Here is a 72,089-nt window from a genome sequence, read left to right on the forward strand (position 1 = left end):
AGGGTGCCTTTCTAAAAATGTGCAATTTAAATTGAGAGAAAGTGTTCAGATTGCAGATGTCCTCTGCAAAAGCTGCTTGGAGGACTGGTTGTTTAATTTTCTTCTGGACCATGTCATACCAATCCTCCCATTTTTCTGCTGCCCCCACTCTGAACGCCAGGCCCCTGATGGAGCTTGGAGATCTGCTGATGTTAAAAAAATGAAGAGTTATTCAGAAAGGTTTGATAGCAAGAGATCATTTTCCAGTCTTCTCAGACTTTTCTTTGAAAGCAGTGCAAAATTTTCCATGGACTTCAGTAAGAACCAGACAGGATCTTATCTGAAAGACAACGTGGCTTTAGGATAAACATACCAGGCTCGGATGCAAGTAACCTGTGCTTTAATCTTGTGCTGCAATTGTACCTTGGGGAAAAAAAAAATAAAAAAAATAACAATAACAAAAACATCTCTTTTCCTCATGCCTCACTTCCTTTAACTACAAATATAAATGCTACCAATCTTTGTATAAAACTTTGAAATTTACAGGTTTTATGTAAGAGCTAGGAAAAATAACATCTTTCTACGGATCTCCTAGATTGGCTTTTACTGCTGTTGTTGCATTAAGAAAAGCCCTGTGTTGGAGCTCTTCAGTACCCTGCAGTCCATACTGCATGAGAGCATCCCTAAGTAAGTAAAACTGCTAAAGAGAAAGATATAGGATCAGGACCCAAATCTTGTTAATTCTTCTTAATCCACTGAGCTGGCAGCACGCTACTTTCTGAATGGACCAAACAATGGATGTGAAGAAGCTGTGTGCACTGGTGGCAGCTTGGAGATTTCTCCCAGGCTGCTTCCTTATCGTGTCCTCCTGTTGGGCCTGATCCGGAGGATGCTCAGATCCAAGGGAGTGTTGCTGCTGGTTTTGCAGTGTGCTCAGCTGGACCACGTGGCCCTGATCCTGTGCTCCAGTCTCAGTGACAGCTGGCAGGATTAGCTCCTAATTTTTATTTATTTACTTATTTATTTTACCCTGAAATATACACAGTTTGCTCTATCAGCAACCTGTACGTATGGTCAAACGATGAATTTTCTCGAGAAGGAACTTCAGAAAAGACACTGTATGTTAAGACCCATGTCACTCCACCAAATAATCTTCTGTTTGTTTTGTGGGCGAACAGTAACCCCAAAGCCTTTAAAGGATTTTAATCCACAGCGTTACAACCCACCAAACACAAACAAGGAATAGTTTTTTTTCCTGGCGAGTTGGGTGGGAGTGGCTTAAACCCTCCTGTCCCAAAGGGACTGGATAAATAGCTTCCTATAGGGGTCGACACCCCCAGCCTCTCACCATGCTAAAGAGGCAAGTGTGGGTTTAATGCCTGTGCAGATAAGCCCTTATCTAAAGGATACTACACTTGGCTTTACAGCCCGCACACTTACTTACCAGTTGCTAATGGCTACTGGGTTTTATGGCACTCGTGCCTCAGTCACGGTGAGAACAGCCCCGGTTATCTGTGGCAGGGAGCACGCCGTGCCCTGCCACCCTAAAACGGCACTTTTTGGTGGAAAGAAGCACTTCAGAGGGAGCTGACAGAAAGAAAAAAAAAAAGGAAAAAAAGGGAAAAAATGTTTTTCCGATGCCAAAAGCTGCTGTACGCGAGCAACGTGTGCGCTGGGCATTAAGAGCCCCGTGAGGGGGGGGGGCAGAGGCGAGCCCAGCTTCAGCCGCATTTGGGAGAGCCTGAAGCTTGTTTAAACTTCTCGGGTCAAAGCGATCACAAAGGGGCTTTATTATTATTATTTTCTTACTCTTGTTTTTTCATTATTATTATTATTTTCCTTGCGGAAAAAAAAAATAAAAAACTTTTTTTTTCCCTATGCGGAGTAGGAAGGAGGAGGGAAAAGGGTAGCTGGGGGGGAACCGTCCCGACCCCTTCTCCCCGATGCTGCCGGAGGAGGGATGCTGCCCCCAAAAGGGGGCTGCGGCACCAGGACCCCCGCCCAGGTGATGCTTCTCACACAGAAAAGTCCCAGCATCCCGGCTCACAATGGCCACACTGTAAATATGTCCTTTCCCATCATGTAAGACGTTAGGATCGTTAGTTTTGGCTGGAATCAAACCCTATTACATGCAAAGCTCTCTGCTAGTGAGCTGCAAATGCACACCGCTGCTGTAATGTTTCTCATTATATTTCCCCTTTGTTCATAAAAATGACTGAGTTATTGCATAATGCAGGGATCAAGGAAGAGGGAAAATAACATAAAGATGGAAACGAAGACAGCTTGTCATTTATAAATGTAAATGAATGCTCGATTGCTTTTAAAAAACGATTTCGCTATAAAACTAATCTTTTAAGTGAAAAAAAATCCTATTCGGACAAATAAATAGTTTGCCTCTCCACATTTAAACCAACCTTGAAAAATCTCCAGAAACTCGTCAGAGTTGTTTTTTTTTTTTTTCTTTTCCTTTCTTGATTTTTGATTTTTTTCCCCTGAATTTTGTGCGCGTGCTTTTTATCGGCTTAATAAAACTTGATTTTTCAGGGTTTTGGGCGTCTCGGGGGTACAATGAGCTCGAATGTCAAATGCATCAAATAGCTAATGAAGGGATTTCAAAGATCTCCAAAGTGTCCATAGCAGCAATTTGTAGTGTCTTATAAAGGTAAAACCCGTTCTGACTACGGTGTGTTTTGTCTGACGGTTTTCCGGGTTCTCCAACCCCGGTCTGTTGTTTTATTCCGAATTTTATATCTCTCTTCAGTGCCCCAGTTCCTCTGCCATAGGGACTGTAGTCAAACCGAATCATCATCTACCTCAAGCGAGCTCACTCCAGTATTCCTCAGAAACGGCAAAAGGGAAAAAACAAAACAAAAAATAACAACAACAAACTATCGTGCATTAAAGCAAGGATTTACCAAAGGGGTTCGAGAGAGCAAAACGATATGGGGGAAAGTCCTTCCCAAAGGAAACATTTTGCCATGTAAAGGTCTTGTTTGCAAGGGGGTGGGTGCGAAGGCGTGGGGAGAAAAGCAGAACTACTATCCTGCCCCTCCTTTTTTTTCCCCTTTTTTCCTTTTTTTTTCTTTTTTTTTTCTTTCTTTATTTCTTTCCTTTTTTTTTTTTTTTTTCCTTTTTCCTTTCTCTTTTCTGGTTGCTCGTATTTCAACTTACTTTTGGCTAACTGCATGCAGTTTCTGGGGGCTGAGCCCGGTGCGCAGGAGGGTGACAGTGAGGGATGGGGGGAGGCTGCGGTGGGTCCCGGCTGCGCTCGGCTCTCACCCGGCCCCGGGCTCTCCGCTCTGCCTCGGCTTCTCCCCCCAAGATTTGCAATTCATTCTCTCCCAGCCTGGTGCTATTTTGGCAAAAGAGAAAAACAGGCAGCCCCCCCCCCCCCCCGGGACTGCGGGTGGGGGGTGTTTGTGTAATTCCTGGGCTAATGAACTTGTCATTGCTGGCTTTCCCCCGCTTTTTCACAAATGCGTTGCCGGAGCAGAGCTGAGCTAGCAGAGCTGCAGAGCAGTGCCTTGGAGCTGCTCTTCCATAAGGAATCACCCCGCACCCCCACCTCGCTGCTAGCGCTGCTTTTGCACCCCCAACCCCCCCACCCCCACCCCCCCCCCGAGCCACCCCTGCTCAGGGGGAGCCGGCCGGGGACTGCTGCAAACCTGATGGGCAGCTGGTTCGGGTGGCTGGTGCCAGCTCTTCTGGGCTGCCAAATGAAAGATACCACCCATAAAATGGATAAACGGATGGATAGATAGATAAATGGGTAGATAGATGATAGATAGATAGATAGATAGATAGATAGATAGATAGATAAATGGATGGATGGATGGATGGATGGATGGATGGATGGATGGATGGATGGATGGATGGGTAGGAGGATGGATGGGTAGGAGGATGGATGAATGGATGGATGGATAAATGAATAAATAATAAATACCCAAACAAACCAACTCCTCCGGATTTTTGTAGCAGCTCCTTTTGCTGCGGGGGCCACCCGGAGCTGTGGGACTCCCGGGCAGGGGAGGGACAGTGATGGCGAGGGGCCGGGGCCGGGGCCGGGGGCCGGGGCTGCGCTGAGGATGGCAGGGCTCGGGGCTGTTGTCACCCTTAAAACAAAAGGGCCATTATGAAGCCCATAGATCAGCAGCAGCAAAAAACTTTCATAAGGCACAGATCTCTCTATGAGGTTATAACAGCAGTGTTAATCTTCTATTCAGTGTTTACAGAGCCAGCTCATCCGTGGGGTGGGTGGAAGGCAGCCAGCTCGCAAGAGAACGCTCTTTATTAAAAAATACGGAGTTGTGTTGCTTTTAGCAGTGACCCCGGAGCGTGTCCCGCATTTCTGGGGGAGGCCAGCTCCCCTAGCCCGGGGCTCCCCCAGCCCGGCCCCGCACCCGCCGGGAGGCGGCAGGATTTTGGGCAGGGGGGGAGGCGCAGCCGCCTTCAGCAGCATCTGGAGGAGCCCCCCCCCTCCGGAGAAGGTCCCTCGCAGGGACTCGCTGCGGTACCTTTGGCCAGACGGGAGCCTAAAGCCGCCAGCCCGCAGCCCGGCGGAGCTTCCCGCTGCTGGCTCACGTAGCTTTTATCTGTGCCCTTATTTGTTTGCTTTACGCAAGGAGAGGGGGGAGCCTTTCGGTCCTTATCAGCACGCAGGGACCGTCGTTTCGAAGCGGGAAGAAAAGGGGGGAAGACAGGGAGAATTGTGGAAAACTCGGGAAAAGCAGGGGCGATAGCTGTGCAAAAATAATTAATAATAATAATAAAAACTTTTCTCCTTGCTAACGCTCGACGTTGTGCAAAGTGCGGGAGGTGGAGATGCTGCCTCTGCCCCGCGGGGCTGCTGGGGCTTTTTTTCCGTGGGGTTAAAAGAAAAAAAAATGCAAAACAAGAAAGCAAAAAGCGGCAGCGAGAAGGGTGAGAAGGGAGCCGGGGCGCGTTGCGCTGCGCGGGGCTGCGCGGGGCTGCGCGCCTCTTGCCTGCCCTCGCTCCCCTCCCTGCGCAAGCTGCCGGCCCGCTCGAATTTGTTGCATTTCCTCGATTGATTGTTTAGTTAGAGATTTTGCCAACTTCCTGATGGTTCATTTTCTGATTCTGAAAAAAAAAAAAAAAAAAAAAAGAACCGCATTTCCTTTTTGACTTAAGAGGGAGAGAGAGAGAAGCGGAGGCTGGGGGCTGGTGGACGCATCGAGCTGTATGTACTGGACTTTTCTCTTCCCTCTCCCCGTCCCGAAACCCTCCTCCTCTTCCTCTTCCTCCCCTCCGAGCCCGGGGCTTGCACCAGCCCCTTCCCCGCTTGCAGAGCTCCGGGATCGGGGAGCCCCGGGCAGGGGCAGCGGCACTGCTGCTGCTCAGCCTGCTCCGCCAGCTCCCTTCGCCTCCGAGCGCTTTTCAAAAACGTGTTGGCTTTTTTTTTTTTTTTTTCCTTTTTCCCGTCTTTTATTTCCCATTTCGCGTCCTATCCTTTCAGTTCTGGCGGCTACTGCAAGGGATCCAGCTACAGAAAAAAAAAGTAAACACAGAAATCTGTTCTGCTCTCTTCTATTTGCTTCGGGTTTTTGTTGTTGGGCTTGTCTGAGTTTATTTTATTATTGCTTCAATTTTTTTCTTTTTTTTTTTAGAGAGAGTAGCAAAGCTACTCTTTGCAGCGCTTTTCTTGGCTCTACTGGCTTTTACTGCTACCTATAATCCCGTTGTTTTTAAAATCATATTTTCAATAGTTGATTTTTACTCCTAACCTTACCATACCAGAATATGCTTGAAAGAGGTGTGGGGGTACTAATCTTGGAATAAGCACAGCACACTTTATAGTAAATGACTGTCTTTTTTTTCTCCCCTTTCTAAACTGCTTTCTGTGGACTGATGTTTATCATTCAGATCAGCACTGACTTCAGAAACGTCTGCAGCAGGTCAGGAGCTGAAGACGCGCAGGGCCCTATCCCAAACCTCCTGAAATCAGCGGGAGCTTTGGATCAGGCCCTACAGAAATAAATTAGAGGAAAATCCTGGGTACAGCGTGAAGGAAAATATATACGAGCCAGAGAGAATGGTGCTTTGTTCAGCTGCAAGGAGGAAAGGGGGGAGCAAAATCCAAACTGCTTTCTGATAGTCCTGCATACAATGGTGTTTAACTAGGGTGGAAATCTTAAGTCAGCTTCAGATTAGGGCCTGGTTGGGGAATCAGCTCTAAAAGTTGGTCAAACTCTTATTTAGTGCACTGGTGAAAATGCAGCATAATTTGGTCAAATTAGGAAGAGATTCCCCAGGATTTAGGTAGCTGAGTGGGATCTGATCTGTACCCAACGTGCCCACTGTACCTACAGACGCGTGTGTAAGCATCCACGCACACGCCTGTCCTCACTGATGCCTTACCTGCCCACAATCATGCCCATAAAGGTATTCCTGGGAAGGTGCAGACATGCAGAGACTTTTGTAATGCTACAAAAAGCAGATAAAATTCATGAAGGGCATATTTACCCCATCTCTGCGCTCCAGCCTGGGTCTCTCCATGGGCAGCTCCCTGTGGATGGCCATGCAGGAGGGCGAGCGTGGGGGCATGCGTGTGCCTGTGCACGCCCGGGGACACGCGAGCATGTCACGGCCACATGTCGGGGAGCAGGGGTCAATGCAGCTCAGCGTCTTTTCACATCGCTCTGCAAAGCGGGTCACGTCTCCAAGTTTTCTGCCTACCAGGAATGGGGGATTTCTGCGAAGATAATAAATCTAAGCTAGCACACCAGGCGAGCACCCCGTATAAAACCACGGCTCGTACTTTAGGGGCCACGTGCATCTGTCTGTGAGACAGGGATGGGTTGAGACAACGGTACTCATTTCGAGTGTTGACATCTAGCAAGGAAATCAAAATATTTGTCCAGCCTTTGCTACAGGATTTTGTTATTCTTCCATTGAAACTATTGCTTTGTAAATCTTTTTAAAAGCTGTTAAATCTAAGCAAAGATTGCTATCAGGGAAATGCCTGCTTGGCTTGAGAGAGGTGCGGGGTCTCTCCATTAGATGGCATTGCTACTTTTGCAGTGCAAAAGGGAGAAAGCGGCTTCGTGCACTCGGGGACTGGTCAACTTCTACTGCCGGGGCATGTATTTGCATTGCAATTGAAAGCGTATTTATCTTTTCAACACTTGTTATATACTTATAGTACAATTTGCTTTATCTACACAGTACAATAATTTTATTGGGTAGGTTTCTGTAACAAGAAAGAAAATTAGTACCTGCTTGCCCTAAACAGTGCACATTGCATCTAGTTTTTATGTTATTAAAATTATTAAAATAATAACTAGCTACTCTAGAGCACTTTAAAAACTTAACAATCAAGCATAATATGTAACAGATTACACACTATCCTTTCCTGTTTTGCAAAGGTTCAAACACCTGATAATTCAGCCCTTATCTTGAGAGGTAGCTGCACACATTGGCAAATAAACTCAGGCAGTTACAAATTGTGGGTATGTTGTATGCTGCTCAAAGACATGAGGACAATAAAAGAAAAAAAAAAAAACAAAAAAGGGTTTCGAAATCGTTTTTGACCTGAGAGACAGAAGATGTAATTTTTAATAGGAAAAATAATTTTAAAACAGAAAAAAGAATTACATGTAAACCAATTAAGAAAAATATTTTTCTGCTCGCAGTAATATTCTGTCTGTGGGAATTTTGCTTTTACAATGCAAGCCAGAATTTTTTTTTAATTTGGAAAAAAAATCTTTAAAACGTTAAAAAAAAATCTTTTTGTTTGCAAAGAGAGAAACAGATTTAATCATAAAATAATTAACTTAATTTAATTTACACTGGTGAAATTTCATTATCTAAATTAGAGCCAGTCCCTTATTTACAATGAGGTTAGCAAGAGCAGGATCAATCTCAAACTGTTTGCTATTGTTTGTTTTGTGTTTTTTTTTTTTTTTTTCCTGACTTCTTGCTGTCATTTAATTTAAAGGGCAGACTTCACATTTATTCTAATTTGAGAAAAATGTTCTAAAGAGCTATATATGCCTTTAAACATCAAACTGCTCTATTTTAAGGAGTTTCCCTAAATGGCTTTAAAGCATCCCAATTCACAAACAAAGAATGAAAGGTATATTTTGTCCAAGTTTTGACCACTAAGCTGTATTGGAAACATTAGCTTGCTATATAGATGATGAAATATCTACTCATGCTTATGGCTAAATAGATCTGAAAGCATTTGGATTTCTTTTATCTAGAAAAATTGTTTTTATTTAGCATACAAAATTTTCTCATAGTGCAAATAAATAGTTTATCACTTTTGTTTTCTTTACTGTGCCATACTTTCACCAAATTAATTATCTGAGCAAATTTTAACCATCTGTTTTGTTGGACTTCCTTAATTACCCATGCTGCTTGCTTGTACTCCTCATGTGAGGATATATTCCTGGTATTTTGGTATTTTGACAACCAAAGTTTCCTTTTTTTTTTTTTCCTTTTTTTTCATAATTAAAAAACAATTTTTTGAATATGTGAGTCAATGAAAATGAACAAAAGTTTCATTCGAATACCTTGGGTTTCTAGACTCCAGCAATAACAAATTGAGCGTTCATATCTCAGATATATTTTTAAATGTGTGTTTTGAATTCTTTCCCTCTAAACTTTTACAAGAGCCCAAGGGGGTGAATTAATACCAACATCTATATCGGTGTAGCTGAAGAAAAGTGGCTCTGGTTCTCCAGAGCCCAGTGGGATCACGATAATCCAGTTCTGTGCCGATTAAGCATATTGATGACCAAGATTTTGTTTGTTTAAAGGTCATTTTTGCCCCTTGCAGATTCCAGGGGAGACCATAATGTTACATGGCTCATTCCAGCAATTCATGTTGTGTTATCTACAGTTGCAGAAATGCAAACCAGTTTTTTCCCCTGTATCAATCTTCAGCTAACCCCAGGAGGGCTGCAGCCAAGGAAGAGAGCGACAGTCGGCTAAAACAAAACAAACAAAACCGGAGTGAAGTGTGACTTCCAAAAGGAGAATTTAAAGTCATAACAGCGGTTAATTCTCTAACACTGAGCTTATTAGCATGTTCTGCACAAAGGCACAGTCACATTGCATGGCGGCTGATAGAGTCACTTTTCAAGTTTTGCTAAACTGTTTTTTCTTTTTTCCCCCCTTTTTCTGAAAGTGCATTTTCTTGATTTTTTTTAAAAAAAATTATATATTCCCCCCTCCCCTTCTTTCTTTCTTTCTTTTTTTTTTTCATAAGTAGACTCTGTCACTCATCACAAAGACATTGTTCTAGCAAACTGGAGTTTTTGCCCTGCACTCAGTGTGGGAATAATGCTATCACCACACTGAACTGAGACAAAGCAGGACTTCATTTTGGGAGCAGAGGGATATGATAATCAGGGAGAAATCAGAGAGCAGATCTTAAGCTAGGAGAAATTGGTGAATTTCCATGAAAAATCAATGAGGAGCTGGAGTGATTTTTTTTCCCCCGGGTGGAAGAAAGCTGATATCAAAGTCAACAGCCTTAGCGCTTGCCCCTGGTCGGTGGAAATTTCAACACACATTACCTGCTTCTGACCTTTAGCAGGGCAGCAGAATAAGCAGTGTGCAAATACTGGGGGAATGGCATGGCACCCAAACACAATTTCTCTTTCATAAAGCAAAATCCTATGGCAGAATTTTAAATGCATTTTCCTATGACAGTTAGCTGGTAGAACCATCCGCTCCTAGAAAATACCTACAGAAATAGTTAACGTGTTGATACGCATTAAAGCATTTTTGCATCTTTGTCTAGCATGATATGGCCCCGGTTTTGATTGCAGCTGAAACTCCTGGAAAGTTCAGCAGAACAAACAAACAAACAGAAAGGGGACGTGCAAGCTCCCAGGGGTCAGGTTACCTCGCTTGCCTATTCATATGTTGTCTCCTCCAGTAATTTTTAACCTCACTTTAGGGTACTTGCACACTGTAAACTGTTTGGTTAGATTCCTCTTAATGAGAGAATCGAGTGTGTGCGGTGTTCAGGGGAGGAAAAAGATCGTGGGATGAGGCTTGAGAGGTTCATATTGCGGTCTTGGGCAACGATGCAAACCTAAATAACTGCTTAAAAACTCCAGAAGTAAAATTCTACACAGTCCTTCTAGTTAAAATAAAATAGTAATAATAATTAAAAGCAAAACAAAAACAAAACAAAAACAAACAAACAAAAAAAACCATGGAAGGGCCAAACTCTGCTATGAACTACCCTAATGGAAATTACACCATAGTAGTAACAACCAACACAGGCCAGGTTTTAATAACATGACGATGGCAGCTCTGTATTCTTGCATTCAGAGCATATGAGTAGAAATAGATGCCCTTGCACAATCCTACAGAAACACATATGTCTTTTCCTCAATCTAGGCTCCTGCCAGATCAGGGCGCTAGGGTGGCTGCCTTTCCCATCCCTGCTGGTCCCTTTGAGGCATATTTTTGCTGTATTCACGGTTCTATAAAAAAGAGACACAAACCAGACTGGCCATGATGCTACCTTAATGTGCTCAAATCCGCCTTCCCACCAGCCCTGAGATGTGTTTCAATGTGAATGCCCCCGAAGCAGAAATACCATCAGCGGCAAATCTCCGGGCTCCCTGTGCAGCCGGCACCAATATGGGGGGGAAGTATTAGCTGATGAATGAAAGCAAAGAAAGTATTTTTGCCCGTGATTAAGAAAATAAATTAGTTTTAAAAGAACATATTCTATTTATTCAGTTTTGAGTTTGGCTGAGGTTTGTTATAAAAATAGTGCAGTAATTTTTTAAGAAACATTTTCTGTTTGGATAGATTAACTGTACACGCAGGCACTTTAGCTTTTGATTCCTCTCAGTAATATAGTAATATTCATTGCTGGCATCAAAAGCTGCTCTTAATAAAAACGTTTTGGGAAATCTTCTGTGCCAGGCAGATAAAATCTCTTTGAAACATGGGGCGGTGATGAGCAACTCTCAGGGGCTATAGCCCCCAGTCCTCTGGCCCCAGAGCTGAAGGGGCATTGCCTGCAGAAGTCTCTGCATCTTCTCTGATGCTTCTCTACAAGAGAGCAGCAAAATGTGTTTGAGAACGATATTATTACCAAACCAGTCGATTGCAATAGTGAATGCTGGGACGGGGCGGGGGGGACGACACACGGACAGACAACAAAAGTAATACAGGTGTGATGGCAATGTCCTCACTCTCTCCCTGTACTTTATGCACCCAGCATCCTATCACAGGATCCTGGTACATCCATCGCAGCCCACCTCACCTCCTCAGCTTGCCTCAAGATCTCAACAAGCATTTTGCTGCTGTGAAATGTGGGACACACAAAGCAAAAGCAGAAGCAGAAGGGGTACTCACTGCATCCCCACTGTGCCTGTCCTTGTAATAGTTCCTTAGGTAATTCCCCATTTACCTCAGCTGCGGCTGCAACCCCAAATGTCCGTGCTGCCACTAATGATGGGACTGGAGTCAGGAGAACCAAAAATCAAAAAGAGAGGGTTAAAAAAGGAATATACTGCAAGAAGCAAGTATTTCTCTCTGTTCCCTGTGCCAGGGGTAGGTGGCTGCCCCAAGACCAGACTGGGTCCAGTTTGCTCATGCTACCTGCACCAATCCAGCCCATGCAGCTCTGCTCAGCCCCAGCATCAGCGTGCTCGAACATACGGGGCTTTAAAGGAAAGTCTGAGGAAGCAGCTCCCTTTGACTCACCCAGATACTGAAATCATTCCTTCTGTAAATCACTTTTTCTTCGCCTTGAATCTTCTGTTAAGCTTCAGCCTGTTGCTGGCTCAGTATTTACTTGTAATTATTTATGCTTTACAATGGTGTTTTGTAAATCCTGCAGCATTTTTGAGCTGCTAATTTCAGTCCTTTGTGAAAGTTACGTTTTGAGGTTTGCCACTTCGCAGTGTTTTCCCTTCAGTGCATGCACAGATGCACTGACAACACAACCATGGACGCACCCAAAAACGCAATGTTCAGTTAAGCAGATCACTGCTCTTTTGACATTTTAATTTCATCATCTTCTTTTTTTCTTTTTCTTTTTCTTTCTTTCTTTTTTTTTTTCCTTTTTTTTTTTTTTTTTTTAAGAGAATTAGTGGTAACTTTATCTCTCATCAAATTCCAGGATTTTGTGTAATTCAATTATACCTGTCTAAATTCTTTTCTGATTTCTTTGGCTTTACTGAAGTGACACATAAGATTGCATTTATGTTACTGAGAAGATTCAAATCACCTTGGAGTTATTTGCATTCTTTTCATGTGTGCCCAATAATATGTCTTACGCTTCTTCAAACACAGAAAGTTCTGATCTGTTATTTGTTACATATCATTATTAAACTGTTTTAAGATGGTCTCTCTTCTGAGCTCAGAAATTTGTTACAGCAACACTGGTGATGATAATAGAAAAAATATTAGGAAACAACAACTCCTTGCATTAGCTTTCTTTTCTATGCTCACTGTCAGTCTGCATCCACTTCTCCCCATCTGTGAGATAGAAAAAACCTTGGGACTGGGAGAAATGCGTGTTTCTCATAGGAATGTGGGACAGGAAAGCCTTTTCTTTAAATGAAAAGCAGTTGGCTTCTTGCAGGAGTTTTCAGGCAAAAACTCTGTTGCTGAAAGCATGTATCAGCCCTTCCACCTGCCCATGGGCAGAACTCACTGGGGTTAACATCAAACCCAAATTCCTTGTATTTAACATTGCTGTAATCTGCGACCTGCTGCAGAGCCATCTGCTTTCCCAGGGAGACGATGGGTGTGGTACCAGACTGGGTTTTCCAGGTAGTTTTGGCACCAGGACAGGTTATGAGGGTGTTCTCCCCAGAAAGCACCCAACTTCAGGAGCTGGTCCCTGCTGGGAAATCTGACTGGGGTTTGTCCAAGATGACTCTGCAGGAACCAGACACCCTCGATCAGACTTTTTTCTGCATGATGTGTCCAGCATGCTTGCTCCAATGACTCTTCCTCCATCACACACATCACACAGACAGCTACAACATGGCATTCTCACCTTGCAGCTCTGCTTACCGTGAACTGGCAGTGCCCAGGGGGACACAAGGGTTTGGATACCCCTTTTGGAAGGGAGTTTCACTGGTTTTTCTTCTGAGACATATTTTGTCAGCCAGATGTTGAATTAAGATTCTCTCATCTTGCACAATTATTTCTTTCATTGGTAGATGGGAGGTCTGTATTACCCAAGGGAATAACAGGGGGCATCACCCCTTCTTTGCACTCCAGAAACTTTCTGTATCAACGTGCATTAAGACAGATGTGAAACTGCCCTGCCCAGCACAGCTGTGCACTGCCCCCGTTCACACAGCAGCTACACCCAGCTCTGGATGGATGTCAGTGTCTAGTGTCTGTGCTGCAACTGCCCAGCTTTGAAATGCCAAATATTTAGAGGAAATACTTTCCTCCAAGCGTCCTGGTTCCCACTGTGAAGCAAGGCACAGAAATTTTAATTCCCTGAGCTGGCACATCCACAGACATTGCCAGTGGCTGCTGGCTTGGCATTGGAGGATGGTGCAGCCCGAGAACCCTATAACATTGATGCTATTTACATCATTTTTACATTTACACTATTTTTCACAGCTTCACTCAAAAATTAAGAAAACCAAGGATGGGCGTCAGTGCACATGGCTGGGCGTAATGGGAGTGTGGGTTTTCGCAGACCTCATGCACCGTGCAGGTGGATGGGTATGTGGAAAGGTCACACCTACCAACTTCTTAGGCCTCTGGTGTGAAAGATAAAACCATCTGGTCACCATTTGACAGCTTAAATTGTAATTGCACCATTTGGCCTATGAATTGCTGTGAGCCACTGTTTGAAGCTGCTGTGATTCAGCTCCTCCAGTGCCGAGATAGGAATCGAGTCATTACCCAGAAGCTGAGTTACTGGAATTCATCTCGCTTCATCTCCTTGGCCCGCTTTTTACCTTTCTAAAGTTATCTCTGTGGATCTTCGTTATGATTGTGAACTTGGCAGCGATTGTTTGGTGTAAATAATCACAGTCGCCGATAACCAATAACACCTGCTGGCCCATTACCCGGAACAGGAGGAGAAGATGGGCATTTCCAGCAAAATTCTACCACTGCAATATGGAAGTGTTTAAAGGAAGACCTGCACCGCTCAGGGTAGCAGAGATCTGAACCTTTAAATTACAGCCATTCCCGGCCTGACGATAAGTAAATAAACAATTCACAGCTGCATGGGCTAAACACAGAAACACATCTATCTCTTCCAGGCGTGATTGCTGAACAAGTAATTAAGTGCGAAATGTGAGCCCTCAATGTCAGTGTGAGATGATAAAGGTCTCCAGTTGTAAATTAACTGAACTCTGGTGAGCCCTCGATATTAACCCTTCAGGAGCCCTTGGGTGGCAGTGGGTGCGTTAGCATGAAACCAGTGCAATTTGCATGCAATTATTCCTGACATTTGCCCCTGGGAATATGGAGATGTTATTTTAACAAATTTAAAAAAAAGTGAGGGAGTTGCTTTTTCTGTTCTCTGAGCTAGCACAGGGCACCCTATAAAATGGAGTCCCAGTTCATGGCTCTGCCACGATCTTCCGTCACAGTCCCCCATGGCCATTTTCCTCCTGGCAATAGCAGAAGTGTCACAAGAACAAAACACATTCAAGACCAGGAGTGGCTCGAGCACGGAGATAAAGAGAGCTGCCTGACTCAGTTGGGCAGATACCCATCAAAGCCCCAGACTGAACGCACCAAGATTCACCTCAAATATAAAGATTCAGTGGGCAATCATAATTGAAATCTCACTGCTTTTTAAGTAGTGCATCAAACAGGTTGTGGTTTGGCTTTATTGTTTGGTTCATTTTTGTCAAAGAACTGGTCAAAAGGGAGCTTGTGATTTTAGTTTGCATGGTATTTGATGATTTGTCTTAAGGACTCAGCTCCTACAATGATATGATCATACCCAGTGTCCATTTTTAGATGCATATTTCTAATTCTTTTAGGCTGTAATGGAAACTTTGAAAATGTACACCACGTATCTAGTTTTCAACTTGAGGGAACTGGAAGGTACAAAACAAATAAAATTAATTCAAAGTAGATTGTTTCTTAGTTTATCTTTTTTAAGCCATACAATAATTTTTGAGGCCTAGATAGAGAATTTGAAACTTCTGGGGTTGCTGTACTTAATGCAGTTTTACTCATGAGATGATTTATGAGCTTAGAGGACCTGTTTGATGCTGGGGCTGGATTAGGCTCTGAACCCTGACTGTGAAGCAATGTGTACCTGTGCTGCTGGAGGGACAGCTCTGAAGATCTCAACCTCGGACTCTGCCGATCCCAAGAGCCCTTTGATGGTACAGAACACCGCACGTGACTGCTCACTCCTCGGTGACTAACAAATGCAAGACATCAGCCCAGTTTTTGCCTACAGACACTACTGAGTGTCTTTTCATTTGTTTGGGTGAGCTCAGCCCAGCCACGCTGTTATATGGGTGAATCAGGGAAGCAGAGGGGAATTTATGGTCTGCTTTGCAAGGTAGAGTTGAAATTTAGGCAAGATCTTTTGAAATAATGCTTGAACTGTGTCTCAGCCCTGGGTCAAGGAGGTAACTTCTCAGGTAGAGCCAGTTTTGCTCCTTCTTTCATATCATTAGGGACTGTAGAGAGGAACAGGAGACAGAAAGGAGGACATGGGCAGGAGAGAGCATGTAGTCTCATTTCAGTCTCCAAATGCAGACAAAGGGACTCAAAACTAGGACTGTAGTTACTCTGTGGTCCTTTTGGAGCTCCAGAAAACTTAGGACCATGGTAAGAAGTCAGAAAGTGTAGTTCTGGGCTGGGTTCATGCAAGGGATGATCTTTTATCTATTGGGCTTAGCACAGAAGCGACCCCAATGGCATTTTGTGTGATGCATCCCAAGGTAAACCAAGAGGTTAAAGCTAAATCGAGAGGTTATGTTGTTGCACATATGAGCCTGTTATGAGTATTTTAACTCTTGGACAAAGCTTGCTGACCTTGGCTTTTGCGCTGCATGTATTTAATCCTTTTATCTAAGATTCCCACATGTCCCTATCATCTTTCTTAACACAGTCTCCACAGGTGGGTAGAAATCAGCAGATGTTGAAATGAGGCTTTGGAGTCACTGCAGTAGGTAAAGTCAGGGCAAATAATTGAATTTTTTTTTTTTTTTCTAATAAGTAAGTTTAGTGACATTATGATGGGAATTATTTGACCTAGTACCTACCATAGAAGGAAGTATTTCAGGTGGTTCAAGAAGTCCCTTCCATTCCCATCTCCTGCTTTTCTCTGACTGTGGAAGACAAAGAAACAAGAAATGTGGACACGTCTTGATGTCCTACTGTGTTGTTCTTTGTCTTGATAACTCAGGCATACACTGAGCAGATACCTACATTGAAAGGGAGTCTTTATAAATCTTTCTCCTTAAATGGGTTTACTTTCCCTGTTTTAGCCCCACCAGCATGCCACCCTTTCATTGCTCCATCATGTTTGGGCATCATTTTTCATCCTCAGCCCAGCAACAACACATAGCTCAATCTGGGGTGCACTCTTATAGGGACCAAGTGTATTTCTGGGTTCACTGGGGAAGGGAGAAAAGCAGAGTGGGATTAACAAGCAGGGAGGTTATACTTCAGCTTCTTTGTTGCTGAAGCACCTGGTTGTTTGGGACTCCAATCTTCATTAGATATTTCCTCAAATTTTAGTTATGGGCTCTTGAATTTGCAAATCCATGAGTCCATTTCTACACTTTAAACATCTTGTTTCTCTCTTAGTGCATTACTTAGTCATCACAGGGTATTCTTTTTTCTCCCTGCTCTAAAGCAAGCTGCCTATGTTTTGCAGCTTTACTTGAAGCCACATCAAAAACAGTGCTCAAAACGCTGGAGCATTCGTACTGGGAGTCTGTATCGCAGTCCAGGAAATCAGACACCAAATCCCTGGTGTATCTCAGCATCTGGGCACACTCCAGCCTGGCCAGACTGCCGGTGGGGACATAGGCGAACCAGGCTACGGATCTCCTGATTAACCAGAAGGGCTTTATCTTTCCTCTGTCCCAAACTGCCTATATAAAAAATACCCCATTTAACACAGCTGTATTTTTCAGAGCTGAAGCCATCTAGAAGCATGGATCAACCATTTTAGGTCCTACTTCCAGCGCAGAGCCCTGGGAACTGGGCAGGGAGACAGCAAACTTTCAAAAACCAAGCTGTGAAGGAACAAGAACACTCCTAAAATGTCCCTTTTAAAAGGGAGCCTCCCTTTTGGATTTAAAATGCTATCTTTGTTACCACCCTCAGTAACCTTTCTAGCAAAGAGATGAATGTTATTAGAAAAGAGTTGAGTATGGGTGGGAAGACAAGAAAACAAAAGGAAATGGAAGTGCTGGAAATTAATTTTCCATTAGAAACTATTCTTTTTCCTTATTATTTTTTTAATAAGATATTTTATAAAGATTATTGCCCTGCTTTCTATTTTCTTTTAGGGTGTGTTATCTTTTGTGACTTAGTTTAGACTAAAATAAACCTCAGTTACTAATTAAGGATAGAAATGGAAATCCAAAGATTTGCTTCTCATCAATGCCAAGTGCTAAATCCTTTAATGCTTTGGGATTTTACTCTATAGCTCTAAATTTCCCATTGGTATTTAGTAATCTGCTGATTGCATTTACTTTAATTCTTTGGTCTTCAGAGTTTTCATGTTAAGGCACTCACTTACAGTAGCTCTGCATGTTAAGGGCAACAAGTTAAAAGCTATAAGTATTTTTTTATTAAATTCCAGCTTTGTTTTTTCTATTGAGTCCTAACTACTGTGTTATGTCATACTAATAAGAGTTGTACTCTGGCTGGACAAATGGCAATGTATTGCAGTGTCCTGTGGGATTCATGACATCATTTTGAATTTGCTTATCTGCAGTAATGAACTCCTTTGAAATAGGAGGGTAAGTGGTGGGAAACTGAATTACGTTTTCATTCCAACCCACTTCTTGCTATGATGTTATGGGAACAGCATCATTGCATAGCTTACACCCACTGGCTACTTGCTGGATGCCTTCTGATGCACCTATCCCCATCACCTCTAGAGGGAATGTAAGTGTTTACTGACCCATAAGCACCTCTTCCCATTCCCAGAGGCTAAGCAGTAGCAGAGTAGTAGAGGACACCACTTTTTTTAATGCATGTCCCTGAAGGTTTGCCTGAAGGCTCAGAGGTCCCAATGAAACCTTCCAGGCAGTTTTATGATAGTGTCTCACAACCTACTTGATACTGGGGTCAACAGGAATAGAGTCTGGTAAAATGATCTTGAGCAGCTTAGATACTTTTGGCCATGTTTGGACTGCATTAATCCAAGAAGAATTTGATTTTATTTTTTCTTTCATTTCCTCATGCCAGCTTAGATTGAAAAAGATGTACACATTTCATGGGAATTAGAGAAAGGCCTCCTGACAGAACTAGTATAACCTTTGCTGTGGGTGCTTCTTTGGTTTTGGAAATAGGACTGGAGGGAAGAATTTTAGAATTGGAGAAAGATTGTGACATTTTCCATTTTACTCATATCCTTCTGGGTAATAGCTTACATACAGTGACCCTTGGATAAATGGTTACTAAACCATTAAGTGCTTTTCTAAATTAACCCAAACTTCTAACCTTTTCTGAAACTATGACTATCTCTTCCTCAGAAAAGTAATCTAGACACTAAGTCTTTAATAAATCTGTATCACTTATCTATTTGAAATAAATCATTTTCCCTAGCTGAGGGCCTGGCCATTCTATCCATTTTCCTTTTGAAGTGAGCACCTTCAAATCAAGAAGGCAATGACATTTTTTAAAATGTCATTTTTGGCATTCACATTCTTATTGCATTTCTCCTTCTGGAGAATCATTCATGATTCAAAGCTTAAGCTTGTACATTCTCACTTCCAATTCGAGTCCACGTTTATCTGATCCCTGCTCAACCCAGCATCTCCTGTAACCAGCTCTCCTCATCCTCCAGCGAGGATGCACTCATGTTCTTTTAAGTTTTGGCTCTGAGGATCTGGCTAGTTTAGTGTTTCTTAACAACTCAGGTAAAACAGGTTTGAAGAAGAGAGCTAAAGCTGTATTTTCTGATGACTTGGGAAAAAAAAAAATCCCTGTATCATTCTAGGCAGTTTTCAGTACACCATAAACTGTGAGGCAGCTGAAACAGCTGACTAGACAGTACAAGTGAGTGAGGAGTGAAGGTTCCAGCTCCCTGCTATGGGGATGACATAACTGAATGAGGAAGACCTGTTTACATCACTGAGATAACCTGTTTCTTTAAAAATAGCAAGGTCAGGCAGGCAATAAAGCTGTCAGCATGACAATCACAGCCATGCTTGCGTTCCACCAGCGGGAGGGAGGTGGGGATGCTCACGGCGCTGGGGATGAGGAGGGTGGGGAATTAACAATGAGGATGGCCACGTTTGGGTAAACAAACTTATGGCAATATCAGAGTGCTATTGTCTGCTGAACAACTCTATTTGTGCCAGCGATGTTTCCAGGTTAGCTCCTCTTAGGCCCATAAAAATCCTGACTTTATTCATTTTTGCTGGGATTTTCTTTTTTTTTTTTTTTTTTTCCTCAATGCAATGATAGATGGAGTGCCCATAAAACCTCACAGCACCATGCACGAAATCCCCAAGCCCCTGAGCCAGGTGCAGAGCAACTGGTCACTGTGCAGGCTTCCACCTAGTCCTGGGTTTGGCTCATGTACGTCTGTTTTCTGGCCACTGGGATGCTTCGCTTCTTGTTCATTACGTAAATGAGCATCTGACTGTGGGAATATTTCACATTGAGGTCCAGGCCAAGAATGGAAAATGATCAAACCTATTCAGCTAAGCAGCCTTATGAGGTACTCACACAGTCCAGGTGGGAGCATAGCCCAATATTTTTATTGTGTTAAGAGTATGCATTCTCGAAAAAGGAAGACATTGTGTAGGGTTCACATCCTGTTGGTGCATCGGATACATTTCAGCTATTGCTGCTTTCCTTTGGATAGCATTTCCCTTGGCCGAGTATTCCATGAAGCTGTGCCTGGACAATGAGTCACAGGGACACAACAGACCTGGGGGCAACTTTTGGACATGAGTGGTTTGTGTCAAACTGCACAGTACTCACAAGGACTGTAGATGTGAAAAGCAGCGTCTAGGAATAAAGTTTCCCTTAACACACACAAAATGAAACATAGACTTGTGCCTTTAATACCAGATCTGTTATACTAGGTTAAATACCAAGTCTTCACCAAATTTTACTTTGGGCTTTAAGGATACTTTCTATGTTAAAATGCTGATAAAATGTCAGGGATGAGTTCAGAGAGGAGAAGGACCTAAAAGAGACATTAGCCTCATATTAAGTGAAATTCTGTTGATGTTAGTGTAGCTGCTGTTGCCTTGGACAACTTCTCCATTCCTCAGGCAACGGTTCTCTATAGCATTTAGCACAGCTCAAGGCAGTGAAAATATACAGTTCCTGACACCTACACACATCTTCTCCCTCTCTGTCCAAAATCAAATGGATGAAATAAATCCATTAGAAAATGAAGCTCCAAATCCAAACCTCCATCACTGTCAAAGGTTAGAGGGACAGGATGTGATTCTGAGTATTTGAGTAAAATAAAGTCATGGTTGACAAGAAACTTTAGCTGCAACTTGACTTCTCCAGAGTTTTCTGTACAGCATTGTTACTTTGTGTAATATATATATATATATATATATATTTTTTGCATCACTTTCACTGATTTTGAAGGGGACCATAAACAGAAGTACTGTGAGACAAGGCTATTTCCATGGACTATTTTTGTTCTGCACTACAGGGAAAAAAAAATAGAACAAGTAAAAGAAAAGAAACCTGTTCTTGTAGGATTTCCAGCTCAAAGAGAAATCAGAAAAAAACATTTGTGAGTGCTTTTCTAAATGGAATAGTTCATATGAAGCTTGCCTGTCACCAGGTCCTAATTACCGGTTCACGTTACAGCTAATTACATTGATTCTCCATAGGTGAGGCAGACTTCTATTGCGATGAAGGAATTTAAACAGAATGATTTTTCAGTTTTGGTTCTATTTACAGACTGTGGTATGTCAATTTGAAGAAAAGCCAGAATATGAAGCTGAAACACTAGTGTTTTCTTCTTGCTATAATTGGAATCTTTCAAGACAAGATTTCAATGTTTGAAGGTGTTCACTGCAAGGTTTAGGTCCTTTCCCACCAATCTTTCACTGCTGATGCATAAAGCATTAAACTCAGTGCTGGACTTCTCCTTCTATTGAACTCTGCTGCGAATTTGTTCTTTGATTTCAGACAGGGCACAATCAGGCCAAAAAGGCTGTCCAAAAGACACTGATATCCAGATAACCTGCTCTGGATCTTCAGGCTATGTTTTGCAGGTATTTCTGGCTTTTCTTGAGTCATCACTAAAGTGTAGCCTTGACTGAAAACAAATATTTTTTCCTTCAGTTGAGCAAACTTGTAATGGTCAACTGAAACACTACCGTTTTTTTGATGCAAGCCTGCTTGGGAAGGAAATTGAACATATTAATTTTTGTGACGATAAAATAATCTTTTAGTGGAGGGATGGGTTTGGCCTACAACTCCTTTGCCTTAGGGAGCGGGCGTGAAGTGAAGTAGCTCATCATCCATGGGTTTGCCATGCTATCTGTAAGGGCGTGAGAAGAATTGCATTTGTACATCTGCCAAGCTGTTCCCTGATGGTCTTTAAGAAACCAAGTTGCAAAAAAGCTCTTTCCTGCAGAGTGTTGTAAGGCTTGTCTTGAATTCAGCTTCAGGAAATGTTTTAATTCTTTTTTTTTTTTTTTTTTTTTAAGCTGGGTTGCTTTACACTGTTAAGAGAGAGAAAGAGAGAGAGATTTATATTATGTATTGCATGAGACAGAGGACCTACATCATCTCCACCGATGGTGATGGAAGTGGCAGTTACTATGTGCAAGAACAACCCGTCAGCATTATTTTAAATCCGTTCTTTCATCCAATGAAACAGTAATACCTTCTAGACAACAGGTTTTGGAAAAGTTGAAATGTTTGCTTTACAAAACAGACATAAAATTTCTCCTTCAAGGTGCTAAATTTGTGCTGAGCTGGTCCAAAACACGACTGCATCTGGCTATGTCTCGTGTCTGCTACTAAAAAAATGTCCTAAATTCCAGACAACCTCTTGGGTTTTGAAATAAAACTCATTAATCCTGCATTTGAATTTAATATTTGAAATTTTATCCTAATCTTTTTTTCTTCCACATGAATTAACTTTAGAAAACTTGGAAAGGAACACAAGGGTGTTTTTTTTTTGAGAGAGAGAAAGAGAGAGAGAGAGAACATTCTTAACAAAGGGTATAAAATTAAACTAGATTTGACCTCTGCCTTTAGCAGATTTTCCACCTGGTCTGTGCAGGAAATCAACTTCTATATAGCAGCTCTTTCATAAGCAATAACATACATGAGTCTGTAAGTGACAGTTTTTCTTGGGTGGACAACAATGTTAGTTACTTTTTATGATTAATTGATAAATGTTTTGATATGGAGCCTGGGCTCTGAGTCAAAAATCACTCTAGTTAGATGATCCAACACTTGGGAAGCTGAGCCAATTACAGCTCAGGCACAGTGAAAACAATTCTGAAATTTTTGAGCCTAAAAATGTGCATAGTTGTTAAGGAATCTTACACGTGGGTGTATGGTGGTATCCTGAATTACAACTACTTGGTGGGCCAATTGCTTGAGGAATGCAGGGATGTGCAGGGATTCAAGACTCTTGCATCTATATTTCAAAAGACTTGGGAAAACAGAAGAACCACACGGACTCTTGTGGCTGGGCACGTGCTGAGGAAAACCAGACCATGGGCCAAAACATGCTTTTAGTCCCCTGGGTTACACAAATCCTTTTGCTTTTTTGGGAAAACTTTAGGTTTCCAGTCTTTCTTCTCTTGACTCCTAGTCTTCTGCTTTGAGCTTTCTCTTTTCTTTCTTAAGCTCCAGAACTTATTACAGCACCAAGCTTACTATCTTGTCCTCAGATCTGTACCCTGACTTTAATCCCTAATGTCCTTCTAAATGACCCATGAGAAGTAGGACTTCATCACGTCTGTGGCTATATATCAGGTTACCACTATCAGCAGTATAGTCTGGACTCTGAGGTTATGCGTGCACCCCAGCATCTCTGCAAACTTGCACTTGAAACAGCTGCTTCTTGTAAGAGAGGTCTCCTAGAAGAACAACCTTCATTGCAGTTGAAGGATGCTTTCTCAGATTATTGAGGGAAAGAAACAATACTCTGTACTTTTCTTTCCACAGGTAAGTGAATACAGAGGAATTTTTTGAGTAGATTTTTGGGATCATCAGCTCTAAGTCCATTTGGAAAAGTCCTTATTGCAGTTGATAATGATTTCCTGTGTGACACTGTGCCAGCTGTTCCCAGCAAAGTCGAGTGAAAGAGAATATCTGCCATCTTTTCTGGTTCTCCAGCCTTCAGTACCTAAAACATTACATGGAGGTCTTTAGGGGTGCATGCCTGGATTTCGGTGCCACCACAGACCTGGAAACTGGGAGGCAAATTCGAAACCATCAAGTCCTGCAAGACTTAGATCTGGACATCTATCAAAGTCATTCACATAGGCTTAGATCTGGATATTTGCCCATCTTCTTATGACCCTTGGACACAGGGACTTCTGTGTTTACAGAAGAAGGTGAGGAGACCTGAAGAGTATCTTTGTAACAGAAGAGCTTCTATTTTATCTTTATTTCATAGGGAAGATCCATAAGGAAAGATCTTCCAGTCCACCATGTGCTTAAAAACACAACTTTTCAAGTAATTCTCTCCTTTCAGACACCATTTCAATGACATGACTCCCCCACACACACCCCTTCCCACCCTCCCTCTATTCCTGACACTCTGTTTTGATCCTGACTGCTGGATCTAAACACACTCCTGCTTTCACTTTAACACTGGAGGATTTCATCGTTGCTGATATGAAAGGAAAATTTCTAACAGCATACTGTAAGCTTTACTGCTCATGACTTCTTAATCATGCGGATTTTATTTCATGTTAAGCTAGCAACCGAACTCTTCTAATAAACAGAGTAAAATCTAATTAGGCTACTGGAGGAGAATAGAAGAATTTATACTCCTCCAGACACACAGACATTAGGAATTCTTCCTCAAACATACACACAGGCTTCCTGGCAGCTGTCTCATTCAAAGAAAGGCTAATGATCATGCTAATTTGCACTTAGCTGATACTGTTAGGAGTTCCTTGCAGATGGAAAATATACTTCTTTCATGAGATCATACAGGGTAGCATGGCCTAGTGGATTGTGCGTGGAGAAAAAGAAATCCCAATTTCTAATCCCATGGCTCACACTACTTGCTGTGTGGTCTCTTTTTCTCTCTCAGTTTCTCCATGCGTAATCTTACTTATCCGGCTCATTCATGGGATTGTTGTGATGATTGCTCAGTCATTTGGCTGTAATATGTTTCAAAAGAAGAAGGCACAATTAAAGCACTGAAGCACTGTGATTAAAGACTCAAAGGCAACTCTAAAATACACATTTAATAGATTGACATCAAAGATGAATTTGGCTGGTTTCTTGTCTTCATTATGCTCATCATTATTTTAAATATTGGTGGCGTGAGAGCTCAGAAAGCAGCAAAGCTGCTCCCCATCCAACCTTGGGGGAAGCCAACCCCCTTGTGGTGGGGCACATCTTACCACAGAAAGGTCATGTAGAGGTGCTGCACACAACATGTCAGGGACATCTCCAGTCACACTGTGTTTCCTAACCTACAGACCTGTGGTCCACCCAAAGATGTGATGCCCTTTCCACTTTTATCCCTTGCACTCCAAAGCATCTCATCCAGCTGGTGGGTTCAAGCTTGAGGACCCTGCTAACTTGGACAAGAATTTATGGTTCGTGCAAACTGTGACTTGCAGGGGCAAAGAATCCTCCAGCAAAGTTCATTGCAGTGCCCCATAGAGGACAGTTGAGATGTCTCACAGCTGCCCCAGCTGTCTGGAAGGGACCCCAGAGAGCCCCAGCCTTGGTGCCCATATGATTCATGGCCAGAACTGACTTTAAAAGTGTGAAAACCACGAAGACAACAAATAAAGATGACACATGCAACCCTCATCAAGAATCAGTGCTCAACGTTTCTCCCTGAGCCCGCGTATTTTCCAGTAGCCTTTCTTCATCTGGAGAGTTGTCATCTCCTTCTCCAAGACTGTTTAGATATTCCTATGTTGCCTGTCAGGATCGTTCCTATAAAACCATTTATCATTCCTTGGGTTTGAATGAAGTGTAGGGGGAGATTATAGGAATAAATGTTAAAATAAGACTGGGGTGAAAGCTGGGTTTTGTTTATAAATAAATAGAGCCTGACCCAGCAACTTCAGAAGACACCTTTCTGTGCACTGCAATACGGCAGGGTGCCAAGAAGCTCTGGCCTGGGCGACATAACTGGTCCAGTAAGGATTCAGGTCCCACTGGGAGTAGGTTTGTTCAGGGAAGGGTGTAGCCCCAGGAATGGGAGGAGGAGACCTGCATTCTCCTATTTCAGATTTTACTAAATCATAGCCAAAAAAATAAAAAAAAAAGGGGGGGGGTGGTGGGGGGGAAATTGCAGTGGGCTGAAGCTGATGTATCTTTTTATAATACAATGAGTTTTTGTGAAATGGAAGTGCTGGACTGAAAGCTGGAGGCATTGCTCAGTTTTGACTTATACTTTATTCAGGCAAAACTCCAGCTGATGTGAGAGAGCACTGGGTCATATTAGGATTTGGCCCACAAGGGCGGAGGAAAGCCAAGCTCAGAATGTCACAAAAACATATTAGCTAGAGACTTGGCTTTCTCCAGGATCCCAGGGAAGGAATAGGGCCATGATCTAGTCTTCTGCAAGGCATATAAGTAGGTTAAATTCATCCTGCATAGAACATTAAGAGAACAGGATCCAAACATCTGCACAAGCATCGGTATCATCTCTTCCTTCTCCCGGAGATGTCTGGAATATAGTCCTATTTGTATGGCAGGTAGAAACCAAGCTAAAAACTGCTTAACCTGTTTCATGTGGGTGAAAAAAAAATAGAAATGAAATTACGAATTGTTCTTGCTTAAGTCGAAAGCGTGTTCTTTCTGGTGATGAGGTATGAAGAGGGCATATTGTTCATTTAAACCACACTCTATGGTTTTTGCAGCAGCAAAGTATTTTTGAAAGTTTACAGCTGTAGTAGAAATTCCCTGGAGCTTAACCATCAGTTTTCTGCCAATCAGAATGCTGAAGGCACTCCGTTTTGGGCTCCAAAAGTGACATTTTAGTGTTACACATCTTAAATGTGGAGCGGTTTCGATAGAGCATCCTGACAGGTTTTGAACTCTGGAGAAATTATTTTCTGGTGCCAAGCTACACAGTCTGGGAAATGCTGCATGCTGCACGCCACACTCATTCCCTGTAGCTCTGCCAGAAACCAAAATATATACTAAAAAAAAAAATGTATAAGAAATATGGCCCAGGACTAAGGCTTGCGGGTACATTTCAAGTAGGAGCTCTCTATAACATTTAATGTATTAACTGCCCCCACAGCCATCAGAAGTTGACACAGAAGAAGGCCCATATGCATATATATCATGTAGCAACACAATGGAAAAAGCAGGAAAGAGAGCACCTCAGGTTGACTGAAAAGCATCAACATTATGGAGGAAAAAAAATGTGCCATTTTTTACCTTGGCCACAGAGGTTTCTTATCACTGTAACTGTGTCGACCTTGTAGATATTAAAGCGACCTCACAGTGGTTCCTGAAAGGGAAGAGACGAGAGTCTGAGAAGGTGTGGGCGGTAGTGCAGTGGTGTGGGATACATACACCAGAAGGGTACATTTCCCTCAGAATACAGCAGCATGTCATGACTATCTTCACAAAACAATCAAAAGGAGGAGACTGAAGAAAGTCTAGAGATACTTCTTCCACCCAAAAGGGTGGTTTTGAGATAGAAAAAGAAGTCATTCTGCTACTTGTACTTGCTTTATTTAACCAGAGTAGAAAAGAGCTGGGAGAGAAACAGGCAACCTTTTAAGATGTTTAAATGGATTATAAGAATAGTACATCTTTAATTAAGGCCTTGGATGAACCACCAAGCAATAACTAATTTTAGCTGGTTAGGCCAGGATCTGCACTGCCGTAGGCAGGTTTATCTCTGGGGGTATCAATGAAATGTGATTGCTTACGTCAGGACAGCAAGCAGCTCCCGATGGGGAATAGCTGGGTTGTGGTTCCCACACCTCTCCTTAAGTGCCCTCCACTGACAAGAGCAGGGCCAGGACACCACGTGGGAGATCTCTGAGCTCTGACCCTTCTGATGTCCTCGCTTGTCAGAGGTTAGCATTTTTTAAAGCTGTTATGGATTCAATGAGTTTGGCCTACTACCTTCTGTTTATCATGAATAAAAGTCAATCATAGAATCATAGAATGGTTTAGGTTGGAAGGGACCTTAAAGATCATCTAATTCCAACCCCCTGCAATGGGCAGGGACACCTCCCAGTAGACAATACAAGTGAGGAAAAGTACAAAAGTACAAAACATCATTCTGTGATCTCATGAAATCCATGACCATAGAGAGAGAGGAAAGAAAACCCACCCTTTGGGTCATGCTTTGTCCTTCATGCTGTTTTGTGATCCAGAAGTAAAAAATCTGTTCTCAGAACTGGGGCTTAGAAAGTCAAGAATTTTGTCTCTCTTTATTTTCATTACAGTTAGTTAAATCCTTAGGCTCCTGTTAACACTGAGCTCCAAGTCGATTTTTTTGTTAAAATGCTGAAACCTAATTTTTGTTTAACAATTTTCTGTTTGAGGCCAACATCAAATTAGTGTGCTTTCCACTGGCAGACCCCAGCAATTTGGTAGGCAAGAGGCTCACACATACTTAAGTTATTCAATACATTTTGTTATACTCTGTACAAAAAACCTAGTCAGAAAAGTCTGATTTATGATATTCCTCAGGTTTCCTGTTACTTTAAACCACTAACATCCTATGGCCAATGCCTTCATAGGCAGCCAGCACATCTGGCCCAGAGTGGTTCTGTCGCCTATCGCCAAAATGCCATATTTACAATCAAGTCAAAATGGAAAAGAAAGAATTGATTATGGTGAAAAAGAAAAAGAAATTGAAACAGAAAAGCACAAAGGTATCAGTGGACATTTATAAACATGATTGTGTTTTTCTTCTATGTCCCAGACAAATATGAGCACATAACGTACTGAGCATGCAATCATCTTTCCTGGCCCACGTATAAATTATTGAAAGTTCTGATTCTCCCATTTCACACATTTTTAATTTCTATTTTGGTTTTCATTTATATAGACAAAACACTCCTGAAGCCAAAGCTACACAGTCCATCTGAAATCCCACCTGCAGTTCTGCGACTGCTAGTAAATAAGTGAGTCTGTTCCTCACAAAGTGATTTTTAGCTGGTCTCCCTAGGGATTTAAGGCTTATACAATCATTCTGTCTGTGTTGTATCTATGTATCCATCTGTCAAATCTGATCAATGAGTCAGTCTCCCAAAATATTAACTTCCTACATGTTTCATTAAATAGTTAGAGGTAGAGACTTGGTGAATGTGTTCCCTAAAAGGAAAGCTGTAGTGGAAGTCTGTGCTGGATAAATCATATGAGAAACTGCAACACAAAAAATTTAGCTCACAACACAAATCCTTAATTTTTCTCGTAAAACCCCATGCTTGAAATACAGCTAAGTAAACAAGAGAACTAAGCAGAATGACCTGCAAATTTCAGACTGGTGCAGGCTGTGAAGACAGGCAGCGGTTTGCAGTTGCCAGTATGCATAGGCTGGCAAGTAGGCTGGCACAAGCATGGACTGAAGTTGTGTGCATTTCTAAAGGGCACAAGCAGAGCTGACAATATTGTCTTCTCCAGGAGATGAATTTACAGGGATTCATGTTTTTTTTGTTTGTTTTTTTTTTTCCCCCTAAGGGAGTCATAAAAAAACATATAAATGATAATCAACAGATTCCCAGTTGTGTCAACCCCTGGAACATTGCTATGGAAATGTGAAGAATTTGCAGAGGTTCAACATCTCTGAATATCTGATCACTGAATATTTCTAGTCAGCTTCCTCCACCAAAGTGATATGAAATTTTCCAACTCTGCACCAAGCCATGATGTTCACGAAGAGTTTCTCAAGTGGATTTGAATGTTATAATCAATAACAATGAAACTCTCCTTCACTCTCCAAATTACATCTGATGGAGATGAATTTCTATATGGATAATACAATGAAAATATGAAAGACTATATTTGTTCTATACTTTTTTATGCAGTTGCGTTCTGACATATAGAAGTCCCTACAGTAACATGGCATAATCCGAAGAAAGTGTGTTCACTTATAAGACACCAAAGAGCTTTGCCTTTTTCTTTTTGATTATCCCTGTTGGATAAACAGGTGGAAAGACAAAGTCAGATTCTCCATTCTCAAAACCAATGGAACAATGTTGGTTTACATCAGCTGAAATCCTTGACTGTAGTTTCCAAAATAGTTATCAATTCATTTCCTTCATAATTTCTCCAGAAACACACTGGAAGAGCAGCCTGCCTTTTTTAACCTCCGATTCATCAAGCTGTCTTCATGTGGAAAGTCTTTTAAGCATGTTTAACTGCAAGCAAATGTTTAAACGTGTCTTTTACCCTTGTGCCCTTGAGTTTCAGAGAGGTGTCTGGGTGTTGTGAAAACAGCACCTTGGTGGAAGCATCCACCTGCTGCTTATATTCACTCAAGAAGATGATCTTTGCACAACCAAGAGAGGAATTTGCTTACCAGCTATTAATGATAACAATGCCTCTAGTTGCTTCTTTTGGCAATAATTTTGTAAGTCTCTCTCAGAAGAATTAGATCACAGTTAGTCCCACCTTAACTACATATTTGCTAGCTGAATAAACAGGATGAAATTGGACCGACGGTCATGTCTGCTGGCAGATTCAAACACTTTCAGTGCTGTAAGACTGGTTCCAAAGAAAGGTGCAGGGTATTCAACCAGCCTCTTGCATCCCAGGGTTTGCTCTCTGCCAAAATTACATCCCAGCAAATGTTTTCAGTGCTGCCTTCAGCTTCACTACCAATAATGTGCAAACCAGAAAGACAAATTCATTCAAATTTTAAATAGTAATCTCAGCAATATTAGTTGCACAATAAAAAGAATTTGTTCCAAATATGCAGCCAGCTATTTATTTGTGTTCAATTCTGAGTCATAAATCTTTATTTTGACATTTAAAGCCTATTTTAACAAACTGGTTTGTTTTTTCTTTTGCAGAGTGCCTAATCAGATGGGTTTTCTGAGCTGTTTAAGCAACTCTGAGAAATGCAAGGTCTCTGGTGAACATTTCCCTGCACTAAACATAATTTCTCCCAATGTAAGCCAAACCTGCGTTGTTCCTTTTTTTGCATGAAAGTGCTCAGAACTTTGCTTTTGCTTTTCAGTGTTGTTTTTAAAGATAAAAAGAAAATGAAAACAGCTTCTCAAAACACATTTTAAAAATAGGTGGCTTCATGAACAAGTTTCTATGCCTTCGTTCATACCACTTATTGCTCCTTACGTACTAACTTCTGAACCATGTAGTTCTTAAAAAATGATGTATTGGATCAGAAGGAGGAGGAAGCTGAGGCTACAAGCTCATGCTGAGGAAAACATGCTTTCTGAATCTGAAATTATTTATTTTTTTGGGTGACCAAACAAGGTACTTAGGCTGTGGTTCCACAAGCAATAGTACATGCACTAATGCTAATACACTCATAAACATATTCTTAAGGTGAGTTATCTTTTTGTTAGTTTCTAGTACCAACTGTCCCAGCTCTCTACCTTCAAAATAACATCATTTCATTTCTCTTGCTGGGCAAGTACATGACTAGAAGAAATGAGGTATTCACCTTTTTTGTAATGGGAAGCTAGAATGAATCTAAATGCAGTTATTCGTTATTATAATGAGTTTTCATCTAGCTTAGCAGAAGGACAGAGTAGATGGAATAAACTACTGCAGGACCCATTTTGTTAAAATATTTATTCTGAGCCGTTTGATTCCACAAGTAGCTGAAGAAATAATTAAGAACAAATAAGTTGTTATAACCTGAATAATCTCAAAAGAAACACTGCAGTTCTGAGTACATTTTGCCCTAGTGCCCAAAGCATGCATTTGTGTCTATCAGTTTTTGGGTGTGAATAGAGTGAAAGCACAGTTATGGTGCCATTCATGAGGATGCATAGACAGGAGATAAGTCCATATTCTAACCTTCATGCACCCAGACCAAATACTTACATATCATTGATAATGGTGGAATGAACATTTAATAAAACAGGAGCATATAAGTGCCCACTTGAAGACATTAGGTTAAGAGGAACTGGACTTAAGGGTCTAATGAGAGCCTTATCAGCTGGGAAGGACTGATAGAGGAGAAATAATGGCAGTTTATGTGCTTTCCAGTAATGACCTTTCTGCAGCCATTGTTTTTCTTTCAAGAGAAGAAGCTGTTATGAAATATTCAGCCAAAGACTCCAAGGCAGTCAGAGTCACACAGAGTTGTGAGACATCCCTTCATACCTTGGATGGCACAGTGCTCTTGGCAGCCAAGAACAGCTGGGACTACCCACTAGATAGTTTGGATTTTACTTCTTCCCTTCATAGAATGATATGTAAAATTTAAATCAGGCTAGTGGCAGCTCTTCGATAGACCATAAAGGATATGTATGGATTGGGTACAAGGAAGCAGTGGTCCTGGAAATTTTCTGCAATTAAATTAGTTCTTTGTGTCATTGGTTATGTACTTTCCTGTCATTGCACCAAAGAATCTGGTCTTTAGTGTTTATTAACTACTTTCAAAAAGCAAGACTCTATACCAAAGCTAACTACCATTATTATTTTATTTTATTTTTATTCAGAAAATTCTCTTGCTTTGTATTCAAATGACATAAATATGTAAAAGAGTGTGAAATTAAGGCACATGCAAAGAATTTGAGAATATGTTGCGTGTAGTTAATCACTTCTGACTACATTATGTGCATCAACCAGGACCATCACATACTGGAGCAAGGAGGGTATCAATTTGACCTTTAAATTCTCAAATTTCCCTCCTTTTCATACATTACTGTAGATTTTTGTGGTATGATTTTATTCCTTTCCTTTTTTATTTTTAATAATACCAATAAAAAAGTAGGGAAAAAATCTTCATTGGAAATATTTGAAATATTCTCCACTGGAAAAATAATATCCTGTAATAGATGGATAGTCATGTAAACACAGCGCTGCCTAGCACAACAAAACCAGACTGGATTCATGGGTATGACTTCAGATGGCATGGTGGGGAGACAGGAGTGCTTTTGCAGGGGATTAATACACCAGGTTTGCACCTCTGGGGATGCTGGTTCCAGTTCAAGCTCTTGTTGGGAGAGAAAATAAGTATGGTGGTCTCATTAGTCCTCATTACAAAAATCGACCACATGATTTGGTACCATTGGCAACCCTCTGCTAGATAAATCCAGGACTAGAATAACAAGGGTTACTGCAAGCTAGACTTGAGGTGCATTGGCAAGCAGGGGAAGTTTGTACAAAGCCTGTCTGTACCGAGGCCAGTCTTAACAGTCTCTTTACTTCCATTTGCTCTGAATTCACTCATATATTTGCAATCAAAACGGTTTTAAAGTCTTCAGAGAGAAAAAGAAAGAAAAAAAAAAGAAAAAAAAAGAGGGAGTAAAAGTGAGACAGAGAGACAGGTTTAGAATTATAAAACATATAACAGACCCCATTCCCGACAAGTTTTATTGCTGTTCAACTAAATCCCTCAAGTCTATCCTTAAATTAGCTGAATTAGAAAAGATGTAAAACTAATCAGAATACTGCTGTCTAGATAGCCCTTTGTCTGAAATATAGGAACTTTATCTTCTGGTAGAATCATTACATATGTTATCAGTTAAAAATAATCTTTTATAATGGACTAGTGAATCAAGTAGCTTTCATTTCTTGACAGAATGTATAATCACATTATTTTTCCCAATTATGCAGTTTCAACATTTTCATCTCAGCAAATTGTCGAAGAACTGTGTTTATAAAAAGTTCCCCAGATTTCCAAAGCATTTTGTTATGCAGTTTGCTACACTTTGCATCTGAACAAATTAGGGTGTATTTATGTATATAAGTATACCTCCTCTCCCCACAGAATCTCAAATGAGCCAAATATTCAGCTGATGTAAATCAGTGTTGTTCCAGATACTTTTAGACATGATATACTGCATTAAATCAACAGTCAGCCTTCTACAACTGCCCCCATCACTATGCCTGGTTGAAGCTGTAATTAAAGTTCATGTTGCTCAGGAGTCAGTACCCAGCAGCCTCGGAGGATTAATTAGGTCTGATATTTATTTCTTTTGATACGAAACCCAGATGTGTGCAGTTAAGCCAAAAACCATAGGGAGAGCCATCCTGCTTTTTTTTCCAATGGACAGAGGAAAAGCAGTGTTGCCCACCCAGAATTAAAGAACAGAAGCAAATAATTATCATCATGGAACAATTTGGCTGCGGCATGGTTTCATAATCTGCTAAGCCACTTTACCTGCCTGATTATGAAATAATTCAGATGACCTCAACTTCTTTTCGTTACCAACCGTTGTAAATATATATATATATTGATTTATTTGTCTGAAAGCTGGGAAGAAAAATATGGAGGGAATACTCTCATCCTCTAGAGTTGTTGAAATAAATCAGATTGTATTTCATTTTAAGAATATATTATTCAATGTGTTAGAAAAATATCTGTCCATTCTGTAAAGGGCTTTTCTTACAATTAATTAATATGTCTAGAAAATAGATGGTGAAAATGCTAAATTATCAGCAAGTGTAGTACCACCCTTGGTTACCTCTATGGAAAGGACATTTCCAGCAGGAAAATGTAGTTCAGGTTTTATGCTTAACAAAGATGTAAGATTCAGAGCAATTTTGATGCTGAGTTTTATACTGTGGACACTTCTCTGGCAGTACTATCTTGCTAAGAAAATTCACCATATTAGGCCAGCATCAGATGAATTCATATGAACCATGATGCAGCTTCATATATCAATTTATGCAGCATTTCTTATTCAAACTTTTCTCTAGTGGGAAAAACGGTCCAGTCCCATAGACATAATACTGATTGTTTCAGTGCAAAAAGAAAGGCAGTAAAAAGAATAAAAAAGAAAAAGTAAGAAAAAGAGGTGTGGTTTCCAGTGTCTCCTCCTATTCCAATAAAAAAAAAGCTCTGAACACTTTCAAAGTAACATATGAAAATTCATTATTTTTTCCTAATAATTTTAGTTAGTTCTTTCTTGTTGGGTACCTGGGTACTGATTCAGAGCAATGAAACTCCCACAGATTTTCCTGAGTTTTGGATGAAATCCCTACAAAAGATTTGAGCCAGTGATCTAACGATAAATGACTGGAAAGCCCATTCCTTTTCCCTGATGCAACTAGCCAGCATATTATACTGGAGATATTTAACATTTTTCCCCTCTGAATAATTCCTATAGAACTTTGTGAAGATTAGCTTTTCCCTCTTTCTCACTGATTGCATCAGTATATTTTACAATATCTGTGTATCTTTTGATTTACAAGGGAAAAAAAATAGAAAATTGTAGTTCTACCTTTTTTTTTTTTTCAGATGTTTCTGATATTTATTTTTCAGGTAGACTGTCAAAAGGAGCCTTTCACATAGTTTCCTGGAGCACTTCCTTGCTTCTTTGCAGCTCGTTAAGCTCCATTTTTTGTTGTTGTTGGGGGTTTTTCAGCCCATCTATGGGGCATCTCACAGGTCTCCACTCCAAATGTCAGCTGAAAAAACAAGCACTCTCTTTTTAGCTTGATGCAAGACACATCAGGAATCGGGCATAAGGAAAAAAAAATGCATACCCACTGCATATGGAGTTAGGAGCAACTGCTACTGATAGGTGTCCTGGTCCTCTTCCCCTTCCAGGTTCTGGAGAACATCAGCCAAACTGACCTCAGTGAACAGGTCCGACATCCCTCTCCGCTTTTCCCAGTTCTCTGCTATGCTTAATACTGTCAGAAAATTCTCCAGCAAACATTTGTAATTGCAGGGAAAAAGAACACTGCTGTCTTTATTTTTTCTAACTTGACATCTATCAAATTTAGTTTAAGTGTTCCCCTGGGTCAGCCGAGTTGCTGAGCTATAAACTAAAAATAATTAAAATAAAATATTAAAAAAACCTCAAATCTGCTTGCCAGGAGCGTATCTTGGGGAGTTAACAGCTTTCAATCATGCACTGCAGAGTGTTAGAATAGCCAAAATAAGACAGGCAAGTTTAATACAATACAAAACTCTAATTCTTTGATATTTTGATGCTCCAGGCTTGATTCTCACACTTCAGGGCAAAACTGATTTCTATGATAGGCTTTCAGAATCTAGAAACTTTTTTTTTTATTTTCATTGAATATTACACTAGTTAGTTTTATAGGACTAGATTAAGTCTTCATGAAAAAGAAAGGCAGGGAAGGTAGAAGGAATCTTCCTGATTAATATCTCACCTAATTAAAACCTTGCCCTGACAGTTCTTAGAAGGCAGAAGACAAGTTACCTTTTCGTAGTATAAAAGATGAATTTTGCCAGTTTATTGACCCTAGCTGATGTATCAGCTATCACCAAAATTGGAAATTCTAGTTATAATGACTTAAATTTTGGCTTAATCCTGACCAGACAGACAGCATGTTCCCAGACTGGTCACATTCATAAATGTCATAAAAAACATACTTGTTCTATGACATGTATGAAATAAAATTCTCGAACAAGACATCTCTAACCAGAAAGGCATGAAGCAAAAATCTTTAACCACGTGACAGGGAATGAGGACTGCTAAAAATGGTATTTTGACTTTGGTGGACTGCTGAAGCAAAACTTTTCCAGGCATAGCTTTAACATTGTTTTTATTTTTATTATTCTTATTTCATTTGAAGACCATAGAAACCAGGTAAGACCCCCCCCCCCAAAAAAAAATAAAAAAATCTTTGAAAACACAGTTCAGATTTTTTTCTGAGCTTCTCCAGTGTAATTTTAAACAGAAAAAATTAAGTCAAGGATCATGCTCAGGGGATTTGAGTTGAATCCATCATCAGGAGGTGCATAACATGCAACTGAACAACTAACCTGGGTTATCTAGCAGTCTATCTGCAGCTAATGTTTCTTGTTGTTGTGGTGGTGGTTTGTTTGTTTGTTTTTTTTATTATTATTTCTGTTCTGCATTTTACTTATAAATTAATTTCTGCATCTAATGAAAAAAAAGATATAAATGCATTTTTTGTTGTTGTTGTTGTAAGTATTTTATAATTGAAGAACACTCCTTTCTGGAAAATGACATTTTATACAAGAAGTTGACATTACCAACATTTTTATTTTTGTTTAAAAAAAAAAAAAGTAACTTCATATTTGCTGCAAATGCTGTTAAACAGAACAGAATTTTTATTTGAAAATGATAAAGCCATAAATCCAAGAGGATTACCTCCATTTAACCTTGAAAAACAGCAAATTCATCTTTTTCAAACCTTGCAAAATAGGAATAATTTTAATTCTTAATATGTGGCATTGCAACTAGCCCTAAATCAAAACCAGACACAATATTATTACTCTGCTCTTGTCAAAACTGCTGAATAGCACCCTCCTCAGCTTTAAACCAAGTCTGTGTCTCACCTCCAAATTGACTGCACCCTTCTCCCACACAGTTTACCTCCCCGTAACACCAGGTCAAACTCCCTTGCACAGGGGATGCCCTGGCGTCAAGGGAGCTACACCTACGGATGGCTTGGTCCACAGCAAGCTGAGGATTTGGAAGTGAAATGTGCTCCAGCGTACATATTCGAGGTGGTTGGGAATTTTCCAAGGTACTCATTTGGCGGGTGTCACAGAATGGCAATTTGTTGAAACTGAAACCTTTCACAAGGGAAGGTCTGTCTGAACAAAGCTCCCAAGTCAGGGTAAAAAGCAAAAACAGAAAAGCAAGCTGGAAAACAAAACAAAACCAAAAAAAAAAAAGGGGGGGGGGGGTAGCAATTAGAGAAACTGCCCCTTTCCAACAATCCTTGACCAAAAAGTCTGTGAGGTTCCCTCAACATGATTCTTACCTTTCTTACTGTAAATAGCAAGCTTTAAAAAAGATGATTTTAGAACAAAATTGCTAAGTCAAAATAGAACAGAATAACACAGTGCAAATTTGTTCAATGTGAACTTTTAAAATGAACCCTTGGGGAATTTTTAAGCTTTGATTTTTCACCCATTTCTGCAGCCAGGTTTTCATTGCCTTCAATACTCGATTGCCAAGGACTGAGCTGCCCTAAAACACCGTGTACAAGCTAATTGATCCAAAACTACTGATTCAGTCACTATTGCGTGATTAAGCAACTAGCATCTGCAGGAAATTTTCTGTCAAGCCTATGCTTCAGTGGAGAACCGGTCCCTCGATTTCAGCTGAATCCACTTTTTCAGAAAAGGTACCTGATATCTGGGTTGGGTTGACTTCTTGAAAAACCAAACACAAAAACCCCAAGGTACTTTAGGGCTTTTCGGCAAAATGATAAAGGAGAAGCAATCCTCCATAAGAACTGAGACATCTCAGGAAAGGATTTCCTGAGCTAGTTATGATAGAATAAGGTAAAGGGACTTTAAAATAGTGCCAGAGGGTATTTTAAGTGAGCAGATGCTTTGCCACTAATTTCAGTGAGATGCTTTCCATCTTCTGAGACTTTGCCTTCTAGTTTGCCAAGAAGCGAAGTAGAAACAGGCTGAAGTGAATAGGTACATGCCAAAAACAGAGTTGGTATGAGTGCAAATTTCCTGATGCCCAGTATAATCAACCTTTTTTTTTTTTTTAATCAGATCTGGTTTTGGTCTTGCATAGGTCAAACACATTTGCTACAGTCATGATATATGTCAGGCAGTAAAGATGCGAGAGTTAAAGCTGCTGTAGCAGCTCCTGCATGGTGGGAGGATGGAGACCTTCAGTCGAGGTGGGACATAAACAACTGGTATTGCACAAGTCATGAAGCTTTCTCTGTGTGCTGCTGGATGTCTAAATAAAGGCATAATATCTCAAGGGCTGCAAATATTGAGTTATTAACTAGCTGTGGGTAGATTTGGCTGCAGTTGGGGCTGTGATGAGTTTAACCCCTGGCCCAGTCAGAAGGGCTTCAAACCTCTGTTGTTCCCAGAGCGAGCACCTCTACGGGTGCTGTCACCAACGCTGCTTTTCTCCCTCTTTGTATCCCACACTCAGTGGAGGGAAGAGCTGAGAGTTGATGTCCCTCTGTGTTTGCATGCAAAAGAAAAGCAGATTTTAAGGTCTTTGTCACGCAGAAACATATTTCCTTTCACCCCCATATTCCTTCTCCCCCTGCTACCTTGACCCCCAGTCCTCCTTACCTCTAGCCCAGAGAGGGAGAAAACAGAGAAAAAGAAAGAAAAGAAAGAGAGAAATATGCTGCCTGGATTGGAAAAGTCATCTTTTCCCAGGAGCGGCGTAATAATGTTAATGGAAGGGAGAACGGGAAAGAGGAAATGTTTCGCTAACGTGGAGAATTTCTGGCCTGCGTTCTTTCTGAGGCCTGTTTGTCAGGGGGAAAAGGAAATTGGTGGCTGGATGAAATATGAGCTGATGCAGCTGCAATGCCTTTAAATACAAGCTTTTTTAGGCACACTGGTGCTTCAGTTTGGGGATATAAGCAGATGCTGAATGCCTTTCCCTACTTCACATGGGGCCTTTGCGTGCTGTGGTTTTAAGACCAGTGTTCAGGTGATAAAAAAAAAGGGGGGAATGAAATGTCATTTTCGGAGAGGCAAAAAATACTTCAGGCTCTTTGGCGTGTAAGTCATAAAGGGCTTTTTGTGCAGGAGTAGTCAGTGCAGTGTCAAGAGAAATCACTTGCACAAGGTGGAGTAACACTATATGAAATTAAATTCTGGCCTCCATTTACAAGTAACACTTTAAGGTAAGAAAAAAAAAAAAACTTATAAAAAAAAAGCTTTTTTTTTTTTTTTTAAGAAATTAAAGAGAACAAAGACACCCCGTTCCTTTCCTCCAAAAACATGCCCACAGTGTTCTTGCCATCCATAACAGCAGCCCCAAACAGAAGGTAATCAGCAGCACTCATCAGCCAGCCCTAATGAGCATACGGCAATTTTCTACCATGGGGTGGAATCTGGGTGGAGGTTTAGGGCTGCTCTGATCTAAAAGGGTTTGAAGTGAAAAGGTTTGAACTCTCATGCTATTGCCTTTCAGGCTCTTTGAGTCTGATTCTTATTTACACTACGTTTCCTTAGCATAAAGGGGCCTTCAAGTGGGCATGCAGTGAAGGAATATTTCAAGGGAAAGAGCATGCAGAGCGGGCTCTCGCTGCCCTCCTTGCACCTTCCTTGGAACAAGCCCCTCACTGTTTTCTTACAGGGGTGAAATGCCAGATGTAGCTCTAGTCCGAGGTGGAGGAGAAAGGCTCCGGCTCGCAGTGCTATTGAAGATCTTTTGCACTGCACTGGTGTGCCTAAAGGACCTAAATAATTACTTACAGGTTTTTGTTGATTGGTTTGTTTGTTTGTTTGTTTTTTCCTGCATATTACTATTACTTTTATTATTACTATTACTTTTACTATTCCTGCTGCTCAGGTTTTGATTTCTTATTCTTTATTGCTGGAAAGATGAAAAGTCACACTGGGCTGGTAGTCCAAGGTGGAAGCTGTGGTGATATGATCTGGAGATGTCATTGAAATTTAAACAGGTGATTAAAAATAGTTTGTCCCTTTGAATGATTCCTTCAGAATTGAAGAATTATTCCCAGCTTCTGAGACCTCCCTGACACACTCCTGGCTGGGACCGCTCATTTAATTTTAAATGCCAGGTTGTATTCCTCAATCCTAATGAAATTAAGGCACATTAAACATTTTTATTTTTTTTGGGGGGGGGGGGGGGGGATGCTGGTAAGTGGAGGGGTGTCTAAAGACAGTCACAAAATTTTCTGTGACAATATTTAGGAACTAAGATTCTCATCCAGTGTATCAAAGTCACTGAAGAAAACATTTCTTACTCTTTAAACCTGCTCCCTTGCAAAACAAAGAACTCTCAGAATGATCTCCCAGAAGTCATATTGGAAACCTGCTATAAATTGTTCAATGTAGACGAACTGATTAACATAGCTGGTTTTCATTTTTAGAACTAATGATTTTTAACAGACATGTTCTTCTTTATCCCAAAGTTCTTCTTTATCCCAAACTCTTGATTTGTGTACTTTCTTTCCATATTTTCATAATTTCTAGTGAAAGCTGTTGCTATGACTTGCTTACCCAAAATGTTCCAATATTCCATTTTAATCCAATAACCATTTCAGAAAGAAAAAAGAATCTGTTTCAAAGCATTATGATTTTTAAAGGATCTATTTTGACCTCAGAATATTGAAACTTGGAGTAATTGCAAACACAGGTTTTCAACAATCAAGTTTATTTTCTCTGCAGAAAACCTCACCCATATGCCTGCAGGGAATAGCTGCATTTGCCAAATCCAACTTTTGGTGCACAGAAGAAGTGGGAAATATAAATAGAAAGTGTAAGCTTTTGGATATACAAAATGGGTTTGTAATTTAAGGCCTCCCAGCCGGTGGCAACAATTGTCCATGTCTTGTGGGGTGTCAATTTTCCCTCTTCTCTTTATTTGGCTCAGCAAGCTGCCTTCTGCAATCACAGTTTAAAGCCTTGGCTTATGCGTCTTCTGTCTCCTATCTCACGTCGAGTCGCTGTCGTCCTGGGGAGCTGCAGGATGCTATCCACTAATCTGACGCTGCAGTCTCCAGGCCTGTGGTCGGATATTGAGAAAAAAAATGAAAAGAAAAAAAAAAAAGGGAGAAAAAAAAAGCTTTCCTAAATGATATACCAAATTACACATTATTTCACTTGACAAACAAAAACTCTTTTGTGGTTAGCAGAATGAATCGTGTACATCATAATTTTGACAGCGAGTACTGAGGTCGAACTGGCTCTTTAAACAATTTCCCTGTGTACGCATTGCTGTTCCAGTTCAATGCGAGCATATGGCAAACACAGAAACTATACTTACTGATGCCAGGGCATGACCAAAATCTATAATAATGTTGTTTACTTTCACCAGCTCTGCAAGAAAGAATGTAGCCTCATGCACTTAAACGACCTCAGAAGAGTCACACTTTTGCTTTGTCGATAATTTACTGAAAACATGCATTGTCCCTTAGAAACATAAGGACCCAAGACATTTGCACTAACCGAGTAGAGCTCATCTACACAGAGTCTCGCTTGTCTCCTGGAGAAAACCTAAGGAAATTCTCTCCATGACGTTGGTTAGAGTGGAGAGAGGCGGCAGAAAAACGTAGCTTTTGGAACACACTTGGCTCATGCTCTTTTTGTTGTTGTCATTTCTGATAAAAATCATAATATTTCAAAGTCTTCTACAGACAGAGGTCTGCCAACTTCCTTCTCCCACTAAATTGGCAGTTCTCAAGCCCTGCCAGGAAAGAACATATTTGAGCATCTTAGTGCTGCGTGGTCTGGCAGGCAAGTGTTGGGAGGCAGAGGTGGTTGGCCACTCCTCTGGAGAAGGTTGTAACATCCAGTGCTCAAGGGGGTTTTCCTCTGCACTTTTGTCAGGCACTAAAGCTGCCCTAATGACGTGGAGCTGTGGGACAGTGCAGGCTTTGAAATGCTGGGGGAATAAACAAGCTCAGCTAGCTGCTTGCGGAAACGCCAGCTCTCACAGAAAAACATCCTTCTTCACAACCCAAATCAGAATGTCAACAGGAGGAGAGTCTTCCTTTCGCTTTGGTCTGAAATATCGTAGGGAAAGGCGAGGGAGAGTCTGAAGGGATGGGATTTCTTAAATAAAGATGTGTGTTGAGGCTCTGAATGACATTGCAGAGACTCATTTAATAGCCCAGATAAATTTTCAATGACAGCAATGTCAAAAACTAGGGCCGCAGAGGTTCAGAATATATTAAATAAATGGATCTGCATAAAGTAGCTTCCCCACTGCCTGGAAAGCACATGGACATGGATTTCAAGTGCCAAAGAGGAGCTGAGTTTCACTAATTCCCATTCCAGGCAATGAGAATCAGGACCAAGCATCTGAGGAAAACAGATTGCTCCAGAATCTGACGATTGTTTAAAATCAAGACAGCCTCCACCTGAGACAGTAGATCTACAAGGCTGAAGCAGGATAACCTATCGGTGGAGATATAAATGTTTATTTATGTAAGGACAGAACATCACTGATTTACATTTCTTCCCTTTTACACTTCCTAGTTCATAGTGTCCTCTGCTATTTCTTAGTCATCGGACCCACAATCATAGCAAATGCACAAACACGCACACGCGCGCGCGCGCAAAAGATGAAAAATTGAGAAACCAATAAACCCAGTACTGGAATAGAAAGGAGGTATTATTCTAGCAGTAAAAACTTAATTACAGTTAGTTCACGTGTCCAATCCACCCAGTAGCTCATAAATTGGGCAATGAACTAACCAGGTTCTCAGGTATTGGATGGACGACAGAGGGCACTGCTGGGAGATGTGCAAATACCCATCTGCAGGGGCTCAACCCTTCAGGGTTTACCCATGCCACTGTCTCCGAGTGGAAGCAGATTTGTACTGGGCTAATAACCCCAACCTGGAGTCCCTCTGGCTCCGCATGGAGCTAACACATAAATTTACCCACACTAAAGTTAATATGCAAGAAAACAGAGCACCTTCCAATGTCTAAGAGTTGATTTGTATGCCTGTTTTGACCTAAGAAGGGGTAGATGTTACAGAAGCACCACCATCCCAAGGCAATCCAAGGGTTCAACTGCCAGCAATTCCCTCAATGAAAAAAAAAAAAAATGTAATTGAAGTATTAGCTAAGGGAATGCAATTACCAATTTCCTTAACTGGAGAGGTTTATAAATCTTTGCAGCCATTGCATTGACGGTGATTCCTTGCATGTACTGATTGAGATGTCCACATTATTTCAGGTCAAATGTATTCTCAATTACTGGATCCAAAGACAACCAAAGAAGTCACTGAAAGTCATTAATTTCAAAGAGCTTTGGGTCAAATTGGCAAGTACCATAAGCAAAATCCCAGTGAACAGACTTTATTGGAGCTACTGAAGCGTGGGTGGATACAGATCACACCATTCTGCTCATCTTGGAGCAAAATGAAACAATCCCATGTATTACTCAATGGTTAGTTTTGATTTGCACGTGATACATTCCTGGCTGGGACAGGGCCACTACTAATAACAGAAATGCAGGCATCAGCATGAATCGTGGCCCTTCTTTTATTATTTTTTTTTCTTTTGTGTCCTTTCCTTTTCTCTCTCTCTCTCCCTCTCTCTCTTTTTTTTTTTTTTTTTAATTTTAATTGAATACACATAATTTAAAACATAAGGTCCCATTATTATCCAGAGGTGCACACTTTTATTAATGTCAGGTTCTCTATTCTTTTAGCTCAGACCTCTTACAAATGATGTGTTTCAGTATTAGTAGTCAGGTCAGGCAGAACTTAACTCTTGGATTTTTTTATTTTTTCTCTTAGAAATCCAAGGATTTGCAGAAAAGACATGTTTTTAGCAATCCTAAAAGTTCATGTTTGAAAGCTAAACCATACTTTGCCCACTAGGGTTTAAGATTAGTTCCTCTGAGTTGACAATTTACTCTTTCAACTTGTAATCTAAGATCCTTCTTTCACCTCTCTGGTGATTCCAAGATGAATTAAGATTTCTCCTCTGCTAAAACCTTCCTCCCAGGAAAAAAAAAAAAAAAAAAACTGGCTTAAAGAATAGAGGACAAAGGAGAATCTGATTCATCTCTTAACAAAAGAAGTAAATGAAGACACGACACCACTGAAATTAATAAACTTTAACAGAAAAAAAAAAATCAAAGAAATATTTTTTTCTCTGCCACTGTGGTTGTTCAGATAAACCTACAGCCACATTTAAACTTTTCCAAAAGGTCAGCTAAATGATTCCCAATCTCCAGTTTCACATGACTTTGCAGCTTCTTGGTTCCAGCTCCAAGAAGGAGAGGTGCTGAAATACAGCAAGATAGGATATCCTCTTTGTGTCACTTTTCTTACTGGAAAGAGGAAATAATGGAAATCTTGTAAGAAATCCTGTTCTCATGAGACTTTCAGCTTCTTTATTCAGAGCAAATGATTCTGGCTAGTTCAGATAAGGTTACTTTGGCTATTTACCCATTGTAAAGTAAATTATCAAAAGTCTTCAGGCTTGTCCATCATTAGCAAAGGTTGAAATATCCACCCGCTTTCCCATGACAGGGTTAAGAAAACAACATTAAAATCTATTTCAGGTTCCAAGAGATGCACAGTTCAATATCAAAACATTCTAATAAATAAGATAGATTGTTTCTCTGCAGCTTTTCTGTCTACGCTTGTATTTGTTTCAGAAGTTGCAAATGTTATAGGGGAAATTCTTTGGGCACACATCTATCCAGTAACGCATACTGAAATCTTTAGCAAGTGAACATCTTATTATGATGGGACTTTCCTTCCTTACTTGTTATCTCTACCTTATTTAAACTGGACCTAGCCGTATGCTTAGGGCAGTGTTTTATCTCGTCTGGAAGGATTGTGCTGCCCCTTTCAGAGCTACAAATTCTCTGTGTTGCTGATGAACAATCTTCCTGTGAGCAGAATGAATGGCTGCTTGAGACAAGATAACTCACCAGCCTTCTCTCATACCTTTCCGAACAGCCCATCCTGCCTCTTCATTTGCACATTACCCCAGGCTGAGCTCCTACTCCAGAGCTCTTCTTCACTTGCCTTGTCTTAGGGCCTGGCAGAAGGAGACAAGAAGAGGGACTGCAGGAGGGAATTGAGCTCCCCCCAGCACTATGTATGGGGAGGCCCATGGAAATACCAGCAGAAGATTTGTTGCATCATTTAGTGGTTTTCACCGCACTGCTGTACCTCCCTACTCAGAAACTCTTTGTTTATTGTATGCCCTTCTAATCCTGGCACTGTCAAAGCCTGGTCCATTAAGCAAGCATTACTATGATTTATTAGCTGTGCATGGCTAACAGAGTGTTATGACAGTTGGGATGAGATTTGGTTGCAGGTCAACCTGCACTTTAGACTGGAACATTTTCAGGTCTCTTTGGATCTAAGCTTGAGTTTTGGACTTCGGAAGTCCCAGAGGAGAAAGAAAGGGAGGTATGCGGTGCTTCTCCATCCTATACTCATGACACGTCTGATAAATGGCAAGAGAAGCCTACTTGTTAGAAAGCAGAGGTGGAAAAATAAAGGTATTTGATGGAGGTAGAGGAACAGTGCTCCTTCTCTCAAAACCAGAAGCTCCCAGACCGAGAGAAAACACACTCACATTTTCCAGTCCATGCCTAATTTCAGACATAATTTATGAGATCAAAACACCTTGGTGATCAAAAGTAGGTACTTCTTGCATGTTTCTCATTTTTTTCCACTTCACTGGAAACAGTTGGGTAGACATTCAATCAGGCTCTTTTTATATGCCAGAAATCCCAGCTATATGTATCAGAGCTTTTTCGAAACTAGAACAAAAATATTCTCTGGTTTGCAAACTTCCAAGTGCTTTCTATTATTTTGCCGTGTAATTATCTCTTTGTTTGTCCAGGGGAATATCTAATAGCTCCCTGTTCATGGAAGGGCACTGACCTCTGAATGAACCAAAAATAGCCCATGCAATAATTTCAACAATATGCTGAATATCTGATCTGGAGGCTGGTTTTCCCCTTTGGATCTCATGCATTGCATCACTTCACTTGGGCCAGCGAGACAAAGTGGAGCAGGACAAAGTGGCGACCTTTTCCCAATGGGAGAATCAAGTGTTTGCTGGGTGGGAGGAAGGAGGGCTGACGTTTCTCTTCCATCAGTCATTCAGTCATTCAAAGCCGCTGTCGTTCAATGCTCACATCCAGTAAATTGTTTCAATCAAGTTGCGGTTGGGAGAAGTATGCTCCGTATAATTCACTGCAGCCTCCTGCCTGCGGACTCCACTGTTTATAGCATGGTCCTAATTGCTTTTTTTTTTTTTTCTCTCTTTCTTTTTGCTCAACTGAATTCATTTAGAAACACAATATAAGTTAATGATAAAATCCTTCACTAAACCACTGATAGCTATGCATTGCCTGACTGGGACAGACATATAGCCCAGTTAGTCTGGAATATTTTATGCTCCTATAAGGCTTATAATATGTCTAAATTGTGCAATAATATAGCATGGAGATAAATTATTTCATGGCAAAAGCTTATGCATTAAACCCTTCCAAAGTGCAACAGAGTGTAGCAGGCAAGGTGATTAAAATAACTGGGTTCTCTTCCAAGCTTTAAAGCTGAATTTTTGTGTAACCAGGACCAGTCATTCAGTCTCAGTGAGCCTCAGTTCCTTCCTCCTCTTCTATCTGTCATCTCGATGGCACTGGTGCGCTTCCTGCGTATGAAGAATAAGCTGCAACCTTATTCTTAGCATACATATTTATTACCACCTAAATACTGCCGCCTTGATCTCAATAAAGATTTCAGATAGTCTTGTAATAATTAATTAAAAATAGCTTGAGTGATATTTTGACTTCCATATAACCTAAATCCTTCTGCCTAATCTTTCAAATCTACCTGCTTTGGTTATATCCCAAGGCAGTGAGTGCCAAAGATTAACTATAGACTGTGTGATACTTTTAAAACAAATTTTAAAATGTTTCCCTTAAAGGTAGTGATTTTTCTTGATTTTTTTTTTTTTTTAATGGGCAAGCAGTCTCATTAGTACCAGGTGATTCATTTAAAGCACAATTACACAGGGAATTCAGCTAATTGATTGGATAACCCTAGATTCATTTGTAAAAACACAATCCTCAAACCTGAAGTGCTTGGACTTAGTGGTAGTCGTGTACCGAGAAGTTTACTTTAAAAGCAAACGTTTAGGTTAATGGGATCCATATGATATGAATTCCTAATAACTTTACCATGGGTGGGCTTATCGAACTGCTTATCATAACACAAGTCGGACCATTTCAAAGGATCTTTCTTCTGAGACTTTCTGAAGACTTTTCTTTCACCCCAGATCTATAGAAAATTCCACTAACTCTCCATTGAGAAAATATTTGAGCTGTCTCCCTCTCATGTCATGATTCAAAGGGGTTATTCTGGAAAAGTGTATTTTTTAACCCTTTGTTGGCTGGAAACAGCATTTGGTAGAGATGTATTCTTCTTCAAGGGGAAGAGCTCTGAGCAGGAGCATTTATGATGATGCTCTGTAGTCCAGGAGGTCGCATTTGTGTACAAAAGTGGTTGAGGGCTTTGACCAAAGGTCTGACATCTGCCTGCAAGATAAAAGAACTCCAGAGTAACCTAGGCTCCCTCAAAACCTAGGAAATCAATGCATATCTACCAGCTGCACCACTACATCTACTTCCAGAGAGGAACAAATGACGGCAAACATCCCCTAGAGAGGCATTTGAATATTTAGCAGTCAAAGGGACAGGGCCACCTGCAAGGTCCGAAGACAAAATTGTCTACGTAATGCAAAATTATCATAGAAAGGAGCAGAGAAGATGCTGGTATAGCAAGTACATGACACTTCTTATTTCATTAATACATTTTTTAGAATTAAAAACGCATTACTTTTGGCAGAAAGCAAGTAACAGAAAATATAGGTCTCCTCTCTTCCTGAATTTTACTAACACTGATATTCTACCCCTTACCCCCCTCCACAGTACAGTTTTTAAAAGATATATACAACTATTGAAAGCATTGGGAACAGCTAAATATGGCAGTAGAATTTTATATAAATGTGTGTGTACATGCATTTAAAGAGAAATCCATTATCCTTATAATTCTGGGGAAAGAAAATACTGCCATCTCCATTGCAGATATGAAAATTGCCATGAAGTTCATTGCGGATGGCACAATAATTCTGTCTTACATTTTTGGTATTTAATTAAAATAACAACAAAAGAAAACCACTATCATTTCACAGAAGAGGAGGACAACACCATAAAACACAGTCATATGGACAAGATTCCTGCTGAGGTAACTACATGGGGTGAAATGTACTAACCCATGAGAAAAGACGAAATCTGCTAACTGTAGTTGTATTTGGCATTGACCTATAGGAACATTAAAGTGATCTGCAAATAGGTGAAAAAGACCATTGAAGACTAATTATTTAAGATGACAAAAATAAACAGGGAGAGAATTAGAATGGTCCAGTGTGAGGGAAAAAATAAAGGTTATGTTTCAAGGAGAACTTCAGAGTGAGAGCTACTTGCTTGCAGCAGGGTTTCCACTGGCACACGCTGCCATCATCATTCATAATAAATCAAGTTAAACACCAATCCTCTGCAAGATTTTGCCAAAATCTAACCCAAAGATCTGTAATTTCATGAAAAAAAAATGAAATTATGATAAAATCATTATTCTAAGCTGAGCAACCTGTAAATGTTTCTAATAATCACTGTCATCCATGTCTGCAATGCTGGGTCATTCCCTCAAAGCCTGATTAGTGTTTAAGTCTCTAATCATTTACCCTATGCAACCAAAGTCTAAAACAGCTCCGTTTCACTGCTATAAATGCTAGTGGTCCGCAATATTTTTGCAAGAAGGTGTATTTGGGATGACTGTATCCAGAATGAGGGATAATGGTCTGGCACATTAGGAGCTGTACAAGGTGATGAGAGCCTGGTGCAGGAGTCCGGCGTGTTAATGTACCGAGTTTCCAAACATTAACTAATGCAGAAGGGAAGTCGACACTGGAAAGTCTTGTTCTTGACCGTGCTGGGATAGCCGAACACTTCATAACACTATCAATTAATTTGCTACAGACACTGGTCTCCTCAGAGGAGAAGGACAGGCTGGGAGCAGCTCGGAGGTGGGCATGTTACAGGAAAAGATTTAGGTTTGATGGCAGAAAGGTGTGGAAGATGCCTGTAGGTTGCTTGTCAGCACTTAGCCTGGCATGGACCAGGCACGTTAAATCATGGGATGCAAACCCACACGTGGATTTACATGAGCAGGCAAACAAAATGCCAGATGCTCTACAGCTGTGTCCTTCAGACGAACACTGCTTTACTGCAGGTTTCTTCCCTTTTTCTGGGGGATGAGGAGAATCTATTAAACCTCTGCCCCCAGAACACCAAACTCCGTCCAAAAAATCAACAGCTACCAATAACAAAAGTCCCAAATATGAAATTGTCTATGAATCTCACCCCTATGAGGCCTCAGAAGTAACCCAAATTGCTTGGAAGCTGAGATTGCTCCATTCTGTGCTGTAAGATTATTGTGTTAGAGACTTAACAGGCTTGAAAAAGCCAGGCTGGAGTGGCAGTGAAAGAGAGAACAGTGTTTATTGAGCAATAAAAGAAACATTATGTTTCATTGCTCAGCCAAACTGCCCTACAGAAGCAAATCCCCACGTCTTATAATATGGAGTGTAATAAATACTAATACTATAAAGGGGTCTGTTGGAAACAACCAGCAGGGCCCTATCACAGTGTAATCAAGCCTCCCGTTAAATTAGCGTCTCGCTCGTGCTCGCTGCTTTATTGTCCGACAGGACTGGCCGCCCTGAGGCCATCTCCGGTGGGGTTCACCTCCTGCACGGCTGCACTCTGGTTACCCTCTCTCGGGGACATCTCTCTGAGGCCAAGGGTTAGGTTTCCATCGAAGGATTAAGCGGTAGGCTCATGTCAACAAGGTGGTCGTGGAGATACCGGCAGAGCAGGAAGGACTCGGGAGGCCAGTGGAGAGAAATCCAACTATTTCAAGGCAGCAGATTAATCCTGATAATTCTGCACTGGGCCATTTTTTCCTTGGTTGGGTCAAGTTCCCCTAGCAACCACAAAGCCTGCCATTAATAAAATTAAAAAACTCAATCATAATTTCCAACCCCTGTGCCCTTTTCAGAGGCGAAAAGATAAATTGAATATAAAATGAAAGCTTTGCTTTTTGGCCTTTGTAAACCTATTCTTGCTTTTTCACTTTCCTCCCCATAATTCTGCATTGTTGACCTTCTTCCAGTCGCAACGGTCTTGAGAACACACACAACATATGGACCTCATTGTCCTACAGAGCCAAGAGGGCATGGCGATACCTTTCCCCCTGAACTTTTCCCTATGCAGCCCATGGTACGTTACTTATCCACATTACTGATGGCATCTGCACAACTCTACCTGGGCTGAGCTGCAGTGACATTTCGTCTTGAACCTTTGTCTGATATTACAATTATTATCACAAGTTGAACTGCCTTCCAGCACTTCTTTGGAACAAAAAAGGGCTTTTTTTTTTTTTTTTCTAACTGAATTTTTTGGCTAAAATTTATATTTCTGCTAAGATGATTTAGTTATTGGATGCTGTAAGAAAAGAGTGGTTAAAAACCAAAAGAGAGAAAAATATGAATACAGCTGAAGATGTTTTACTTTTCAGAAACCAGAAGTAACTGAATAACAGTTGTTAAAAAATTTGAAAAGTGTTAGGTTTGGGTTTTTTGTCAGTAAACAAGAAGGCTTCTGTGGAAATTCAGGGTTTTCCAGTTGCTTACAAAATCACTGGCAAACTACCACACTCCAACCACATCTTTTTCATTTTCTTTTAGTCATATAACACCAGGTTTCCATTTGCTGAAAATAAATGAGGAAGCCATGGGGTATCCCTGCTCTTTTTATTGACGCAAATAATCCCATTAAAGTCCACAGGAGTTCTTGTATCCAGTGGGCAGGTTCTGACCCCAATTGTTTTAACAGTTCTTTTTATTCACACCTCATATTCCAACGAAAAAATGTGATGGAGCTTGACAGAAGGCTTAAAATCATGAGGCTGCCCAAAGGTGGAATTAAAATTATGTGTAAGCTACTTGATTGACTTTGTTCAGGTAAAAAGGGAGAGAAAAAACAGAGGGAGACAAAAGCTGTTGAGGGTAAATAGCTGGCAGAAGTTTGCTGAGTCAGACTGTCAGCATCATAATCTTATTGAGAAACCATAGTCAACACATTATTTTTATCTGTGCCTCAGTTTCCCCACCTACAAAAGGAGATTTATCATATTTTCCTTTCTCAAAGAGTTCTGAACATATAGCCAGTTGTACAATCCAGGTTATGGGTTATAAAAGGGATGAGTGCATTTTTCTTCAAATAAATTGAAAATCAGTCCTCTTTGGTAAAATAATTACCTTTTTATTTTATTACCCTGGTGCTTCTCAGAGTTGTTGCCTTAGAAATGTGATGAATGATGCTACGTTCAGTCATAAATGCTGAAAATAAATCAGAGGTAACTGATTCAAAGCGAGTGAGCTCTGTGCATGTTGACACAATCCTATGCTTCTCTTCTACATCGTTCAAAGCACAGTCAAAAATAAATTTCTAAAACCAGTTAAGAACAATTAAATTTCTTCAGAGCATCTAAAAAACTTCACCTCCCTGTAGGCTGTCCCATTGCTAAAAAGTTTTTGATGCTTTCTAAGCTGAATTCAAAGACAAGCTTTTTTTTTTTTTTAACCCTATTTATTTACTTACGACACCAGCAGCATATACACAGTAAGGCATTCCACTCCACACATCTTCTACCTCATGTCTTACACCTTCTGGTAGACAATCTAATTTTATTTCATCTTTGAAGGAAATAAAAGTTACCTCTAAGTTCAAACTAAATGCAGAAAGTTGTAACCAGAAAGGATTTTTTTTTGAGAAAGTTACATGGGAAGGTATAAAAACAGTGGGTTAGAAAGGAATTACTCTTTCAGCTTGAGCTTATTGTGTTTATGGTATTACTCAGTTTCTGAAGAAACTAATAACCGTCACAAATCTCACCAGCATCCCATGTTTTACAGCTTGAGTATTCAACTTTCTGCTGGTTTAAAGCCTAACAACAACAACAACAAAGTTTTGGTAAAATAAGCTCTAATATTAAAATTGTAATATTTATAAATACATAATATAGAGATATATAACATTACTCTTGGGCAACAAAATTCACTATTGCAACTTTAACAACAAATGTCATCCCCTCTCTACAACTTCTCCTACATCCCATAATAGCCTCTATTTTTCAAGAGTAGAGTTCCACATCTGTAGCATATTATGTGCATAATTTGCACTTAATTACCAACCACATTGATTAAGCCATTGCACAACAATTAAACTTAATTAGTTTTTTTTACAGTGCCTTCACTATTTAACTGAAACACGTCAAGTGTCTTATCAGCTCTAATTGAAATGCTCGCTGGAGATGTTTAGCTTAAAGTGTGATCGCCACTTCTTTCCAATTTCAGGTGAAGGTAAAACTGGGGATTAACAAATGTGTGTCAGCCTGTGACCCAGCCTGAGTCACTTTGCATTCACAATTGTTTCCATGTGTATGCCAGCAAATGTTCATCTCAATGCTATAAATAGATGACCAGGCTGCCCCCACTCTGAAATTAGACAAGTTCCATAGCACTTAACAGGAATGGTGGGTTTTGGTTGTTATTAAAACCCAGACTGTGAAATTCAAAGGGTATATTGAATTTTTGGTATTATAGGTAATAATTTCAGGATTTATTTTTCTCAAGCACAGAACTGTAGCTGCTATCCAAAAGGACAGAATTTTATAGACTTCAGCTTGTGAGGGTGTTGAAGAAGTCCATTGGGGTGTGTAATTACTAAGAAGCTGGTAGTTAGATTTAGGGAACTAATCTTTCTTTCTTTCTTTCTTTTTTTTTTTTTTTTAAAGTTAGTGCAGTTCAGATATTTGCACGATTATGGTTTTGGGTGTTTGATTCTTTTTCTATATAGGAAGTAATGGAAAAATATTTGATACCTTGAAAGTGTAGCTCCTATGACAGAGGCTACCGGTAGACCTTTGAGCTGTACTTCATGTGAAAGAAATAAACTATCACTTTGACAATGTTCATTCTTAGTGGGGCTGAACTTGAGGGGGGAAATGGAAATGAAAGGGAGAAATAAAATAGATACAGTTCATTGGTTTCTGATCAATGAAAACAAATAAAGAAATGATTTACGTTCAATTATATTTCAGTGATGTTAAGTTACAAAAACAAACAAACAAAATAAAACCGCTTATCTGTAAACCTGAATGATGCCCAGAGATGAATGTAAGATGTTTCAGAGACATGGGCTATCCTTTTAATTCTGTTTCAAACTTGAATCTAATTGTGTCAGGTTGTCATTTTTTGTTCAGGAGCAAGTAACTGAGCCTTTCTTCTATTCAATTTCTTATGCAATATTAATCTGGATTTTTTTTAAAGCAGTAAGTTAATTCTGCTACAGATGACGGGTTTGATATATACAGATATGCAGTTTCTGACTTTCAGTAGCATATAAACAGTTTAAAAAAAATTAGTTGCTTCGTTGGCAGAGAAAGGCATTGCAATATTTTAATTGCCATCAGGTCCAACAGTGATTGAAATCTGTTGAATATATTCATCAGACAATGTTTTTGGCAGATTTTACAATGTGTCTTCACTAAATGATTTGACTAAAATGATATTCATCTCTTTCCCAGCTGATAATACTGCTTTAGTAACTTGCCCATCCAATGAGGGAGAGGGAAAAAAAAAAAAAAGGTTTCTGTGGAATCTTTCAAATATAATAATTTCAAGCAAGAAATATTTTCCTTTAAGTCACCCAATGTGGTGACTGCTGAAACTGTAAGAAAAGCTAAGCTAGGAAAGTTCAGTGTACATATACATTGCCTCAGATCAATAGACATTATTTTAGTTTTGCCTCTAACTTTTTTTCTTCTCAAATGAGTTAGAAGTTATTAAAAAAACAGCATGATTTGACTGCAAACATGCCCTGGACACTTCAGCAAAGTGGGAAAAGCAAAACTTTCTCATTCAACGCCCACCCAGCACATCTCTCAGGGGTCCACCTTAAGAGCCCATCTGTAGGCTGGGGGCAGACATCTATTTTTAAAGAGCATGAGAGTTCAAGACCTGCTCTGTGGTTAACGTGGAGCCTTCTTCCAGTGTTCCCAGTGACTCCTCTCTGCAAGCGTGAAATGCCATAAAGCGCTGCAGTGATGCCGTTATGAATGGCCTGTTTGTCTCCCTCTCCCCTGGCAGCCTTTTTTTTTTTTCCTTCCTTTTTCACCCCACACTTCTCCAGTGGCCCAAAGCAGTTTAGCAGATATGGCAGCTCACATGAATTATGGAAATGTGAATATGACTTGGCTGCCTTGTACTCTGAGTGCTGATGCTTTGTTGGGTTTTATTTTCACTGCAAAATTTCTTTGTGAAAAGTTAGAGGACAGGAAAATGTTTGTATTCCTGGACACATAACGCCGGGTGTTGCACATGTATAAACAGGAAAAATAATTGGCCAAATTTAAATAGGAAATGTTCACATTTCCCAGTAGAACCTAAACGCAAGATCCCTCTCTGACAGTAGCAGATCAAACTCCGCTTATGGATATGCTCAAAGATGCAGTGTCTGGATCCAGGGGTAACGTCTGCAGGTGTTATTCATCTCTTAAATAAAACCATATCTGGGAGACAAGCAGGATCACACTCTTTCCCTTCCTCATGCCACTCTACAAAGTGACAAATCGATCTTCTGTGCACTCTGGGCGAGATGAATTTATAAAACATTGGAAAAGTTTGTTTAATTAAGTGGCCTAGCAGTGTATTTCAGAAGTATTACTGGCAAATCACCTAACCTTCTAGGGCTGATGTTAAAATCTGTTTCCACATGTCCTTGGGGTGGGGGGAGTAAAGGGAGAGGACAGGACAGGACAGAAATGAAAAAAAGGTTATCCTTCACCCTTTCCAGTGAGCCAGGAAAGCTTGAAACTGAAATAGTGGCTTTATGCCCAGACAGAGAGGAACTGAAATAAATATGAGCAGGGTTAAGAATTTTCTTTATTGAGAGCACCTGCTCCAACTTTATATGTAGTGTTGCTAAAAATTCCTTCATTACAGTGTGCTCAACTCTGTGGGAGTTCAGTGAAGCCTTTGGTACTGAAAAAACCCTAATGGGTCCTTTGGACCTCGCCAGAGAAAGGCTTTCCCTGCTTTCATCCAAATGAATTAATTTAATGTGTCCAAACAAAGGTATCACAATGGCAGAGGTGCATGTGGTGCTCCCAAAGCCACTCGTGGGCAAAGATGCATGTCCTGCATTGCTGTGTGTGAGTTACAGGCCAAGGAAGTGAGGAAAAAAAAAAAAACTGGCAAAGCCTCTCTGCTTGTGAAAGTTCATATAAAATGGCAATTTCTGCAGGTTTTTTTTTTTTTTTTCCCTGTGGCCGCACACCTAGATATATTGGGTACACCTTAAGATCAGCAGTCACTTTTGTGTCTGCTCAACCATCTAGTCAAGCAAACAGTACTGGAGGAGCTGGATTAGGAGTTTATTTTGTGATACACCAAATTTTGACATTTTGTTGTCATTGTGATGGAATAAAGACAAAAGACAGGCAAAGTTTTAGCAAGAGGAAATCTATTTGTATTAAATTGGTTGATGTAGCTAGAAAAGACATCAGGCAGACCAGATCTTCTAAGAGTCTTAAACAAAATGTTTCATGCTAATTTCTGGGAAAAATAATCTTTTCAAGTTTAAATTGATAATGTTAATCAATTAGCCTGAGACTTTGACTGAGACAGAGGCATACATTGTCTAAGGGTGAAAAAATTAGGGACTAATCCTGTAAACTGTATTACTGTTGGAGTCCAGGTTGATTACGCACAGATCACTCAAACCTTCTACTGCTGCTGTTGAAGTTTAGCTCTCCAGAGGTCTTTTGCTAAAGTTGTGATGATCCAAGGACATGTCTAAGAAAAGGTACAGCTGCTGCCTACCAAACAAATTCCAGCTAAAGTCTTTTTCTATCTTTTTACTTCATCTTGTGGAAAAGGAGGCTGTCTTCAACTTTGGAAGTTTAATCTCAGTGTTGACAATGGGTCTCTTGGTGACACTGGCTGAGTTGCTTGTTTTATGGCACCTTGCTTTCCCCAAAGACATGATGATTCCTTTGTTAATTGTCTAAAAATAATATTCACAATAAACTTTTCAACTAGATGGAAGCCTTTCGATAATAGATTTTTAAGTGTTTAGGAAGCATTGTTTGAACACTAATAAAAATAATTGTGTATAAGGAAATAGCAGCATGCTGGTGATGGCCAACAGATTCAGTCAAACTGCTGAGTCCTTGCAACACTTCCTGAAATTCTCCTGGAAAACTGGCTTTCCTCGGCTCAGCAGCCCTGTCCTTGGAGCTGATAGCAACTAGTTTGGTAGTCCACCTTGCTCTTCTACGTGCCATAAGGCTGCAATATATATATGTGTGAATGGCTTGCTGGAGGGGACTATATGGGGCTGCCAGTATCTACTGACTGAAGGCATCTGCAACATGCAGACCCATGGCAAGTCATGAGCGAGCTGCTACCCCATGGAGAAATCACTTCTGCAGCTGAAGATGGACATGAGCAGGGGTGGAAAACAAGTGCAGGAGGTTCCCTGCATCAGCTGTTTCCTTCAGATGTCTCCCCAGGAGCTGACATAGCCTAAGCCTAGGAACTGGCAGGAATTTTTGCTTCACTGGGACAGAAGTAACATTCTTGAACTTACAGAAACTGCAGTACTCTACTATGGGATAAATCTAATCAGATCATATCCAAATGGTTGATCTATAAATTTTAGCCACAGATGTATCTCATTTTCTTAATACCTAAGCCGCTTAGAAGCTTTAGCGTATTTATTTTCCTTTCACCCCTGCAACGTAGAGATACACTGTCTCTATTTTACAGCTGGGGAAGTTACTCACAGAGAGACTTAAGTGTATGTATTCACAGCAGTCACTGAGTAGAACGGAATTCAGCATGGCTGGAAAACCCACCTGAGAAGCTGGGTAAATACTTGGGCAAGTAGCTCAGTGGTCAATGCCAGGAGTACCCACGTTAATTCATTGAAAACAGGTTTAAGTGCATCTACTTGCACTCTCTGCAGGGTAGAAAGGGTCTGAATGTCTCGCTCAGAGTTATGCAGGGAAGCTGGGGCAGTCCCAAGAGCTGATCCATGTCACTGAGGCTGAATTCTGCTCCTGCCTGCTCCATGGGCAGGGGCTTACTGGTTGGGATCACTGAATTATGTGATGGGAATTGGGTATGAGGTGAAAGTACTAAAGGGCACTAAAAGCTCTGTTTCTTTTGTTTTGTTTTGTTTTGTTTTGTTGTTTGTTTGTTTGTTTGTTTGTTTGTTTTTCATTCTCACCTCCTTTTCCCCTGTAGTTGTGTAAGAAGCATCCACCAGTCCAGACCAAGTCATTAAACCTCCTGCCCACTCTGGTCTCCCAGTCAATCAATCAAGCTCAGTGTATTCATTGATTTTCCTTGGAGGTTTGAACAGGATCTTTTAGAGAAGCAAGGGCGCAATGATAAATCAGACCAGCAACACGTGTGTGAACCTAGCCACGAGTGTGGCACTGCAGCAGAGACCATTCCTTGAGTCCCAGGTCATAATTAACTCCCTGAGGGACAGAAACCTGACAGGAAATCCAAAATCTCTTTGCAATCCACTAAATATTACAGGAATGAATGGCTGGCACAGGGGAAGCAATGTTGGCTGAAAGCAAAGCTTTTTGGTTTGAGCTTTTCCTGGGTTGTGTTTATTTAGCGTATAGCTCGGAGGCACTTGCTGTTTCATATCTACCAATGGAAGTAGCACAGATAGCCTTGCACTGGAAGATGGAAGGGCTGCAGCTCAATCTGCTGTTACCTGGAGCTAATTTCTGCACTTGCACAGGACCTTGGGTGGTGTTTAAAGCATTTAAAGTATTTAAGTGCGGGTTTAAGACAAACAGTTCAAAATGTGGCCGCCCTGCAGGCCTTTGCACTCGCATTGTGAAGTCCAAGGTGTGATTCCTGATGGCTTTTCATTTTCCCTGTGTGAAATGGAAATGAAACCCTAGAAAAAATATCTGAGCCTTTCTCCTGCCAAACCCAAAAAACCCAATGCACTTCAAATCAATTTCCCTCAAGAACAGGACGAGAGAAAGGAAAGACATATGTTGTGTGATGTCATATAACCACTACCAGAAGATATTCAGATACGAGATAGTGAGGGTCCCATACAAATTAAAACAGAAGAGAGATTATTAATTTCAGTGAAGTGATGCTGTTTCACAACAGCTACAGATTCCCTCCTTCCTCGAGAGCTCTAGTTTTGCCAAGTTTCCATCTGCAAACATTCTTTGTCTTCATTTCTTATCCTTTCTCCCCTACAAGCCATCCTTGGTTGTGTTTGAGAGCACCACTCTCATCTAGCTCTTTTCTTATGCTCTCTGGAAAATCAGGGCCTGCCACCCCATGTAACTTTGAATGGCTGATGCCATTCGAATAGCAGAGGGCTTGATTTTACAGAGCATCAGTGAACCCTGGGTGTTGAAATGCAGGTGATGAGTTTCCAATCAGATAAGGCGATGGTAATTCCAGATGACCCTGCCATCAGTTGCAGGAATTGCCATGCAGGGTATGTTGGGATTAGGTTTCACTTGGAGCCTGGACACATTTATAATGTTTCAGTAAATGAATAGGGAGTACTGTGACCCAGCTGGGAAATTTATGGCCTTGGTTGTGGCTCTGACAGGACTTTGGAGTGAGATATCGTGGGCTTCAGGGGTGGAGGCTCATCTTAAACTTAAATTGGGGTGGGGGCAGGGGTGAGAAGCAGAGATAAAGCAGCTGTTGAAAAGCTTAAGCTGTGTGTCTCTGGCTAAAAGCAGCTCAAGAGAACTTGTTCACTGAGGTGTCAACCATCTATGAAGTACCCATTAATTGAAAAATGTTCCAACTGGACCCTGAAGGATAGATCAAGTCCCGTGTTGGGGGGTCCAGGCACTCGCTCGTAAAATCTGCAGACTGCAGTCTTCATGGAGGGAGGAGGAGGAATAGTTTCATGGGAGGAGAGGTTGTTCCTGACAATGTGCAGTCACTGCCAGGCTCGAGTCAGGGAGCTGTGCAACACAGAGACCTTTCACTCTGCAGTCTGTGGTCACTCAGCTTATTTTCTCTTGTGTCGGACGGAGGGATTTATTGCACCTTTTGGATTTTCAACAGCATCTGTTACATAACCTGAATGCCTGATTAAAATGAGCTCTTCAAGAAGGGGAAGCTAATCTTTGTCTAAGCCACATATGATGATATGCTGTGACCTCCTTGACTTATATTTAGAAAAGTTTTGCTTAAAAACAAAGGGTGAAAAGCAGGTTTTATATATTTACTGGGACATTTACAAGTATGATAACATTCTTCAGCCTGTTTGGGCTTATGATAAATCAGTTTTTATTGCCTAAGAAAACCCAGGAGATGATGTTCAGAAGTAGAATTTTTTTGGCTTTATAATTGGAAAATCAGACCCCAAATGTTTCAGCTATGAATGAAAGGAAATTTAAAGCGCAAAACAATCTTAGGTAACTAGTCAGAACACTTGCTGTTGCTATCCATACAAAACCAAAAAATGCTTAGAGGTAAACAAAAGATATATTTTGTAGGCCACTGAGAAGGCCCTTATTTTTTCCCCTTTTGATCTCAAAGAATTTTTTGTATTTTTTCCAAAGAAAGTAGTGAGGTCAAAAAACAATTTTTGTGTGTGTGAAAAATATGAGTGTTTGGAGAAAAGCCAACTGTTGATGATTTGTTTGATTTGAAAAATTTCAACCAGCTGTACCTATGAAACTGGAAACCAGGTAAAAATTGCCCTGATCTGGGATTTTTTTTTATATTTTTTTTTAAACTGAAAAGTCGATGAGGGTTCATCAGAATGGTTTTTGAACTGTCCCAGCCTTTCTGGAGACTCAACCTGTATATAAAAATCAGATGAAACCATGTTGGCTGAGCTGTTTCACTTTCTTTTTTTGCAGACAAACCTGAAATCCCAAGTTATATAGCATTTGTAACAAAACCAATATGAGATTTAGGCAAAAAAAAAACATTCTTGGCTAATTAATACCCCCAAAAAATCAACATACACAGAAATGAAATTGTGGTTGTATTGAAGTCATTACTTTTGTCATTTACGTGACTGGAAATTGGAGTCTACCCTGACCATTCACCATCAAGTCAACCTGCCTCCTGACATAATAAACAAACAGTACTAGCTATTTTCCAAAGCAATTGTCCCATTTTTAATTCTTCTAAATCTTCCTCTTGAAGAAAAGCTGATCAATACATCGCATTGAACAGCAATTCTTTGTTGAAAGCCAGCATAGCTTAAACATCTTTTAAGTTTAGAAGAAGAAGAAATAAATATGTCTACCTCCTCGTTTCATTCTCATAGTTTTAGAAAACTCCTTAGGGGAGTCACCTTTTTCTCTTCTGTTTTAGCATCCTTTCTAGTGGCTAATTCCTGATTTATGTGAAAGATTCATAAGCATTAGGCAACATGAATTGGGTGCATTAAAATAACTGAATAATAGAACGAGATTCATTTTCAAATGCAATTCTGTTGCAGATGTGTGTGGATCTTTTTTAAGAGCCCACATTTGCCTAATTTTAATTTGAAAGAGTGGTGAGCTACCAAAGCCTTGATCAACTTCAGGACCCCCTGTTGGATAGTTCACCTGCAGCGAGAAAATGTAGCTGGTATTTTGGATATGCTGCAAACCGAAATAAAATATTTCAGGGCTGTTTTTTTTAGGGCAATCTATACCTATGCAGTAGCTTTCCTGGAAGCTGAACCATCTCACACAGCACAGAACACTGAATTCCTGCCAGAAATGATAAACATATCCCATTTTTCTTTCCTTATCTGTTTGCATTTTGCTAATATCACCTCTCATCCCCTTCCGCTCACTTCCAGTGGCTATTATCAGCAGGCAGCAAAGAAATCCTTCCCAAGCAACGTGTCTGCAACTTATATGTGGGAAATTTTCTCACCCATGTTCTCCGTTCACACAAGACATGATTTACAAAAGCTAGTGATATGGGGGCTGATTATGGAAGTTTAATTAAGATCAAGTATGTAACAGGTAAAATATTAGGATGAAGGATGACACAGCTTCTTGAAAATCTGATTACATGAGACTCACCAAAATATATTGCCACAGCTATTGGGAAAAACATTCCTTTGACTTGCTTGGAGGAGGTTTACCAGTAGGGGAAAGTCCCATTTTTTTGAACATTGATGTTCATTGTTAAACAGGCTGTATGTATTATTGTAAAAATGAAAAATCAAGGAGAGGTTAACTTGTCATAGGCTATTAATTTTCAATTACAAATCAATTTGTTGTGTATGTTAGGATTATATATGTGTCAGAAAAAAGAAAAAAAATATTCTGTTGTAGCACATGGTTAAACAAATTGTAAAGGTCTTGTGTATTCTCCAGAAGTAAATTTAATGGAGTAAGCCTTTTTTACTTAATCTTCTAGATTTTATATTATATATAAATGGAATTTGCCATCAGTACTTCTTTATTAAGTGTACTAAATTATTTTGATAAATGTGGCCTGGAAGAGAGCAAAGTTTTGAGCGTAGTAGGTTCCCAGACTTAATGGAAACTAGCATATAGATCATTGGTAATTATACATATGAATTTTTATATATATATATATATAATGCTACAGATGCCATAGTGTTCAGGTAGGAATTAGAAAAATTTTAAATAGTAAAATCTAGATAGAAACCCAGCTCAATAGTGTTTGTTACAAATGTGGGAGTTGCCAAGGAAGAAGCCAATATTGCATTCCTCAGGTCTAGGGCAGAAAAAGTGGAGGAGTTAAGATGAAGCACAGATTTTCTTCTAATCAAATCCAGAAGACGTGCTGTAAACCTTATTCTAAGAGATCCGCTAAGTCTGCAGCATGAACATGACAGGCAGGCAAAATTGTGGATTTGATCATTTTAAAACCTGTGGATTCCTGGGGTTTTGGCTACGTTAAAGACTCTGAGAAAAGACATGCTGAAAATTGCTGAGGGGTGTTACCAAACCAAGTTGCCAAAGGCTTAGTCTGCCTCAGTAATACAGAGAGCAGCTGGTTGAGCTAACTCCCAGTTAATTACCTCTTCTTTTCTGCAATCACTCCATAGTTTGTTTAGGGCAAGGTGGACCGGAGGTTTCAGTGCCCAAATCATTCAATTTATTCATTTACTATAGAAAATTAAAGTTGGAAAATAAAGACCTCATTATTGTACATATTTTTTCATTTAATTTGTTATGGGCATATTACAAAATGGCTTTGTAATTTGGGTAATCATACACAAATGTTGAGTTTTGCTGCAGCATATTCAGATCAAATACTTGTTTGGCTGAACCTGGCAGGCAATGCTGGTGTAAGCCCAGCTCACTAAGAGTGTAGAGGTGATTGATTAATTGCTTCTGTAAATCTTACAGAGCCAGATTCTGACATCTTTTCACACTCTGAATGAGGTAGGACTTTCAGTGCCCATGATATGAAAGGCATTTTTTACAAGGAAGGAAAAAAGTCACGAGGAGCAAGGGGATTAAAGCAGGGGATACACTCATTTAACTGAGAGGGAAAATAAAGATATGGCACATCTTCTCGTTGCCATTTAATGGGATCATTGTAGGACTGTTTCACACGCTGAAGTTTTTCAGGTCATCTGTCCTATCTCCCTCACATTAAACACTCTTGGTCTTAGGTCTTGAGTTAACAGCAAAGACAGTCAGTCTTAATTTCCACTATTAGGTATAACTCTTGTAGGTTTTCCTAAATGATTGCTCTTTTTCTTTGCCATTTTTACACAATACCAAATTACAATCTCCTACAGCGCCAACCTCATTTTAACTCTGCAGAGAATTTTAAACCAGCATTTAAACAATGTTTAAGTTGTAAAGTCAAGCTTTGAGAAGATTAGGAAGTGCTTGGATCCAGAATACCCAAGCAACCTTAAATTGGCCCCATTCTATTAAATATCTGATTGCTACAAGATCACGCCCCTTCCAACTACTGTGGGAAAAAAAAAAAAAGAAAAAAAAAAAGAAAAAAAAAAAAAGATGAGAGACTTGCAAAAACTAGTCCACTTTGAGGCACAAACTGGATTCATTCTCACTTTACTTTCCATCTGAGGCTTTGAATGAAGCAGGGTGTTATATGAAAAAAAAAAAAAAAAGCCACAGTGTCACAGTGTGATAAAGTAATTAATATTTCCTTGTGTGGATCCACAGCAGCCCCTAGTAACTGGTGAGAGCAGATGGAAGAGAGTTCACACCCTCACTTTGACAACTTATTGTATGAAATTAGCCCAGCTTTCTCTAGGAAAACCTCTTGGAAAGTTGATATTAATTCATTTTGTCTTGGCAGTCAAGAGTTGTGATGGGGGATTGAAGTGTCCCTTGAATATTTGATACTCCCTTGAGAATTTCTCTCTTATCCATTTTACTCTCTCACCTGTTATTGCCCTCATAAAAATCAAACCTCTAGAAAATGAATCCCTGTTCTTCAAAGGATATAGAGGTTTCTTCCATGGCACTTTTTGCCTTATCTGCCATACACTGAGAGTTGGAGACCAGGTGTAGGATCTTTTTCTAAGATTCAGACTTAAGTATCCAGATCACCAAATGCATCTCCAGCTTCTGTCACTTGGTTCATCTATTTTAGCTCCAATTTAAAACAATCAAACAGGGAAACAAACAAACAAAGAACAACAACAACAACAAACTAACACAATTTTGTTTTGTTCTGTTTTGTTTTAAACAACCTCTTCTTCTAACAATGATGATGAGGAGGTCGTCAGCAGCCCTTCCAATGCCAGACTTGATATCTGTTTTAGAGGGATGTAATGGAATAATAGGCCCAACAAATGATCCAGATGGCTAAGGATACTTGGGTGTTGGATTATAGTGTAACAGAGAGTAAAGACATATTTGTGGGTCTGACATCAACGAGAAGTCAGAAAGTGCTGTGTGTTGTGAAGTGTTCCAATGCCACTTTGGGAAACTGAGCAGGTCATTGCAAGAAAGTCAACTATTTCAAACTTACATCTTTTCTGTGTTCTCCATAATCCCGCTCTCCAAAGAGGACAAAAAGATGCAAAAGACAATAAAAAGTTTTTCACATTGTATCTAGCTATAATCCCTGATAATTCCAGGCCAGTACTATGGAAGAAATGACCAAATTTTGTTCGTTTTATGTTGTGAAAGTTTTAAAAATCTTGTTTCCAGCTGACTTTCCTACTACTGTACTCACTTTGCCTGAAATGGTTTTGGCTTTCACAGTCTGGGTACAATCAACATGGCCTCAAGGGATTTGAAAGACCTCACAGGGAAGACCTCCTAGGATCAGCTGTGAATGCTGTCTCTTCAGTTAGAAAATGGCTTCTCAGCTCCAAGTAGGCCTTGAGTCAGTGTCTCAGGAGAGGAATCTGCCCTTGGAAGTTCTGCTTTCCTTGAGTGCCCTTAAGATCTTGACCACTCTTTCGCCAAATCATTTTATGTGAGCATTGTGCCTTTTCACTCCAATATCCTGTCAGCATCTGAGGCTGTTTCCATCCAGAATAGGGACAGTTATTTCCAAAGATGAAAGTTCATTATGGAGAAAGTTTTACTCATTTCCCTTTATTCAGAAATAATGAAGAAATAAAAGAAAAAAAAAAAAAGAAAAAAGAAAAAACATTGCTTAATCTACATAGAGCTTTAAAAGTTAGAACTCCAGCTTGAGCACAGCTCACAGGCCTCTGGTGATACTATATTGTTTCAGTGACATACCCAACCCATGAAGTGGGTTGACCAGCTTCCAGCTGATTAAAGGTGTTCTCCAGGAGAACAGTCTAATTTGGAGTTGACAAAGGCATGGAAACTATGTCTACTTCCAATAAAAATCCCTTTCTTTTTGCCAGGCACAGAAGAAAAAAGACTTGCCTTTAAACTCCTGGCCACGAACTTGTTGCATGTTTTAGCATTGCCATGCTCCTTTCCTTCTCACTGCAAACATTGCTAAGAAATTACCAGAATATCATCTGCATGCAAAACCAGTATGTTCTTTGACATATTTTCCTGTTTCTTCCTCCCCCCCAGTAGCCGCACATTAGTCTGATCTGGGCTACATGCTTCCCCTCTTCTTTTATGCTGGTCCAGTAAACCCCAAAGGCACAAACTGGAAAGCGATTTGGCTGGAGGTGTGATTTGTTCCTCTGTAGACATCCCTAATTTCACTGCATGTTGGCCTAACTTTTGAAAAATGATTTGGAAGAAGGTGGTGTATTGAAGTTGGTTATTGCTTTCTGATGATAATGCTGAAGGTGATGATTGCCCTGTAGTACAGTGTATCATGTTGGATTCATTTAGTGTATGTTATGTACCCTGTGGTCTGTGATTCATTCACTGCATTGCAACGTGCTTTTTGGAATCACACTCCAGCAGTGACTTTCTGACATGCGGTTCAAATACTCATTTCTTTTTAGACCATACTTTTATTACAGTCAGTAGATCTGTATATAGCTTTAGACTGCTGCAAATTTCCAAGGGCTGCGTCCCAACAAGTATCACTTTCCAATTTCATTCCCCTCAAGATATTCTGTCAACAGCTTCTCCCAATTCCATTAATCTTGTGTTTTACCATCTTAAAGCCTCCCATTCTCTCAACTCCCTTAAAGATGTGACCAGTGTTTCTCCTTGAGTGCTGACAATTGCTTTCTCATTCTTACGTGGAGCTGCTCTCCTTGCTAAGAACCACATGCAGTTTTCAATAATACCTATTCATCAGTAATGTATATAGTGAGCCAGGTCTGGATTTCCACACAGAGGTACTGATGTATTTTACATACCTTTCCTTTCTCAAAAGGGATTTTCTGTCTCTGAACACTAAATATGAGAAGCATTTTTCAAATTCTTTGACAGAATGCTTTTAACATATCAGCAGGGTTAATAAATCTTTTCCATTTGTTCTGTTCACTTTTATTCATAGTGAAGTATTGATCAGGAACAAGCAGTGATTGTGAGGACAGTTCTCAAATGAAAGTGATATATGGTACTACCAGGACGCTGATGCAAAAAGTTTTGCTTGGAGCTGTGGGCCATCAGCCCTGAGGATTTTCTCCCTGCAAGGAAACCCAGAAAAAGAACATTATAACCATGCCAGACCACCAACCTGTTGGAGCTCTTCATTGCATTAAGTTTTCACATTTGCTTTTCTTCAACCCCTTTTTCACTGTGGTGCTCTTAATTAACTCAAGTATTTTTTTGTCTCTGAAATACAAGCAATTGCTGGGTCAACATGACTGATTTCAAGCAGAAATGGAGTGAGATTGGGTACAATAATATTGATGCAAAAGGGAACACTTCTGAAGCTCAATTTCACCTTCTTTCCCTGCCTCAAATCTGGACAATCCAGGGGGTTATCCCTGCATTAATTTAATTTTCTCTCAAAATATATTCCTGTATGTCTATGCTTGATAGGTACCCTATGGCTGTGCAACAATTAAAGCTTCTTCTCAGACAGATAGTTCAGATGCATATTTGCTCCTGTTATCTTGGGTTGAAGGATAATTTGTCAGTCCTGCAAAAGCTCGTGCTCACAGGTAGTTCATGAGATTGGTCCTTGGGCCAGCATGGAACAGGACCATCACATACACAAAGATAAACACAATTGTCACAGAGACTCTTGGACAGGTCCTTGGATGAAGAAACCTGAAGGTGTGTCTTGGGGACCAGGACTGTGTCTATGCACAAAACCATCACTGAATTACAGCTAGAAGTAAACAGAATGAAAGGAGACAGGGAAGTTCATGAGTGTCCTTGCATGGTTGGAAGCTATGTCTGGAAGAAATAAAGAAATTCTCATGTAATAAACATTGCAAAAATTTTATAGTTACAGCTTTCTTCAGCTATACATCCCAAATGTTAGAGGGATGACAGACTTCTGACTGTGCTGTCACAGATGAATTTCTGGAGTAGAGGGGTCACACATGCCCTCCCATGTCTCACTAAACACTTGAACTTAGGCTCCACACCTTACCTGAGGTTTCTGTTCACTACCCCTGTTGTTCAAAGCAATTTAAAAAGTGTCCAGAAAAGAACAAACTCAGAAAAACAAAATCAGAAGTCAGCAAATCCTATAGAAAAGAATATCTAGAAATCTAGGATGTGAAATAACTCTATGGAATGGGGGAAAAAATGTTTCTTGTTTTAATCAATTTTCCATTTCTAGTTTCCACAATTCTGTAATTCCGTGGTTTGTTTGGTGTTTTTTTTTTTTTTTCTCTGTCTCTGTTGTTCTGCATATGAGAAAGCTTCTCCACATGCCAGTTTTTCAGAAGCATATGGTCATTGCAATTCCTGCGTAAAACTTTGGTGACACGTTGTGCTTTTGTCACTCTTGGCAGAGGCAGGGACAGTTCATGTGATCCACCGAGGAGAACAGAATGTCAAAACACAGTTGTAGCACAAGAAGAGTCGACAAAGTTTGGAGTTGGGAGTCTATTTTTAGTGGCTAAAGATTGTTCCAAGGTTAAAGGAACATACAATTCTGGGGGACGGTGGAGAGAATGTTTGCCCTCCCTGGAGGGCATCCAAGAGGATTTCAGAATAAGAGGTCAGAGGAGCAAAGGGAGGAGAGGGCTATCTGTGACACAGCTGTTTTTGAAAACAGAAAGAAAAAAGGAGTTGGATGGTAATGCCGAGTCCCATACGCTGTATCCCACTGAAGCGTTTTTCAGGCTGGTGGAGTGGAACAAATGTACAGTCATATTTAAGGCATCAGACCACCTACATCTTAACAGATCCACAAATTGACGTTAATGAAGCCATTTATGTTAAAAAAATTTAAATTCAGCTGGAAAAATAGAAAGATTGCTGAAACACTGGCTCACTTGTTCAAACCAGCTTTCTAAAGCAGTATTTGATATGTTTGCTGGAGAAAAGAGCAGAAAGGACAAAGCTTTCTAAGGAAGATGTAGCTTGGGCAATACTTTTCTTCAGCATGTTTCTGACCAACAGTGGAAGACCTGAGGGTTGTATCAATGACAAATGTTTGCACATAAAAAAAGGAAACAGCAGCTTCTTTTTTTTTGGCAGAAAAATGAACATTTGGGCAGTGTAGAACCCTTTCAGATGAATTTATTGGAGATGAAAACTGCTAATGCAGCAAGACCTATTCACTGTAAATTAGTGATGCCTAAACTGGGAAGATATTGTGATTTATTTTCTTTCTTTCTTTCTTTCTTTCTTTCTTTCTTTCTTTCTTTCTTTCTTTCTTTCTTTCTTTCTTTCTTTCTTTCTTTCTTTCTTTCTTTCTTTTTTAAAGAGACACTTATAAGCTACCTGAACCTTCTATGGTTTTTGTCATATATTTAATTAGAAAATGAAAACTACTTTTAATTTTTTCTCCTGCGACTATTTCAGTTGCTCACTTTTTAAAAAGAAAGCATAGCAACTTCATTTATGAAGCAGGGAAAGGCGGAGGAGCTACCTACTTTTGCTACATTTTGCTCTCCCTTAAAGGATTGCAAGCTTTCTCCAAGGAAGTACGTAGTCAGTGATCGAGCCACATATGAAAAGAAAACAGTACATGTAACCCAGTCTATGCATGAGTCAGAATGTTTTTTACACAGGTTAAGAACCTGCTCAGAATTATTTCTTTTTGCCTACCAATCCATGCTCAGCCATGTACATTTTGGATGTACATATGAGTCTTTCAAAGTCTTTCAAAGGTTGTCCTCAGTACTTAAGGATAGAGCAGAAAGCCAATATTGTCCATTCGAGGGCTATATTTGATGAATGCTCACAGAGACCTCTCTAGTGTTGCCATAAATATCCTGTTTGCTTTCTTTGTTTCTCTTTCATTTAGCTCCCTTGGTATCACCCAGACTATTGTTTCCAAAATGTTTTACTATATCCCTGCTGCTCCATTCAGAGGAGGAAACCAGGGAAATACATTTGCAGGGAGAAAGGTATATTTATTCAGCAATGAGTAACTTTTAAAAATAGTTAAATCAATTTAGAGCAAACTTTCAGCAGTGAACACTCACCTTTGGACAGGGATCAAGAATGGAAACTCTCAGACCAGAAGGAATTTGTGCAGGATGTAATGAGGAATAAAAAAATGTGAGTGGATCTGGGGGATGCCAGGACCGAAATAACGCCAGGTCACCCCAAACTGCCAGGCAACACGCTGCCTTTTTCCCCTCTCACACAGCACACAGATGTATAACATTTCGCTGAGAGAGTGAAGTGCAAATTCAGGCACCCACAAGGATTAATTTACATGCCCATATGGGGAGCTGTGCTTCAACAAAGAGGCTCTACCCTGAAGTCCTTCAGTATGTCACATATATGCATAAGTCCAGATGCAGGCGTTCAAGTGCCTGCAGAGTATTTCTTCTGGCAAGAGGTGCATGTGATATTGGGCTCATTAAGATTAAAAACATGAAATCAGATCCTCCTCCTTTTTTTCCTGCTCTGTTCTGTCTGTCTTTCTGCTGGGTGTCAGAAATGCAGATTGCATTAGTACAACCACTGCCTGCAGCATCAGAGCGAGGCAGGGTTTATTTGTATCTTCCTTCTATTTTGTTTGTCTTTACGAATTGTTGGCTTCCTCATTCAGAAGTTTCTGAAAAAGAGAAATTCTCCTAGCACTGATAAGCTTTTTTTTTTTTTTTCTTTTGCGAAGCAGATGTTATGTTTCTTAGGACAGCACTGCTGACCTTTTTCCCATGCCTGTTCTCCTGGCTGAGGGTGTGTGGGATGCCAGCAGCTCTGCTGACCACTGGCCCGCATGCCTGGGGCTGCAGAGCCATTCCTCACCAAGGAGGCTTTGCATCAGCCTCCCTGACAAGCTGGGGAAATGCCTGCAAGCAGCTCCTCTCACCTCCTAAAAGCCAGGGTGTGAATTGCCAGCACATGCGGGACACCCCGCAGACTCTGGGGATGCTGAACTTCTGTTCTCCCACCACTATGGCCCTAAGTGCTCAGCAAATCCTTCCCATCCCCATTTTGGTGACAACTCCATTCCCCTGTTGGATGTTTTTCTCAGTCTCATGTGGTGCTTCGGATGTGCAGGTGGTGACACAAGACAAGTGGGTCACTCCTGGCTTCCTAGGGCGATGCATAATTTTTGGTGCATGCAGCAATATGGCTTTTAGGGTCAGCCTTGACGCAGGCAGCCAAGAACAGAGATGAGACTTGCAGATGGGAGGTGGGTGGTGGTTACACTGCCCCAAGCATTGTAGCTGCTCAGGAGAATTGCTGCCAAAGGTCTCAGCATCTACAGGGGAGAGCCAGCAGTTTCCATAGTGCCAAAATGTGCAACGTGTTCCACACACAGCTACAGCTGTGTCAGTCCGACATTTGTGCTCCTCATGGATAGATAGCACCTGCCTCCCAAGAGAAAAATCCGGGGGAATTTTAGATGCTTTTGTAGCGTTGCCTGCCTCATTAAGTTAAAGGACTCCTGGATCTGCCTTTGCTTCTGGGTATCCCATTCCCCTTGCCCAGCAGGTGCTGAGGTATGCTGAGTTAGGATGATATATTCTGTGGAGAGGTGGAGAAGGGAATTGTTTCTTCAGACAAAAAAAAAAAAAAAGTGGTTTGAAAGTTCATCCTCTACTACTATATAACCATATCAATGGATATCAGGGGTTACACATTTCTGGTTATATATAGTTTCTAAATTTGTTGTATGATTGCAAGCTTAGCTTGCACAGATGAGCATGCACAAATGAAAGATTTTTGTATCCAAATAGTTAATTACACATATCTGCACATCCTCATCTGTCCAGGATGGACAGGCTATGAAAGGATAAGGGTAACACTGCTTGGACAACTTCTGCCTCCAAATGCAAGGAACGTCTAAACCCACATCTTGTAAAATACGGTGCCACTATTGCATTTAGCAAGATGCCTCTCAAGAGAGGTGGCTCCTGGACATCTGAGTGCTTCTGCCCTGCCTAGGAGTGGGTGAAAGAGGGAGCAGAGAAAGAGCAAAAAAAGGGAAGAATTCAAGACAGTTTGGCCTTGGTGTTTTACAGTTTCAGAGCCCAGAGGCTGGGGCAGATAAGGGCCCACACCACGCAGAGGCAGCCCAGAAGGGGAAGCACCTCCATCAAATACCTTGGTCCCTGGCCCCAGCATCCCCAGCAAGGGAGGCCTTGGGAAGCTTTTGACTCTTCTGAAGAGTGAAGATTCCTCAAAGAGCTGGGTGGAGAAGGACCGTGCTGCTGCCGGCAGGTCAGATGGCCGAACAGGAGCATTTATGGCAGCAAGGTCCCTTGGACATCTTGGGCACCAGCAGGAGATGCCACCATGTCAGTGACCTAGCGTTCTAGACTGCAACAGGAAATTTAGCTCAGGATTCAGACCCCAGCAAGAAGCTTGTCAGATGCTCACTAGTGCCCATGTGTGGGGGAAAGGCTCCCACCCCAGAGGCTTCACCCCACTGGTGATAATCCTCCTGGAGAAACTATCTGCAAGACAAAACCCTACTTTTTTGGGTTGTTGTTGCTGTCAGTGGTTTGCAGTGAATTATGGGCAGTGTGGTGTGTTTACACACTGTGGCCGAGTAAAAATACATCTCTGTGCCCCCCTAAAAACCATCAACACTCTGAGGAGTCAGCAGATGAACTGGAGTGGTTAAACTCATTAACATTAGGTTAACTCCCATTGTGAAGCTCCTGGCTCAACATCAGAGAGCAATAAAACACCGAGTGCAACATGATGACTGTTCTGATCAGGAAATATGGGACATGTGTCATTACAGGGAACAAACAGGGCAGCAGAGGTGTCTGGCAGCAGCGCTGCCGAGTGTTCGTTGCCATCCACTCCCCCTCAATGTTCCTCTTATGCCCTTTATCAGCTTCCTCCGCCGCTGGGTGCAAACAAAGTCTGGCCCTTACCTGAGGGTCAGAGAGATGAGAGACAGTGTTACACAGGATATTCCCAGCATTTTCAATGCTTCCTTTGCGGTGCGTTATGAATGTCTGACTGACATGTCCGAGCGAAAGTGCTCCAGGTTCCCGCGGGACCCGTGTGGCTGTAAAACTCACAAACATAATAATAACAAAGTCATAAATTCTGACCTGTGGTACAGTCCGAGTCAAATAACAGCTCCCCAGCTGTGGAATATGTGCCCTTGTTGTGTGAAGGTGGCAGACCCGAGGGGAAAGTTC

General features: G+C 40.6%; 2 long non-coding RNA genes across 2 annotated transcripts; one reads left to right on the forward strand and one right to left on the reverse strand.

The window, feature by feature from the left end:
* The first annotated feature begins 5,130 nt into the window (after positions 1–5,130).
* Positions 5,131–39,802, forward strand: LOC310905492. Its single transcript, XR_014589064.1, has 2 exons — positions 5,131–5,176; positions 30,297–39,802. It is a non-coding gene; the product is annotated as an uncharacterized lncRNA (long non-coding RNA).
* Positions 39,803–47,822: 8,020 nt separating this feature from the next.
* Positions 47,823–52,083, reverse strand: LOC310879965. Its single transcript, XR_014571287.1, has 3 exons — positions 51,846–52,083; positions 51,209–51,289; positions 47,823–49,872 (listed from the first exon to the last, which is right to left on the reverse strand). It is a non-coding gene; the product is annotated as an uncharacterized lncRNA (long non-coding RNA).
* Between the last annotated feature and the right edge of the window lie 20,006 nt (positions 52,084–72,089).

The sequence above is a fragment of the Anser anser genome (genome assembly GCF_964211835.1).
Source record: "Anser anser genome assembly, chromosome: 11".
Lineage (NCBI taxonomy): Eukaryota > Metazoa > Chordata > Aves > Anseriformes > Anatidae > Anser > Anser anser.